Source organism: Canis lupus, chromosome 27, assembly GCF_003254725.2.
Source record: "Canis lupus dingo isolate Sandy chromosome 27, ASM325472v2, whole genome shotgun sequence".
NCBI lineage: Eukaryota > Metazoa > Chordata > Mammalia > Carnivora > Canidae > Canis > Canis lupus.
Window position 1 is genome coordinate 40,713,262 of NC_064269.1, and position 60,948 is coordinate 40,774,209.

General features: G+C 43.0%; 2 protein-coding genes across 3 annotated transcripts; one reads left to right on the forward strand and one right to left on the reverse strand.

Annotated features, from left to right (window-relative positions):
* Window positions 1–12,445: 12,445 nt before the first annotated feature.
* Window positions 12,446–22,529, forward strand: FGF23 (fibroblast growth factor 23). The gene is made up of 3 exons (XM_025461875.3): window positions 12,446–12,925; window positions 18,757–18,860; window positions 20,109–22,529. Exons 1-3 carry the CDS (start codon window positions 12,529–12,531, stop codon window positions 20,544–20,546), a joined length of 939 nt encoding a protein of 312 aa, XP_025317660.1. The 5' UTR covers window positions 12,446–12,528; the 3' UTR covers window positions 20,547–22,529.
* A 10,011-nt stretch (window positions 22,530–32,540) lies between these two features.
* Window positions 32,541–60,601, reverse strand: TIGAR (TP53 induced glycolysis regulatory phosphatase). Of its 2 annotated transcripts, XM_025461873.3 has the most exons (6): window positions 60,417–60,601; window positions 49,954–49,991; window positions 44,857–44,978; window positions 39,134–39,211; window positions 35,452–35,562; window positions 32,541–34,575 (listed from the first exon to the last, which is right to left on the reverse strand). In XM_025461873.3, the coding sequence occupies exons 1-6, from the start codon at window positions 60,590–60,592 to the stop codon at window positions 34,144–34,146; spliced, it is 957 nt and encodes a 318-aa protein (XP_025317658.2). In that variant the 5' UTR covers window positions 60,593–60,601; the 3' UTR covers window positions 32,541–34,143. The 2 variants fall into 2 exon arrangements, with proteins under 2 accessions (XP_025317658.2, XP_048958320.1); XM_049102363.1 differs by lacking the exons at window positions 49,954–49,991; window positions 60,417–60,601 and adding an exon at window positions 45,335–45,413.
* Between the last annotated feature and the right edge of the window lie 347 nt (window positions 60,602–60,948).

Sequence of the window (60,948 nt, forward strand, 5' to 3'; positions counted from 1 at the left end):
TTGGTGATGCCCTCAGGACTCACATACTACCTGGCACAGCTCACCAGCATGGAAGCTCTGAATGGGAATGAAGACAGCGCATTTGCCTGTGGTATCTTCTGTACATCTTCTTTTGAGAATCAGTTGCAACCAAAGCTAGTTAAGCTGGGAATATGTACTCAGACTTCTCAACCAAAACTCTATGAATAACATTTCTTGTTCTCTTTTGTGGTCTCCTCTTCCTCCACTCTCCTCTTAGCTGTCAATATTCACCAGATACCCAAGGCCTTTCTTTGTTAGTCCATCTGGATGATCCATCACTAACATTGTTTCAACTATCACCTGCATGAAAACACCTCCAATTTCTCTACTACCAACCCTGATCCCTCTCCCAAGAGCCACATATTAAAAAAAAAAAAAAAGATTTTATTTATTTATTCATGAGAGACACAGAGGGAGGCAGAGACACAGGCAGAGGGAGAAGCAGGCTCCATGCAGGGAGCCTGATGTGGGACTCAATCCTGGGACTCCAGAATCACGCCCTGGGCCAAAGGCAGGCACTAAACCACTGAGCCATCCAGGGATCCTGAGCCACATATTTCTTGATGCATCCAAACCAAACAAGACCAAACTCATCTCTTCTACCAAACTTATTCCTTTGTGGTGTTCTCTAGCCTGATGATGGTGCCATCAGCCCCTGGAGGCACTCCACTCAGAAACCCATGGATGATCCTTGACTCCTCTCTCTCTCTCTCTCTCTGACCCCCAAGTAAGTTCTTTGAGTTATTCTTTCCAAAGATTTCTCATCACCTTATTTTTTCTAGCCCCAAGTGGCCCTTGCATTAGTCCAGCCTATTATCATCTCTCATCTAGAATATTTTGAAATTTTTCTAACCAGTCTCCCTACATATAGACTTGTTTCCTTCAAATTTACTCATCACACTTCTACCAGTGTTCATACTGAAACCCAGATTTGACCATAATGATTCCCTGCTCAGAATTGCCAGGGTGTCCCCGTAGGCTGAGGTTACACTCAAAATGCCATAATATATCACAAAATTCCACTTTCCATCCAACTGTGTCCATCTTCTCCCCCTTATTTCCCAATACTTCATACCTCCTTTTATGTTGTGGTCATATTGCAATTCTTGTAGCTCTCCAAAGATGTGTTCTTTCATGACTCTGCCCTTCCACATGTGATCTCCCCTTTTAAAATAATCTTCCTTCTATCACACCTTGCCCACAGGCTAATTCTTGCTCCTTCAAAACTCTGCTCAGCTGTCAACCCTTCTGTGAAGCCCAACTTGATTTTTCCTGGCCAGGTTTGAGGCTCTTCCTGCTAGCTCCCAGAGCCCTTTGTTTTTTTTTTGTTTTTTTGTTTTTGTTTTTGTTTTTTGTTTTTTTGTTTTTTTCCCAGAGCCCTTTGAACACACCTTCTTCATAGCACAAATCACACTCAGTAATTTTATCTTTAGCAGGTACCTTTCCTCACTAGACTGTGGGCTTCTTAAAAGCAAGAATAATGTCTTTTCACCCATTTATGTCTGAATCTAGCCCAATGTCTAGTATACATTAGCCACTTAGTATATATTCATTGAATAAGTAGATAAGTATTCAGTTCATCTCACCTTAAGATAACTTATGGGATAGGAAGAGAAATACAATGTGCATACACTTATTAGAGGCTGTTGGGTACTTTGAGGAAACACAAGGAATGAAAGGGAATGTTGAGTAGCTACAGTGGGTCAAGTACTTTATGCATATGAAGTAGATAGTATATCCCAATTTTACAGACATTAACTAAGCTCAGAGAGTCCAAGTAACTTGTCCAAGATGACAACCAGTAATAGGGCAGACAAAGATTGGAAACCCTATATCTATAAGACATAAAGTTGGAGTTTCCATGCCATACAGTCCATCAAAAGAATCCTGGTAATAACAGCTTGCCTTTGGGATTCCCCAGCTATAATGCAAAAAAAACTAAAGAACTGGGTATGACTCATTAGCTGGTTATGAGACCTTGAGTTGGTCAATACCTTTTTTAGCTTTCAATGTTCTCATCTATATAATGATGGTAATAATCTATGTCTCCTCCTCACAGAGATGAGAGCTGAAAGCTGAGATGAAGTCCAAGTGAGGCCATGTGGCCTTGTTTGAATGGCACCAAGGGAGTGAGAGGTATCTAGATAGTTGCCATAAAATCATAATGAATGAATGATTTCACCACTTTATGTGGTGAGTGGCCCTAATTCTGAATGAAGGGAGCCCCATGTTTTGAGGGAGGGAAGGGAAAAGGAAGGAAGAGACTATGACACAGCCAAGACAAACCTCAGCTCTGGGAACATAGTACTGTAAAAGGGGGCCAAATAGAACACATGTGTCTCCCTGAAGTGGGAAACCTGAACCAACTGAAGATAAAAAATAATCTACCTAGAACCACACAGCTTCTCACTGCTACTGAGGCAGTAGCTCATCTGTCCCCACAGCTGTGGGGAGATTGGGCAGGAGCCATTATCCCTACCTGACAGGGGACTGAAAGATGTTGAGAATGAGTGCCCCAGCTTACCTGCTTAGGTTACAACATTAGCTAGGAGGTGCAGCTGGGATTTGAACCCGCATTTTTTGTCTCATTCCTGTTTTAGTTCCAAGTTCAGTGTTCTTCCATCCTATCACCCTAAGGAGGAATTCATTCCTTCATTCAGTAAAAACTTACTAAGTACCTAAAACATGCCAGGCATTAGAAAGAACTCTGAAATAATGGTAACACCCAAAGTCCCCTCTGAGGAATTCTGACAGCAAGCGAGAGCCACGTGGGAAGCACCCAAAGCTGTGGCAGGAGGTTGAGGTTTGGAAGAGACGTGTACCATATACAAGCAAGAGCTACGTGACCCCTTTATGTGAGATTATTGTATGTGCCCTATCATTAAATCCTGTCAACAATCTGATGAGGTAGGTGCAATTATCATCTCCTCTTTCCATATGAGGAAAGGGAGGCCCCAGGAGGTGCAGTAACTGAACAAAAATGGCAGGCCTGGTATGGGCATAGCTGGGTCTGACCCCACTGTTTAAGTACGTTGATTGCATTAACTCTGAGTGAGGCTGAAGACAGTGATCCGTGCCAGAGGAAGGGCTGTGGCAGGTCAGAGTCCAGACAAGGACTGGAGGTATGAGGCTGAGCTCCTGCTCACTCTCCCATATACATCCAGTTCCTCCCCATCAGGCGGCAGGAGCATCCTGTCAGCCCCACCCCCACCCCCACGTCTCAGCAACCATGACCTCCAGCAGGCTGAGGCGATGCCTGCCTCCGGAAGCCCCAACATCCTGCATTCTGCTGAACCCACAACGTGTCGGGCCGCTCGTCCCAGCTGCAGCACACAGACGGCCTGACCTGACAGGCTGGGGCTGAATTACAGCCCCTCAGCTAGAAATAGCCCTCTGAGAAGTGTGTGGTGGCTACGTGTCCACAGGGAGGGGAGGAGGCAGGGCAGGGGAGCCAAGGAGTCCCAGGATCCTGAGATAACATGGGTCCGGATGTGCAGAGTCCCAAACATGGTGGGCTGGCCTAGGTCATAGGCTTGAAAGAGGTGAGTGGGAACCAGGATGTCTGCTCCCCGACGTGGGCTGCGTGACAAGCCCCAGGCATCCTGAGAGGGTGGGCTGGGTTCCTTTGGGCAGCCTTTGAGCACCAGTCAGAGCGGGCAGACTGTGTGTGTGTGCACACAAACATGCTCACAGGCACGTGCATACTCACTCACACACACACACACACACACACACACACACAAACACACAAACACACAGCTCCTCCGCAGTCTAAAGTTTCTATTGCCCCTTCCTTGGGCAGAAGCTCCATTTTAGAAGCATCACTGTCGTCCCTCTGGTTTTGATCAAAGGTCCGGAGTGGGATAACAGAAAATAGCTACCTGGCAAAAAGCCCTGTAGACAGAGTAACCAAGGGCTCTAGACATTGCTCCTTTTTCCTTCACCTAGAAAAAAACAAACAAATATTTTCTACTTGAATCCCCTTATTCATTTGGAAGATGAGCTTGCCAAAGGCAGCTTCCCCAAATCCTGCCTCCAAGGTCCACTCTTCCCACCACATGACATGAGTCAGTAAGGATAAAACCAGGTCTGGAAACAAAATAATTGTGCTATGGATGATTACAAAACCTTCACTGTTACTACTAAAGGGAACTAATGTCCATCAAGTGGGGGAAAATGAAACTACGGGAAACCAAACTTTCCCATCCCTGAACCAGGGCCAGCACTATGGAAGGAAGGATGAATCTGTTTGCAAAGGGCTCATCCAATGCCCAAGTGCATTTCCTCTCTTTCCATAGCACCCTCTTTCCGAGGACACACACAGCCACCACACCCTTCTCCACAGCACCCTATATGGCAAGTGGCATGAATGAAGCATGAGATACCTGTACAAAGGAGATGCAAAGAACCATCTAGCTACTCCTAAGGCAGGCAACCTGAGAACCCTGATCCCCTTCCAATGGGTTTAATCCAATGAATAAATGTAAGTGTGCTGTGGTGGAAGGGAGTCTTGCTGAGGCTCAGAAACCTGATCCAATACTGAGCTCTACCACTAACACGGCTATGTGACCTTGGACAAGTCACCTCTAGGTCTCAGTTTTCCTCATTGTAGAAAGAGGCTATGGTGAGAATCTTTGAGGCTCTCAACACCCATTATGAGGTTCTATGTTTCTGTGACTCACATAAAGAAGAAAGTGGGGGGAAGTGGTAGGGGAGGAAGGGAAATAAAATGATGTGGAACAAGAATGGGTTCAGAATTCACAAAACTCTCAGGCTTAGGAAACTCCAGGGGGGCTTCTGACTGAGAGTGGCACAAAAAGGAATGCTGTGGGGGTGTGCTGGGAGGAGAAAGCTGGGGAACTCAGTCACTTGGGCAAGAACTTCACTCTATGACAGCTGGCCAGCTGCAGGGAAACTTGGTCTCCTATTCAAAGTGGGCCATTTCTGTGGGGGACAAGTGAGAGATCCATTATGAAAGTATTTTTGAAAAGTTTTAAAGTTCTATTTAAACATGAAGTTAAAAAAAATGATTTTTCTTGGAGGTTAAGGAATGATGAAGAGAAAGAGTCAAGGAGCCCCCTGGAAGTGTGGATATGTGAAGGATTTGGGGAGAGGGCTACAAATTGACAGACTTTTTGCTGATTATCCTCCATTCAAAAGTTGTGTCTCTCACACTCCCCAGCTACCCCTGCTACCCCATCTGACCTAAGTCTTTGGCTTTGCTCTCAGTGGAACAAACATAACCCTGTTCTTATCACCCAAAGTGAACCTTTTTTGAAATCATTCACACAGGCTGGGCCTCTCCCCGCCCAGGACACATGTTGTCTTATCTCCCACAGTAGAGGTGGAGGCCAGGAGAGGGTTTCCAGTAAGAAGAAGGGTGGTAGCGGAAGGGAGGAGGGGTGAGCAGTAGGGAGGGAAGGAAAAGGGGCTGGAAGCTGCAACTGTTGGACGTGTCCTCTGTCCTCAGGTCTCAAGCTGTTCTCCGACCTCCAGGGCACTGGGGTTCCCCAGCAAAGGCACTTTCACCCCTTCTGTCCTGCCACATAAGCTTCTTGTTATGGCACCAAGGGCAAGGTAGTATGGCACGGATTCAGTAATCTTACAGAGGCAACTGTATTTCATTTTAATGAATGTATAATGAGGATTCTGTTTATATATTTAGATTTACATTTGAATACATCTCTCAGGCTGAGACTGCTGTTATAGTGACCTATTATCAAATTATATTATCATCTATTTGATATTAAATATTAGATTAAAGACACTTTCCTCCCTTGAGTTTATCCTTAATCCAGTGTGGACATGATAAGCAAGACAGAGGGAGAGAAACGAGTCCACCAGTAGAGAATTTAAGCCCTTCCCATCCCAATCCACAGGTAGATGATCCAGTTTAGAAGGTGACAAAGCAAATAGATTGGAAAGGGGTAGGAGCTGAAAGGGAAGACAATGTTCTTCCCTGGAGAAAGTCTCAGACATCCCACATCCCACATCCCACCTCCCCAGTTTGCAACTGGAGAAATAGGTGCAGAGAGAGGAAGTGATGTCCATAAAGTTGCATGTACAGATTTAAAAAGAAATGAGTTCCAGTTCTGATAGAGAAGCTGCTACATGGGACAGTGGGGGTCGAGAGATTTGCTTGTGTCTTATTTAAAGAAATGGAAGGTAACAAAAAAAAAGAAGAAAGAAAGAAAGAAAGAAAGAAAGAAAGAAAGAAAGAAAGAAAGAAAGAAAGAAAGAAATGGAAGGTAACTAACTAGCCATATACAATGGAATACTTGCTGTTCTAGTGCATTTCATTGATTTGATCCTGAAATTTTAACACCTGTTGAGGCAAACAGCATTGTTGGTCATTTGTTAAAATATACTTTACTTTTGGGGCTGCATGGTTGGCTTAGTTAGTTGAGCGACTGACTCTTGATTTTGGCTCAGGTCATGATTTCAGGGTTGTGGGATCCAGCCCTCACATGGGCTGCTTGCTCAGCAGGGAGTCTGCTTCAGACTTTTCCTTCTCCCTATGCCCCTCTCCATCGCCTCTCTCAAATAGATAAACCTTAAGAAAAATAAAATAAAATATACTTTATTTTTTAGAGCAGTTATAAGTTAACAAAAAATATGAAGCATAAAGTACAGAGGGTTCCCATATACTGTCCTCTCCTCTCCCTCTTCCTGCACACAATTTCTCCTATCATCAGCATCTGGCAGTAGGGTGGTACGTTTGTTATGATTATTGAACCAATATTGGCACGTGATTATAAACCAAAGTCCATAGTTTACATTAGGGTTCGCACTCTTTGTGTTGTGCATTTTGTGGATTTTGATGAATGCATCATGTCATATACCCACCATTACAGTATCATACAGAGTAGTTTCACTGCCCTAAAGATGCCCTGAGCTCCAGTTCTTTTCTTTGTGTGCCCTCCTGGTGCACAGCTCCCCTCACTGTGCAATGGCTCATGCAGAGTTCACGTGACTCCCACCCACAATGACAGCACGGAGGGCCCCAGTTGCAGGGAGTCAGCTCTGGGCTCTTCCAGCACATAGAGCCCCATTCACCATGGGAAGCCTTTGCTCTTGAGGGATGCTACTGGTGGTAATAATCTTCAGGTTTTCTTGCTTCTTCTCATCCCCAGTGTACCTTCTGTCACTGTCTATGAGATCTTTCTTCCAATTTGGGAAAGGCTACCATGATTTTTTTTTAAAAGCTGGAAAGTTTGTTTTGGGGGTGCTGAAACAACTCATTTGGAGGAGAGGAGGGAAGCGGGGGAAGATTGATCCCATGGGACATACCAGTTTTAGACTAAGAGGTGGTGAAGTTCCTGCAGTGACCTGCTGGCCTACCTCACTGAACTGTTTTGAGCATCAAATGAGATACAAGATATGAATGTGCAGGTTACAGGTTGTGAAGTGCTGGACAAATGCAAACTATATTCTGTGATCCTACCATCTGTAGATGGAGCTTTTAGAGCGTTAAGAAGAAAGGAGTACAGTGAGCCACCCTGGGACCCAGCCTCTGTTTTTCCTTCACCTCGATCCCTCCAACATGTTTTCATCATTGCCTAATAACAGTCAAGATAATGTTATTTTCTGAAAATTTTTTGCCAAGTCTACCAATTGAGAGGGATATGACCTGGGGGAGACATTCCTCTTTAGTGCCTCATCAGAAGGTTGTGAGAAAAAGAATTTAGGAGATGAGAGATTAGACTGAACTTGGAGTATAGTCCCCAATCCATATTTAGAGCCTTGATCCTCTGGTTATAAATGTAAGGACTGGACCAGAAGGCCTGCACACAGTCCCTGGGGCAAGTCCTACTGGAACATGGGCTTCCAGAACAGGCTGGAGAAGAGTAGGTGTGCCCCCCACCTGCTTCTTCCCAGGCAGCTACCTGGGAACCAAGGACAGTGATACTCAAAATCACAAAGCACTGGCCTCCCCCCTGAGCCTCCTGCTCCCATCCATTATGAGTGTTTCACATTTGGCTCCTAAGGTCATAGTAGCTCCCAGATTCTCTGCTCAGAATTGTGCCAGCTGAGTCTCCTCTAGGTGCAAAGAGCATGAATCAACTTATCCTGGACTCTCCTTTCACCCTCTGTAGGTTCTAAGGAGATGCCACAGACACCAGGCTCTAGGAAAAGCCTACTCAGGGGCACAGTGTACCCATTTAGAGTTCGTTACTAAAATTCCCTAGGGACGTACACCTGGGTGGGTCAGCGGTTGAGTGTCTGCTTTCGGCTCAGGTCATGATCCCAGGATCCAAGATTAAGTCCTACATCAGGCTCCCTGTGAGAAGCCTGCTTCTCCCTCTGCCTGTGTCTCCGTCTTCTCTCTGTGTCTCTCAGAATAAATAAAATCTTTTTTAAAAAATAAAATAAAATAAAATTCCCTAGAGAGATCCATTTACATCTTACACTGTACAGTTAGGCTGGAAATCCTGAAAGGAAATGGAAAATTGAGCAGGCCACTGAAGGGGGCTTGGTCTCTGTGTACTAATTCCAGGATTAAAATCGGATTCAAAGAAATGCTTTGGATGCATCAAATGTATCCAGATTTAGTTCAGATTTGTGTCATTGTCTTTGGATTGCAATTTGGTTTCCAAAATCTTGACTCCTGAATCCTACTCTATCTATCCCCTTGAGTTCTGGAAACTGAATGGTATTTGCAGAGAACTTTGGTCCCTCCTCTCATCTCCTCTCACCATCCACTGAGCACTGGAAGAGATATGCATAGCTGGCTCTGCATGTGCATGTGTATCTTGCAACAGCTTTAAGGACCTTTGATACCCACACAGCAAAGCCACCAAAATTATCAATTAAGTCTGTACAACAATAAGGGCAAAGCATTATTCCCATAAGGAGTTTCCTTTAATTAAACAGAGACTGTGGTTACTCTTTCATTCCTTCCGTTTGATTGAGATTGAATCAGCTGGCATTCTTCTGTATCCTCAGTGTAATTTTGACACATTCTTCTAAAATAGGAGGCCTTGTCTCTTTCACTACTCATCCCCGTCTCTCTCCAGAACCCCCTATGCACGTGCAAGTGAAGGGGCCCTCATTTGAATCATAGCTAATTGATCAACTGTGGATTGTGGTCTAGCTTGTCACAAACCTAATCTTTAAAATCACTCCAGTAGCTTCATGTTGCCAAGGAGTTCCCAACTAGCTCAATCTGCTACTGAGCAGACCTTTAAGCTCCACAGAAAATTAAAATAAAATAAATAAAATAAAATAAAATAAAAAGCTCCACAGAGAGGAATCACCAACTGATACCAAGCTGGGTACCTCTTAAAGTCCCCAGCAAACATGTTGGGTGGATGGATGCATGGGTGCATGGATGCATGGATGTCCATGCACTTGGTCAGACCCATCAAGACAGTATAGCTGGACAGCCTGTCTTTCATACATTTTTCCTGAGAAGTTTTAAAAGACCAGAATACTAGAATTTGGAAAGAGCCCCTGAGTTCATCTATTCCAATCCTTGGTCTGATACAGGAATCTTCTTTTCAACCTCTTATTTCTTGAAAAGTTCTTGAGGGTCATTAACATCATCATGGGTGTTAGGATCTCCCGGGTAGCTTTGGGGCACAGTACAAATAGTTGGGCTGCACATTCAGTAAGTCTAAGGTTAGTGCTAGGGTAGTTATGGTGATTCTAATGGGCAGCCAGGTTTGGAATCCAGTGGTAGGGTCATCAGCCGGGAGCCGGAAGTTCTGCCATCTGTGCATACTAATGAGAAAATCCCCTCCTCTACTCAAATTTTTCAATATCTCAGTAGAAAGAATTATTCTGAGATTCTTGTACTCTCCTTTGCTTTCACCAAGTGGAGAATGCTTCTCCTCCCTGCACTGCCTCCATTCCCCTCAGAAGTAAGCCTACTGTCCCAGGCTGTCCTCTGCCTTCAGATACAGTTGCTAGGTGTTCAGGGCTTCTTCTTGGAGGGAAGTCTGGAAATGGATTAAGTTGGCCCATCAAGTCTCATAACTAATAAGCTGAAGCAGCTAGGGAAGCCCCTTTGTAATCACCACAAGGACAAATGAATAACCATGTACTCTTCCTGAGATACCTGCACTGCCTTCCCACCATGCTCTGGCAGGTGCTAGGAAATGCCTTTCCCTGTCCCTCTTATAAGGCCCCTTCAAATCTCGCTTCCCTCAAAGCCCTCTTTGACCACAGCATCTGCCCACTGTGCTCTCATCCTCTTCTGAATTCCATTAGCATTTCTTATTTTAAAATATTTTATTTATATATCTGAGAGAGGACATGAGCAGAGGGATGAGCAGAGGGAGAGAGAGAGAAACAGATTCCCCACTGAGCAGGGAGCCTGAAGTGGGGCTCAATCTCAGAACCCAGAGATCATGACCTGAGTCAAAGGCAGAAGCTTAGCCAACTGAGCCACTCAGGCCCCCTGCTGTTAGCATTACTTGCATATTCTAGGAATTTAGCTCTTCTCACACAATGCTTTGTATTTAACAAGGTTTTCCTCTGCTCAATTATAGTATAAGCCCTTCAAGGATGTTTGTTTTGCTTTTTATTCCTGGAACTCCCCCTCCCTTCTCTCTTGCGCAGAGAAGTTTCTTGATACCTGCTGGTTGTTTCACAGGTACTTCCCACTTGTACCTTTTGCAACCAGAAAAGGAAACGTGGTTAACAACTGGCAAATCTTCCTGAATGATGTGTATTTCAACTCTGAATGCTCAGATATGGTAATGTGTTTATGAATCATTCTGTGATCATTATTAAAGAAGACTGTCTTGTATGTCCTTGATCATCTACTACCTAAACTGGGGAGACAGCACCTCATATTTTAGAGACACATCCTGGGTATAGGACTGTGTTTGCTAGAGAAACACCGGAGACTACTATGCCTCATTGCTACTTGCACTCTCTTACCAAGTTCCCGGCTCCCATCTCTTTTGCCCTAACATGTGGTGTGAGTTCTTAGGAGGTCTGGGGGTCAGATTGCCCAGATTTAAATCCAACATCAATCCACATATTGGCTGTACATCTTGGGACACTGTGCACATCAGTTTCCTCATCTGTGTAAAGGAGGTTGCAGCATCTCCTCAAAGGGTTATTATAACGATGAAGTGAGTTACTACAAGTAAAGCACTTAGGAAGCTCTCAGTAAGTGTCAGTTGTCACTGTGATTATGTGATTAGGAGAAACATCCTAGGGAACCAGAAGACCTTGTCCTAGCTCTCTCATTTAACTGCTTTGTGACTTTGGACATATGAACCCATGATTGCCATTTCTTCATATATAAAATAAAAATATTGATAATGCAATCTCACAGGGTTGCAGTGAGATTCAAAGGAGCTAATATATGTAAAAATTAGCATTATGAAATGCTTTATAAATTATAAAAACTTGCACAAATATAGAATCACTAACGGCATCTTTTGTCTGCATCTGTATGATTGTACATTCCATTACGTTTTTTGCAATGGTTACTTCTTGTTTCTCCTTTCTCCATTAGCTTGTGACGTCCTTGAAGCAGAGGTCACACCTCACTCTCTCTTCTATCAACCATGACGTCTAGCCTGATGCCTGCATGCACTCAGTAAATGGAAGATTGGAGGAGGAGCAGTCTCTTTGTGTGTATTTTTCTGGTATGCATTCCAGTTGTTTGCTTCCCCATTAGACTGCAGGTGCTGGCACTATCACCCCACATCAAATGTACTTTCCCAGAGGGCATACCTATGAGCAGGGTCTACAAGGAAGTGTCTAGTCCCAGGAGCCAGACACCCAGGAGACATGAGCTGTGGGGACACCCTGGCCTGCCACTCTGCCCCTGGGACCTTCCCAGGATCTGCTCCCCTGTGCTCAGCCACCAGCTTTCCCATCTTCACGAGGTCTCTGAATTAGTCTCCATACTGTTGGAGAGACCATAATACCAGTTATTTTGCCCTTAGGTAGTCCAAACTAGGAAAAATGAGAAATCAAACCTCAGAATTTCATAAAGCAGCAGGGACTTCAAGGCCTGGTTTTCTTTCTTCCTATTTTGAAATCTTCCCAGGGTAGCAACTCTGGCTTCTGTACCTCTGTTTCCAGCTCCCATATCTTCATGAGGAGGGATTTCCGAGGGTGCCCTCTGCCTGATGGTGTCCTGTACTTTTTCTGTACCTTCAAAACACCCACCTGGTACTGTGCACAGAGAAAGAACTGGATACACAGTTGCTGATTGGAATTAAAAGGACGGAGAAAACCAAAATGAGTAGACTCAAAGGGAGATTAATTGCACAGGAGTCTGTTGACTGCATGACTGAAGCTGGATTTTTTTTTTTTTTTTTTTTGTCAAAACTGCTGGCTGCCTTCACATTTCCTGGTGGAAGTGGGACAGGTCAACAGACAACCCAGAGTTGTAGATAACTTTTGCCCACACATTATTCACTTTTTGGAGCGCTGGCCTGAAATTGAGGGGTGTGTGTGTGTGTGTCTGGAACGACGTGCCTTCCGTGAGCCTAAGAGGGCTCTGCATTCTCTTCCAATGGGCTGGTTACAACACAGAGGATGTGGACAGTGGAGTTTTTCCTGTTTGATGTCACAGGGCCACCCTTTAAAAGTCTGAGGGAAAAAAGGAGGGAATCTAGCCTGGGACTTTCACGCAAGATACCCACAAAGAAGAGGAGAAAAAGGCCTGTGAGGCACAGCCGGGGAATCAAGGAGGCAGTGTCAGGTTTCAAACTCCAGCCAGCCATTCAGAGAGCTGTGATGTCTGGCACCCGCCTTGGATTCCTGGTCTCTGTCCTGTGCTGGGTAGTCAGAGCCTATTCCAACACCTCCCCGCTGCTCGGCTCCAGCTGGGGTAGCCTAACCCACCTGTATACGGCCACAGCCAGGAACAGCTACCACCTGCAGATCCACAAGGACGGCCATGTGGATGGCACACCTCATCAGACCATCTACAGTGAGTAGGGGCTTCATTCAGGCTGGGAAGGATGGAGACCTCCTCTGTCTACCCACCTCCAAGGGACCTGGGGAGGCTTTGGGCGAGACCAGAGGACTAATCTAGCCTCCTAGCTTCTTGTCCAGAAGCCATTATTTGTGTGTGTGTGTGTGTGTGTGTGCGTGTGTGCATGTGTGTTTAACCCAGGGAGAAGATTCTGCTACTTCCCTAATTAGCATTTACCTGTTTCTCCCAACAAAAATAATTTGTCTTAACTATAATCCCTCTTCCTACAATAGCAGCCCCTCTGACTTGTCCTATCCAGAGTCCAATAATGTGCAGAAACAAAGGCAAAAAAGTTGAGAGGGGGAAAAGCTAGATAGGTCATTGACACTGAGTTTGGCTCATAAACTTTGGAGACGGCTAACAGAGGAGGTTATAAAAAAGATTCCCATATCAGACCAAGGATTGGAATAGATGAACTCAGGGGCTCTTTCCAAATTCTAGTATTCTGGTCTTTAAAAACTTCTCAGGAAAAATGTATGAAAGACAGGCTGTCCAGCTATACTGTCTTGATGGGTCTGACCAAGTGCATGGACATCCATGCATCCATGCACCCATGCATCCATCCACCCAACATGTTTGCTGGGGACTTTAAGAGGTACCCAGCTTGGTATCAGTTGGTGATTCCTCTCTGTGGAGCTTTTTATTTTATTTTATTTTATTTTATTTTATTTATTTTATTTTAATTTTCTGTGGAGCTTAAAGGTCTGCTCAGTAGCAGATTGAGCTAGTTGGGAACTCCTTGGCAACATGAAGCTACTGGAGTGATTTTAAAGATTAGGTTTGTGACAAGCTAGACCACAATCCACAGTTGATCAATTAGCTATGATTCAAATGAGGGCCCCTTCACTTGCACGTGCATAGGGGGTTCTGGAGAGAGACGGGGATGAGTAGTGAAAGAGACAAGGCCTCCTATTTTAGAAGAATGTGTCAAAATTACACTGAGGATACAGAAGAATGCCAGCTGATTCAATCTCAATCAAACGAAAGGAATGAAAGAGTAACCACAGTCTCTGTTTAATTAAAGGAAACTCCTTATGGGAATAATGCTTTGCCCTTATTGTTGTACAGACTTAATTGATAATTTTGGTGGCTTTGCTGTGTGGGTATCAAAGGTCCTTAAAGCTGTTGCAAGATACACATGCACATGCAGAGCCAGCTATGCATATCTCTTCCAGTGCTCAGTGGATGGTGAGAGGAGATGAGAGGAGGGACCAAAGTTCTCTGCAAATACCATTCAGTTTCCAGAACTCAAGGGGATAGACAGAGTAGGATTCAGGAGTCAAGATTTTGGAAACCAAATTGCAGTCCAATGACAATGACACAAATCTGAACTAAATCTGGATACGTTTGATGCATCCAAAGTGTTGCTCATTTTATTCAATGGATATTTAACAGTACCTTCCACCGAAAGGAACCCTCAAAGACATGTCCTCTGGAGCATGACATAAACAGTGTGAGCCAGCTGTGGTGAGTTGTGGGTGGTACAGCGTGTGGTGCTCTGCCTATGAAGCAGGCAGCCTGACTTGTAAAACTTTTCCCTCAAATATCTACTGGCATAAGGCTCAGAGAATACACTGATACAGTGATTAAAATGACTGAGAAGATGAAAAATGAGTTGAACTGATTTCAGATGTTTTTTGGTAGAAATGATTTTGTTTTGTTAGATGTAGACAGTAGCTAAGTATTGTGTCTTTAGAAATTAACACAAACCTGCGGAGGGGAGTTGGTCACAGTGGGGAGAGGGAGACTTACCTGTCCTTTTTTTTTTTTTTTTTTTTTTAGATTTTATTTATTTGAGAGAGACAGAGAAAGAGAACACAAGCAGGGGAGGGGAGCAGCAGAGGAACAGAGGGAGAGGAAGAAGCAGACTCCCCGCTGAGCAGGGAGCCCCTTGTGGGGCTCAATCTCAAGACCCTGAGATCATGACCTGAGCTAAAGGCAGATGCTTAACTGACTTCGCCACCCAGCTGCCTCTTATTTGACCTATTTTATATAACCCTTTATTCAATCAGTCATTTTGTGTATTGCTAATATAAAAGTATACACGAAGGTCAAAAGTCACTAAAAAAGGAAAGAGGAAACACTGAGGCATACAGATAAGCAGCACAAGGAATTCACAGACTGGTGAAAGATTTGCTTTTACACTAATGGAAGGTGTGTGCTTTTCCCCCTCCTAATTAATTAGACATTTCCGATACAATCTGGTTCATCTGATCACTGCGCTTTAGTAAATTCTTGATTAATAATTGAATGCCCAAACCATCTATGGGTTGTCGGTTGTTGTGAAATTACTTGGTTATAAGATCCTATGACCTCCCTTGGGACTCACAGCACCGATGTCAGGGAGTCTCTCCGACATCTGTGTCTCCTGTCCTACTACGAAGAAGGCCACCCTCTCACCATCCCTGCTTCATAGAAACAGCAGGAGAGATGCTTATTACCTGTGGTTAATACCACTTCCAAGATCCTGATATTTTTCCTTCTTCCATTTTCCCCACTGGTGCTTTCTTTACTTGAAGCGGAATTATTCTCAGGCTCTTTAATCTGGCAAAATATTCTCTTTCTTTTGGGGAGCTCAAAGCACTTTACATGTATCATCTCATTTATCATTTACTGTCATGAGAACAGAATGGAGGCAATAATTTTCTACTTTTTAAAAAGATTTATTTATTTGAGAGAGAGCGCGAGAGCATGGCGGGGGGAGGGGTAGAGGAAGAAGGAAAGGGAGAGAATCCTCAAGCAGCCTTCCCACTGAGGAGGAATCCCAGGACCCTGAGATCATGACCTGAGCCAAAATCAAGAGTTGGATGTTCAATGAACTGAGTCACCCAGATGCCCTGATAATTTTAATTGCTTATAAAATAAGTTTTATAGCAGAGTGGAGGCAGGTGGCAATAGTCAAATTGCTAGCATTTAGTGTTTTTATTGTGGATAAAAATATTAACTCATTGCACCCTTAAGATGACCAAATGTGATAAATGATTCCATTACATATGAAAAACAAAGGTTAAAGAACTACACTGGCTCAAGGTCACTGAGAGGACACCTTGACCCCAACCCCATGCTCCCTCCAGGATCACATGCCAGTCCATTGAAGCCACCTGCTGCAACAGATTGTAGCCCAGCAGCCAGTGTGTGCCTTCCTTCTGCCAGATTCCGCCCTAGAATCTATGCTACCTGTGAAAATATGCCTTCTGAACAAGCCAAGGGAAGGCGATCTGTCTCTGACATTTCCTGCACTTACTCTTGGCTCCTGTTGGTTGGATTCCAGTCTTTGTCCTTTGTAGCAGCTGTTCACTGTTCCCCTCCAGGCTGTTTTCTACTGGGCCCAGCCCAGGAGCCCAGGAGCACATGTAGCATGCACTCTGCCCATATGACCCCAAGCATGAGGCCCGCATGGCTCACAAAGTCTGGGCCTGTCATAAATGGCAGGCCAGCACACGCTACATAATGCCTTCCATTTGCTCAAAACATTTGAAGAAAGTCACTTTTCCAACCAAGATTGCATTTGAGTCTGACTGGAACCCTATAAAGTTGGCAGCCCAGCTTCTATCATTCTCTTTACACAGCTGAGCAACCCGAGGCGAGAGCAATGACTTGCCCAAGGCTACAGAGTTAGTAATTGCGTTAGTAATCAGAACGCAGGTCCCCTGGTTCCTGGGTCAGGGTCCCTTCTCTGACCTGCTCAGGGGCAGAGTGATTTGGAGTTCTCATGGGTTGCAACGCGTATCTTGGCATTTGAATTTGTCTCCTCAGGCTGGTGATGATTTTTTTTGGAGGCGAACTGCTGGATCATAGGAAGAGGATGTTAGAGTCACTGCCCCGAGTTTGAATCCTGCCTTAGTTCCCTTTGCACATAAATTGGGATGCTAATAATATTAACAAGATCACAGTTGTTTTGAAAATTTAAGATATGTAAAATACCTAAAGCACAACCACTCAAAAACAATGACTAAGTGTAATTTTATCCACAGTTAGACTGAAAATTCATCAGGACAAAACTTTTTTTTTGTACACATTCCTTTGTTTGTCTAAGGGCTTGTGATAGAATTAGCCATATATGTGAGACCCATAGGTAGACCTCATTACAGGGTAATTTAAATATCCCCTGTGCCTCCTATACCCCACCCCACTTCCAGAAGCTTTCCTTAAGGCTAGCTCTTAGTCAAACTTGGAACAAATGAATGTTTCTCCTTGGCCTTCTTGCTTTCTCTTCTTTCTGGCTTGCTCCCACCCTCATTCCCTCTGTCTCACATCATTCCAATTTCAGTCCCTATGAAGCTAGTGTCTAAGTATTGTCTGGTACTCTCCTCAGAGCCTACACAGGGTAAAAGGGGGAGACAGGTATAAGTCATCCCATGAGGCTCCCCCACTTCCTGGACACGGTGCTGGGCATTTACAACCTCTCCACACTACATTGCTAGAATAGAAATTTGAACACCTGCCGGGGCTGTGAGGCCAAAGGAGATACACATGGAAATTCTGGGGTAAGTGAATACAAGTGATTCCAAAGACTTAAAGAAATGATTTTTAGGGCAGCCCCGGTGGCTCAGTGGCCCTACAGCCCGGGGCATGATCCTGGAGACCCGGGATCGAGTCCCACATCAGGCTCCCTGCATGGAGTCTGCTTCTCCCTCTGCCTGTGTCTCTGCCTCTCTCTCTCTCTCCTCTCTGTGTATTTAAATAAATAAATAAATATGAAATTATTTTTAGCAGAAAATGTCAGGTGATTAAACAACATTTGGGGTGGAACTCTTGCTGAATGATACTCTTGCCACAAAACAGAAAGCTTTAGACTTTAGTCCTTGGTACAATGCATTGCAATTGTTAAAAGTGCTAGGTCCCCATGAAGGCAGGCAGTTATTAATTATTTCAAGTGTAGGTAGTATGTGTGGATTTTAGGCCCTTGTTGGAGACTGGTTGTTGAATGGGGACACTGAAAGACCATGAGGGACCACACTGGAGGGGACACCATCGAACAAGGAAAGGACAAAGAGCAGCAATGGAAGATCCAAGAAGAAATTCTGTGCATCCATGGTATCTATTCTACACAGAAAAATAAACCCTCTGCTCCTAAGCAGCTCACTCTAGAAGAGGCGCTAGATAATGTAAACTTAGTTAAGGCAAGGTGAATGAAATGCATGCTGTAATAAAGGTGAGAGCATTAGTTCTGATTATGGAGATTAGGAAAGTCTTCAAAGAAAGTGAGCGTAGCCTTGAAGGATGAGAGACTTCAATAAACAGAGAAGGGAGGGGAAGATCAATTGTAACATGGTTCTTGATACAAAATGGGTGTTGGGTGATGGATAACTGACTATTATACAGATATCCGAGTGGAGCATTAGGTTCTATATATGCAAGCCGGACCCTCGAAAGACATCTCTTGGTGTAGATTTGAAAACTACAAAAGCCGAGGGGGCTTGGGAGAACGTGATGATCAACTGCAAACATTAGGAGGTATTAGCTAGGCAAGGGTGGAAGTAAAGACAGTGCAGGCTGAGAGAGGAACATGTGTCCAGCACAGGAGAAAGAATGCTGGGAGTTCAGAGTGCTTCATACAAACAAGAGGAGGAAGTAGGAGGCAAATGGAGGATGGAGGAGAGTGGGAGTGGGAGTTTAGAGGGCACAATCAGAAGAAAGGAAGCTGAACAAGTAAGTACAAGGGAGGGTGAAGCGAAATCATCACTGCCTTTAAAATCAATCAGGGGAGGTGAATTTTCAGGAAGTGCTCAAAGATAGGACTTGGATGTGCAACCAGTTTTTGACCTGGAAGATTTTCTCCATAGGTGCCTTGATGATCCGGTCAGAGGATGCCGGCTTTGTGGTGATAACAGGTGTGATGAGTAGGAGGTACCTCTGTATGGACTTCAGAGGCAACATCTTTGGATCAGTGAGTTTCTTTTTTGTGCTGGTCACCATTTAAAGATAATTCATTTCTTTGCCAGAACATGAAATTATACAAAGGTTCCATTGGCAGTGCTTGGTGATGCTTTCACTGAGTGATTTAGTTAATCTAAGTAATAGATGCTCAGGTTTATACAGCTGGGGTCTGAACCCAAGTAGTCTGGTTCTGGAGCCTGGGCTCTTCACCTCTAGTCTGACTGCCTATGGGAACCCATTTGTGTATCTACACAGCACCTTGTATGTAGGTCCCCTAGGGAGAAGCCATCGGTCGGTGTCTTCCTGATTCTTTTACTAGACCTTCTTGACCTTGTGCTGGTCCCCTCACTTCTCTCCACTTTGGTCTCCCCACCTGGAAAAAGTAACGTGGGATCTCCCTCCAGTTAAAGATCTCTCCTGAATGATCTCTGTCCCCAACTGTGGTCGCTGGTCATTCAGGCTGGTGAGCAAAGGATTTCCCAAACGACAGGTTGCAGGCATATTCTAAAGAATTTTGAGATCATGCAGTAGTGGGACTGCTCATCTCAGGAGCCTCTCACCACCAGACAGACCAAGAATACCATGACAGCAATGACTTCCTTTTTGGCTTGCTGTTGTGTCCCAGCACCTAGGACAGTATCTGGCCTCGAGTAGACAACCCTCTGTGGAACAAATATAGGCATTACACTAAAGTATCTGTGGACCACATTTAGGCAGATAGATAGTCCTCATCTGTAAAGCACTCCGGGAAGTTTGAGGTTTTGAAGGAAACAACACGTGAAGGTCCTAGCAGGTGTTCAATAAAACCCAGTACTAGTTAGTGGCAGGGTGAGGGCTCACACCGAGTTCCCCGCCCTAAATCCCAAAGGATATGGTCTCTGATCTGAGTACCCTCAAGCCCCATCCCTCCTCCTTTCTCCAGGTAAGGTCCACCCAAGCCAACCTTCAGCCAAGGGAGGGGGCAAAGGCAGTGAATGAAGTCATGAGCCCCCCCTCCAGAAGCTGGACCCAGAGGCAGCCTGGCGGGGCCGCCCAAGGGCAGGGCGGCGGGGTCTCGGGCCGGGCCGGGCCGGGGTCGGGGTGCGATGGGGGCAGGAGGGCGAGGGCGCGGGTCAGGTCACTGCCCCCAGGAGGGCGCGAGGGGCAGAGGCGGCCTCCCGTGGAGTCCGGGGGCGCAGCCGGGCCAGCCCCCCCCCCCCCGCCCCGCCCGGGGTTCGGGGCCCGGGGCCGCCGGCCCACGCTGCGCTCCCCCTTTCAGCACCTCTTCAGCCCGGAGAGCTGCCGGTTCCGACAGCGGACGCTGGAGAACGGCTACGACGTGTACCACTCCCCGCAGCACCGCTTCCTCGTCAGCCTGGGCCAGGCCAAGAGGGCCTTCCTGCCCGGCACCAACCCGCCGCCCTACTCGCAGTTCCTGTCCCGGAGGAACGAGATCCCCCTCGTGCACTTCCACACGCCCAGGCCGCGGCGGCACACGCGCAGCGCCGAGGCCCCGGAGCGCGACCCGCTGAACGTGCTGAAGCCCAGGCCGCGCTTGGCCCCCGCCCCGGCCTCCTGCTCGCAGGAGCTCCCGAGCGCCGAGGACCCCGGCGCGCCGGCCAGCGACCCGCTCGGGGTGCTCAGGGGCCACAGGGCCAACGCGCGCGCCGGCGGGGTGGGCGTGGACAGGTGCCGCGCCTTCCCCACGCCCATCTAGGGAAAGCCCAAGGGGATCCTGTCTGAGCACCTCTCGGAAAGGGGCCTGCCTTCCCGGGCCCTGCGCCCTCTGCAGTCCCGGGAAGGGAAGGCGGGCGCTTGGGCAAGGGGCGGCTTCCCTCCCCATCGCCCGCCAGGAGGTCCCCTGAGAATGTACCTTCGAGGCTCCAGCAGTGGCCATTTCGGAGCTTTCCCCACCCCACCTGTGCCACTCTTCCGAATCGCGAGGCCCAGAACGACACACTAGCAGTTTCGCCCTCGTTGGAGACGGGGACTCCCACTGCCACCGCCACCTTCCCCCTAACCCCGGGGAAGTGCCTCTTCCTTCCCTAGGCCTCTCCTCATCAGCCTAGTATTAAAAACCAAGCAACGGCTTAGCGAGTCCACCATTTCCAAGGTGAAAGGAAGAGCAAATACCAGTAGCTTCTCCACTGCCCCTCACATCTGTGTTACCTGCCTGGACCCTGTTGGCATTCGAGTTTGCAAACCTCGACTTAGGGCATTAATAGCTGAATTGGGCAAACTGATAAAAACCCCAATCTCAAGGCTTTGCTCTTCCCTGAGCATCTGGAGCAGAGCTGTCCAAAAGATTGGTAGTAAGCTGGTCAAAATGAACTAGAATGCTCCGACAAGGGAGGCAAGAAGTCAAGCTAGAAAATTCAACCTCCGGACAGGGTGGGCACTGCTTGCCATGCTCTCTCCTCTTCTATGCAGCCAGAGCAGCAGGAGGGCTGAGAATGACCCTGCCTGTTTCCAAGCAGTCCAGGATATAACCCTGTCTATGGGCCCCCGACTTTGGCTTTAGTGAATTTGGCCTGAGGAAGAGCTTTGGCAGAGGCTCATGAAACACCCCCCCCCCCACCAGGAAATGGAAATAAATATTTAAAATGGAAATAAATTCAAACTCCCCTTGGAGGCATTTGATGAAGCCTACTTCCAGCCTAAGTAGTACTGTATTTGGGATGAATTCCAAAATTGTTACAGGAAGGGAGTCTTGAACCAACCCGGCTGCTCTGGGTTCCGTTTTCCGTGGACTGGCAGATTGTGTCCTTCAATCTAAGTGAGGTGGCATCACGGACTCAGGGGGAAAGCAGCCCAATCCCCAGGGGGCCAAAGTGTAAGAGTTACACGAAGACAGCACTGCCAGCTGTTCACCATGTTCTCCTCACTGCTCTGCAGCACTGGCTACAGAGGTGGCTAAACACGCCTGGGCTGACATGTTTGGGTCTCTGTCCACTTGCAAATTCTGGGGGCCTTACACGAAGACAGCTTTCAGTCCCAGGAAAACCAAACCTCACTTACCAACATGACAGGTGGGCCTGATGCTCAGCCTCCCCCTCCCTAGCCTTCCCACCTGACTTGGAGTCTTTCTATAAGGGAGTCCCCGGTTCCTACCTCTATTGAGATGGCCACCTACAGAGCAAAATGCTAATGAGCAAAGTAGATTTAAATAACAGCTTCTTCAAAGTCCACTTGTTTTTTTCCCACTGCTGTCAGGCACCCAGCCTTAGAAACGGGTCCATGTTTACTTACGGAACATTGGACAGCTGTCTTCACCTGATGGTTTTAAGCTGAACTTGCAGGACTGGTTCCTATTTGGGAACACTAAAACTATGTATACTACTATATAGCAGTGCATGGCAAGTATTTTCTCGGTAGTTTTCACTTCCCGTTGAAGATATACTGTTTAAAAGCTACTGGAAGCTCCCCCATACTGATAACTAGATGTAACATCCCAAAAGGACTTTGGTAGAAAACTGGTTGTAATCTTACAAACCCAATGCCATTTGTTAGGGGTTCTTCCTTTGGCAGAGCCAAGGTAGTTCCCACAATTTCCTACGGTCCTTAGCATGTGGCAATATTTATTTATTTATTTGGAAAATCTGCCTATCGCTCAATATTTATAGATATTTATAAAAGTGTAACCCCATGTGTTTTCTTTCTTCTGTTTAAAAGAAAAATAAAGTTATCTCAGCTTCTCTTAGCTGTTCCTTTCTGTATTACTACATGAAAACATGTCAGAATGTGATCATGAAAGGGGTTATGGGAGGGCAGCATTGTGAAAATCCAGACAGCAATATTGCTCTGAAAAAGAGTATCAGAATTTTAAATTATTCTTTCTTTGCCATTCATAAATGGACTCAGCAATTTTTTTTTAAAGATTTTATTTTTTCATAGAGACAGAGAGAGAGAGAGAGAGACACGATAAGCAGGCATCATACAGAGAGCCTGACGTGGGACTCGATCCAGGGTCTCCAGGATCACGCCCTGCAGGCGGCACTAAACCACTAAATCACTGAGCCACCAGGGCTGCCCATGGACTCAGCAATTTTGGTTAATTCAGACAAAATTACTGAAAACAAGGAGAATTTTTTTTTAAATCAATGTTGAATTTCTGATCATTCCAGCTCAAAAGTGTTTTAAGGAGAGAATTTCATATTTAGAAAATATCCACAGATGTAACCACATTGGTATCCCAGTGAACCAGATACTATGTACTTGCCCTAAACACAGTGTTACTGCCCTGTGAGCCTTTATAAAAGCAGGACACCAATATAATGGACCTCTGTCTTCTCTTTGAGGCTGATGCCCCCAGAATTCCTCCTTTAATCTCTACCTGACCAACTACCAAAACACAGGAAGCAAAGATGTCCATGACACATTTACATCACCATTACACCCAAATACACAAATATTCAAATTTACATCAGCTCAAGACTACAGTTAGTTTTCCACAGCCTGACTTTAGCCTCTTTATGTAACAAATGTTAAAGAACTTAGTGCAGCGTTCACTGCACTAAGTGAACTGGTGTTCAGTGCACTATTTTGACTGGTGTTCCAATGACCTCCTGACAAGCCAGACTGTCTTGATTACGTCCAAGTCTGAGTACCAAAGTTTCCTGTAGGACAGAGAAGAGTGAGGGACAGGAATCTGGATAGATACAGGACTAGAGGTCAATTTTTTTTTTCTTAATCACATAAAACAGACTTATCAAAGGCAGATTACTGTTTTAAAAGTTCTCTTTTTGTTTTATAACATTGCCTCTGCTTATAAAGTTCATTCTTCCACAGTATTTCTGAAATAAAAAACAAGGGTAAGTGATTCTGTTTTATTTCTGGCCCAAAGGACTTTAAAATCTGATAATCCACAGGAATGGAACAGTACCAAAATAACCATCTTGGAATAAATAGGCCTTCATTCCATTATAGAAGGAAAATTAAACACTGCAGAGAAAAGATGTCCTATAGACATTGCCCCTCCACAGGCTTGGAAGAGTTCTCTGTCTGTGAAAGTTCTCCCTAAGGGAAGGAAAAGTTAAAGCCTTTAACACAACACAGTTAGTGGGGTGGGGATGGGAGAAGGTAAGTGAAGAAAAGTATGTACATACCACTTTTATGACAAATTATGTAATCTGGCTGCTAGAAGCTTCAGAGATCTAATCATAGGCAGGATGCCTGGTATTTAAAGCCCAATCTTTATCTTGTCCGTAGAATTATAAATCCTTGCAGGATGGAAATAGCATCACACCCCTTGCACATATTTGTATAGATACTTGCTGTTTATATAGAACATGTATACATCTTAACTAACTTAATGCCTAACATAGCTTCTACTTCTAGCCGTGACAGAGGAACTGGTACCTCAGGTGGGCTGTCCTGCCCAAACAACTAGATAAAATAAAATAGGAGGCAATTATTTTCAGACATGGAGTAGTCCAAGACCACGATCTTTGGGAGAAAGGAAACAAGTCCCCATGATCATCTCTCCTTTCTATCCTCAGAACACGTGACAGGGAGATGGAACTCAGGTAGGTATGGCACCTGCACTGATCTGGGAAAGCAGCTGGACTCTTGGGGGTGGGGGTGTAGCTGAAAGGAGAGCTAGGCAAAGGGGAGGTATGCCAAGTCCGCATGAACATTCACTACAGGTCTTTGGCCAAGGGCTGGGCTGCACACGCACAGGGAAAACTTCAGCAAGACCCTACAAAGACCATCTGCTACGGAAGTGGAAGACAAGCAGCCAGCAATACCAGAAGCCATAAAATGCTGAGAAATATCAGAGGTCCAACGGGGCAAGCATAAAGGGGCTCACTGAACACATCAGTTCTGAGACATACAGAGGCCCCATCTTAGGAGTGGGCCCCAGAGAAAAAGATATACCCGAAAACTAAATTTAAGACTGAATTAGACCTGCTGTAACAGAGAATCACACACCATGCCTGACAAGGCGACAATGCTCTGCCACTAACTTAACTGGCTTTCAGAACAAACTAGATTCCATTTAAAGGAAGAGGACTTAAACCAGATTCCATACATGGTATCATCCATACTCTGTGAGAAATGAGGGAAAACAGACCAGAGTCGAGAGAAAATGCAATCCCTAGAAATCACTCCAGATGTTGGAATTAGCAGGGAGGAACTTTACAGCAGCTATTATAAATATGTGTAAAGGTTTTAAAGGAAAGTACGACAACAAAGAATAAATCAGAAATCTCAGGAGATTTTTTTTAAAATCTAGACTTGAAAAAGAATAACTGAAAAGAAAAATTTATTAAATGGGCTTAATAGTAGATTGGAGGTGAAAGAATAAATACCCATTTAACATAAAAAATTAATATAAATGATCTAATCTGAACAACAGGGAAAAACATGTTTTAAAAAATGACCAGTCTCTCTTAATCATAGGAAACAAGGGTTCTATGTTTCCTTACAGGGTTGCTGGAGGGGAGGTGGGTGGCGGAAGGGGTAACTGGGTGATGGGCATTAAGGAGGGCATTGGTGTGATGAGCACTGGGTGTTATGTAAGACTGATGAATCACAGACCTCTACCTCTGAAACTAATAATACACTATATGTTAATTAATTGAACTTAATTTTTAAAAATAGGGAAGGGAGAAAAAAATTAAAAATTTAAAATGACCAGAGTCTCAGTGATCTATGGGATAGTATCAAACTGCCCCAGATATGTATAAATGGAATTCTAGAATAGTAGCAGAAAAAGCTGAAGAATAAGAAATATTTGAAGATGCAATGGTTGAGATTTTCTCCAGACTCATGAAAAACTAATGTACTGATACAAGAAGCTTAGCAAAACTCAAGCAAGATAAACACAAAGAAAATCACACTTAGGTATATCACAGCCAAACTGCTGAAAAACAAAACGAAAATCTTGAAAGCTGGGGTAGAAATATGACCTTATATATAGGTAGACAGCTAGAAGTATTTATGTACAGGAATATATACACGTATATATGGTATACTTCTTTTCCTTAGTTTATGACTTAAAGCAAAAATTACAATGTACTGTGGGGTTTATAATATAGTAAGGTGAAATATATAGGCAAAATTATCACACTGAATGGGAAGGGTAAATAAAATGGTTGCAAGACGATAACACTATATGTAAAAATCATACAATATGACCTCTGAGTGGTAAATTGAGAATATTGCACACTGGGCAGCCCTGGTGGCACAGCGGTTTAGTGCCGCCTGCAGCCCAGGGAGTGATCCTGGAGACCCTGGATCAAGTCCCACGTCAGGCTCTCTGCATGGTGCCTGTTTCTCCCTCTGCCTGTGTCTCTGCCTCCCTCTCTCTCTGTGTCTCTATGAATAAATAAAGTCTTAAAAAAAATGCACATCGTAATTCCTAGAGTAACCACAATAATAACAGCAGCAGCAGCAGCAATAATAATGCAAATACTGGCAAAAAGCCAACAGAAATATTAAAAGTGATTACTTAAAAAGAATACTCAAGACAGAAAAGGAAAAACAAAAAAATCAGATGGGACCAATAGAAAAATGACAGACTAAATCCAATTATATTAATAATTATATCATATATAAATGAAACACTACAACCAAAGGCAGGTGTGGTTAGACAGGATTAAACAAAAATATCCAACCATATGTTGTCTATAAAAGATGCACTTGTAAGAAATGGATGGAAAGGTACTGTATGAGTTTGCTAGGGCTGACATAACAAAATACCACAGATTAGGGTGGTTTAAACAAAAGAAATTTATTTTCTCAGAGTTCTGGAGACCAGAAGTCCAAAACCCAGATGCCAGCAGAGAGCCTCTCACTTTGGCTTACAGATGGCTGACTTCTTGCCTGCACATGCTCTTATCTCTATGCACGGGCATCTCTAGGTGTTTCAGTGTGTTCACATGTCCTCTTCATTTAAGGACTCCAGTCTGACTGAATTAGGGCCCATATTACTGGCCTCATTTTACTTGACTGCCTCATTTAAAGGCCCCATCTCCAAGTACACTCACATTTGGAGTTACTTGGGACTAGGGCTTCAATGCATGAATTTGGGGAGGAGGAAAGAGAGCACAATTCATGGCATAACAGGTCTGGTAAAAAGCACCAAGCATAAGAAATACGTGCTCACTACATTAATAACATATAAAATAGACTTCAAGTTAAGGAATATTGCCATAGGTAAAAGAGGACCATTTTACAATGACAAAAGGGCCAGTTCTTAAGGAAAATATAAAAATCAAATGGTTAGGTCTCTAAAACCCTTTCCAGGCACATATGAAATGTCCATCAAGACAGATCACATACTGAGCCAATAAACAGTCTCAACTCAAAAATTCAAAACCTTACAGAAAAAAAAAAAATCAATGATTGAATAAATAAATGAGGGAGAAGAGCCCAAGCTCTCAAGCAGAATTCCAAAAAATGTATATGGATACTGTCCTCAAGGAGGGGAACACAAATCTCCACTGTGCATACTGACTTTCTCTGGAAGGGTACAGTACAGCAAAGGGAAAAAATCAGTAATTGACCATGGAGAAACCTCACAAACACTATCTCAGCCAGGTGATCAAGGTCAACCTCAAAACCAACATCAATAATCAAATGAAATAAGTCATGTTCATGGTATGGACTCTTGATATGTGATTTAAAAAAAAAATTACCTTGCCTCTGTGTTCTTCTCTCAAAAAATTATGACCCAACTCTTAATCAGGAGAAAAACATCAAATTCCCACCGAGAGGGATCCAACAAAACATCCAACCAGTGCTCCTCAAAACTACCAAGGTGATCAAAAACCAGTCTGATTAACTGTCACAGTGAAGAGGGGCCTGAGGAGACAGACAACTAAATGTAATGTGGTAAAAATGGGATGGGAAATTTTGGAACATAAAATGATATTAGAGAAGAACTAAGAAATCTGAATAAATGATGTGCTTTATTGAATAATGATGCACCAGGATGCCTAGGTGGCTCAGTGGTGAGTGTGTGCCTTCGGCTCAGGGCATGATCCCAGGGTTCCAAGATCAAGTCCTGCTTCAGGCTCCCCATAGGGAGCCTGCTTTTCCCTCTGCCTAGGTCTCTGCCTCTATCTCTCATGAATAAATAAGTAAAATTTTTAAATAATGACGAGGATGATGATGAATGGATGGTGATTCATTAATTGTAACAAATGCACTAAAATAATGAATGATATTAATAACAGAAGAAACTGAGCACAGGGTATCTGGAAACTCTTAGTACTGCGTTCTCAACTTTTCTGTAAATCTAAAAGCTATTCTAAAAAGTCTATCAAAAATGTATATGGAAATACAAAGAACCTGCAATAGCCAAAAAAAAAAAAAAAAGAAAATAAGAAAAAAAAAAGAAAATGAAAATAAGGAATCCAAAAACAGACCCACATTTACACGGTCAATTGATTTTTGACAAAGGAACCAAAGCGATTCAGGGAGAAAAGAAAGTCGTCTCCATTGCTCGTGGAATAACTGGATATTCATGTGAAAAACCATGAATCAAGATAGATCAAAGACTTAAGTGTCAAAGGTAAAATTATAAAGCTTCTTAAACAAAAGATCTCCATAACCCAGGGTTATGCAGACATTTCTCAGAATACAGGAAGCAATAACCATAAAACAAACACAATGGTAAATCAGTCTTAGGAAAATCAACTACTCCTTAAAAACACCATTTAGAAAAGTTATATATCTGACAAATATGAAAACTGGAATATTATGAATACATAAGAGTGTATATGTGCTTAGACATGCACACATATAGCTGACAAAGAACTTCTATCTCCCTAATATATGAAGAGTTCAAATTCAAAAATAAGACAAACAATTCTTTAAGATTTTACTTATTTATTCATGAGAGACACAGACAGAGGGAGAAGCAGACTCCTTGCAGGGAGCCTGATGTGGGACTCGATCCCAGAACCTGGGATCATGACCTGAGCCAAAGGCAGACGCTCAACTACGGAGCCATCCAGGTGTCCCAAACACAATTTTTAAAAAGACATTTTGCAAAGGAAGCTACACAAATAGGCAATATATATGTGATAAAGTGCTCCATATCATTAGTGAACAAGAATGCAAAAAATTACGACCTCTGCAAGATACTACTACATATCCACCATCATGGTCAAAATTAAAGACTTGAGGGGTGCTGAGTATTTGTTTTGTGGCTTTATAGGAGAATATCCTTGATCTTAGGAAACACACAAAAAGCATGATGTCTCTACCTTTCTCTCAGATTTCAGGGGGAAAACACACACACACACACACACACACACAGATACACAGAGTGAATGACAAAGCCAATGAAGCAAAAGGTAAGCAAGTGAGGAATCTTGATGAAGGGTACACAGGAATTCTTTGTATTATTCTGGCCACTTTTTGTAGGTTTGCCATACCGAAACCAAAAGGTTAGCAAAACACACAAATACATTACTATAGTCATTCTCCATTTAGTGTGAGGAAAGAGCAGCTCAGGGGTATTAAAGACCCGCTCAGCCACAAAAGCACCACGAGCCAGGCCTAGAACTTGGCACACAGGTCTTCTGACCACAAACCTTTTTTGGATCATCGCTGACTGTTCCAATCACACAAGAGTCAATCAACAAATGTTCCCCATAATCCTTAGCACAAGCCACAGGGCCACACCACCTCCTCTCCCCTTAGTCCTCCTCTGCTACCACTCTTCCAACTCCTGTTGCAGGTCAAATATGCAAAGCAAGATCCCTCCCTAGGGTCTCTGCATTCTCTCTACTCCCTACTCGAGCTGCTCTTCTCCCAGAGATCAGCAGAACTCACTCACATTCTTCAGAACTCTAGGAACACCTTAGAAAGCCCTCTTGTACTTAACCTAGATAAGCGGCATCCTCTCTCCCTTCTCAATTCCCCTTACCTTGCTCCATTTCTCTCTCCCACTGACCACACTCTGACATATTACATATTTATCTGTCTTCCTTGACAGACTACAGGTTTCACAAGGATGGAGACTGGTCTATTTTTTAATCCACTGCTATTATATTTGCAGCTTTTATAATAGTTCTAATAGTTCTTATAATAGCCTGCTATGTATGTGCCATGCTTGAAAAGTATGTATTGAGTGACCAGATAAATTAACAAATGCACATGGGATTCCAAATCAATTTGCAACTGAATTTTTCTGGAAATGGATTCTAAACTGTATATGGAAGAATAAAGTACACAAAAATAGCCAGGACAACTATAAAAATGAAATGAGAAAAATGCACAAAAGTAGCCACATGGGTCAATACAACAGAATAGAATCCAGAAATGAATGCACCATATATGATTAAGTAATCTAGGACAAAGGAGGCAAGAACAAGCCACAGGAAAAAAATCTCTTCAATAAATGGTGCTGAGAAAACTGCATAGCTACATGCAAAGGAATGAAACTGGACTCCCACCACACACAAAATAAATTGAAGTCCTCAAAGTGAGACCTGAAACCATAAAACTCCTAGAAGAAAATACAGGCAGTAATTTCTTTGACATCAGCCATAGAAACATCTTTCTAGATATATCTTCTCAGGCAAGAGAAACAAAAGCAAATTAAACTACTGGACAGCAAAGAAACCATCAACTGAATGAACAACAAGGCAACCTACTGAGTGGGAGAAGATATCTGCAGATGATATTATCTGAGAGAGGTTAATATCCAAGATACATAAAGAAATAAATTCTTTATTTATATAACCCAGCACCCCCACCAAAAAAAAATCCAATTAAAAATTGGGCAGAAGGGCAGCCCCAGTGGCTTAGCGGTTTAGTGCTGCCTTCAGCCCAGGGTATGATCTTGGGGACCCGGGATCGAGTCCCACATCGGGCTCCCTGCATGAAGCCTGCTTCTCCCTCTGCCTATGTCTCTGCCTCTCTCTCTCTCTCTCTCTCTGTGTGTGACTATCATAATTAAAAAAAAAAAAAAAAGATTTAAAAATAAATAAATAAATAAAATCTTAAAAAAAAAATTGGGCAGAAATCCTGAATGGACTTTTTTCCAAAGACGACTTACAAATAGTCAACAGACACACAAAAAGATGCTCAGCATTACTAATGATCAGGAAAATTCAATTCAAAAATCACAATGAGATGTCACTGAACACTTGTCAGAATGGCTAAAATCAAAAAGAAAATGACAAACGTTGGCAAGAATATATAGAGAAAAAGGAAACTTTCTGCACTGCTGGTGGGAATGCAAACTGATGCAGTCTGTGGAAAACAGTATGGAGGTTCCTTAAAAAATGAAAAATAGAATTACCATCTGATTCAGTAATTCCAGTACTGGGTATTTACTCAAAGAATATGAGAACACTACTTCAAAAAGATAGATGCACTCCTATGTTTACTGCATTTTTTTTACAATAGCCAAGACATGGTAAGCAGCCTAAGTGTCCATTGACAGATGAATGGGAAAAAAAAAAAAAAGAGAGAGACCTTGCCATTGGCGACAACATGGGTATAATGCTAAGTGAACTAAGAGAAAGACAAATACCATGTGATTTTACTCATATGTGAAACTTAAGAAACAAATGAATAAAGAAAAAAAACAAGACAAACACAAAAACAGACTCTTAAGTATAGAAAACAAACAGATGGTTGCCAGAGGAGAGGTGGGTGGGAGGATGGGTGAAATAGGTGAAGGGGGTTAAGAGTACATTTATCATGATAAGCACGGAGTAATGTACAGAATTATTGAATCATTATATTGTACACCTGGAACTAATAGAACACTGTATTATACTCCAATAAAAAAAAAAAAAGAAAGAAAAAAGAAAATGAAACAAGAGAAGTTATATACCCTACAAGATATCCAGTTGCAAAGCTATAGTAACTAAGTATGATACTGTTATGGGAATACATAGCTCACTAAAACAGAACCAAGCCCACAGACATATTCCAGCAAATATGGGCCATGGAGGTTTTAGTACAGTAGAACCACAAATCATTTAGAAAGAAGACTCCTAAAAATGACATTAGGGTAACTTTTTTACCATATGGGAAAAAAATACAAAATTGAATTCTTACCATATAATGTACAAAAGTTAACTCCAAATAATCTACAATACAGCATTCAAAAAAAAAAAAAAAAAAAAAAAAAAAAAACAAAAAAACCTTTAAAGATATAAGTAGGAAGCCACTACATGACCTCCTAGGAAAAGCTTCTGAAAGACACCAAAACAAACCCCACAAACCATAATAGCCATGATAAAATGATCTGACTTAATAACAAAAAAGACTTCTATGAAAAAAAAATGCTTAACAAACATTATATAAAAGGCAAGTAAACTGGAAGATATTTGCAGTTACCTCTGCAGCTAAGAAAAATCCAGAGCCCAACAGAAAACCAGACAAAGAGCATATACCAGTGATTCACCAGTGAGGGGATCCTGTCAATACATATGAGAAAAATGCCCAGACACGTTAGCAGTCACATACAAGCTCATTAAAACAATGACATCATGTTTTTCACTCATCAGATTCACAGATTTTCATCAGATAGTATCAAGTGCTAACAGAAATGTGGAAAACAGGAACTTTTGAATATTGCCAGAGAGATGAAGAACCAGGCCAGGCATTTTGAAAATCTATTTGACTCTTGTCAAACAGGATGCACATTTTTTACACCACAGTACCAAGAAAGAAGCAAAAGGCCGTTGCCTGAAAGAAAATACTAAGTGTACTCAAATGTCCTCTACAGGAGACCAAATGAACAAAACGTGCCACGTTTATTTAACAGAACACAGTGATAATAAGTACATCCATACATACCAACATAGATAGAACTGCATGATATAATAAGTGAAAATAAAGAGTACAGATTGATGATATTTAGGTACATTTTAAAAAACACTGAAGCAATACCATGGTCTTATGATCCTAGGTAAATCATCAAGAACAGATGAAAATACATATAGACGCACCATGGTAGTGGCCTCTGCAGAGTACAAGAGGGGCATAGCACTGTGGGAACTAGTTAAAGGAACTTCACTTACATCTCAACATGTTACTTCTTTTAAGTAAAAAAATTTTTTTAAAAGGAAGAAGGGGAAGTAATTATTTCTGGATGGTGAGAATTCTTCAAGTTCTCACTTGTGGAGTCCTCGCTCTAGTGCTCAACCACGTGCTCTCTTCCAGCACTGGCAGGCAAAGAGCAGGGATGGACACACAGGTTAACTTTACACATGACTGACAAGCTGTCCAAAATAATTTTGACTATATGTGATTTTGGCCTTAACTGACATGCTTTAGTATTAATACTCTTGTAAGGTGAGACTCACAGCATTCATCAGCATGATAACTTAAAAGCCAACTACATGGAAAACACTCCTTTAGATGAGGATTTTTGAGGGGCCAACCTTGTGTACGAAATTCAGTTAACCAAAATCCCTTTTCTCCAGTGCCACCTGGTGGAAAAAAGAGGCAACTGTACCTACCACACAAACCCACAGTTGAGGAGTGAGGTTATCAGAACAAGGTTCTTTCCAAGGAAGCATCCCCCCCTTCCTTCTGAGGTTACCATGTAGTACATCAGTAACCACCTACTGACTTTAGAACCTTCCCCAAACTAAACTCTTCAGCCTATAAATCAGATGAGAAAGACCTGCTCTTTTATCTTCTTTTGATCAGAGATTCCTTCTTTAATGTTTCTTAGTTATGCTTTCCATTCTTCCTCACCAGACCAACCTGCAACCATAATATCCATTCATCCACATTTCAAACCCTCTACAGTAAAAAATTTCAACAGTTGATTTCTATATTAAAAATTTTAGTGTCATTTTGCTTTATATAAAACTGAGGATGGTTAAGAATTTTTAATTTAAAGGACTTCTAAAATACAATATGTTCTCACTATAAATATTCAATGAGAATTATAAATAGTACCTTCTTTTCCTTCTTTTAAAGCACTGGGTGATATAGTAAAAAACATACAGCATCTTACCAAGAGCCAATAGAATAGATTTTTCAGATATTAAAGTATCAACATAAAGAAAACGAAAAAACATAGTTATGAGGTCGTGAATCCCTCAATTTGCAATACTGATTTCCTCAATTCATTTACAATCCAGAGACATAACTGAACAGGGCAGTAAAATTACTTTGGAAAATGCCAACTGTACTCAAGACAAAATAAGTCAATCCTAAGTGGTTTCCCATTAGTGTTCTCTGTGGCCATGATTCCATTCAACCTTTATAACTGCTGTAATTGCTTTTTAACTGTTTCCAAGTCAGCACTAGCAGAGGATGGAAATAAAGCCAAAGGCACTCCCTCAAAAGTTCAAAATTGCTAGATTTGGATGTCAATTTACATTTTAGTGAGTGTCGGTCACTCCGTTCAGATGATCCTGTAGGTACATACAAACACACTGAACTGTTGGCTTCACTTCTCTTCCTTCCTCAAAGTTTATGATAAAGAGACTAATCCCTGTATTGGGACTAACCAACATAAATTCGGATTTGTTCAGAGTTGTGGGTAAGGAACACTTAAGGTCAGTTAGAAAATAATTAAACAGGCTTTTCATGTAAGCGCCGTGACTAACAACTAAGACACTGGCGACTAATCCTGGTGCAGCACTGTCTGAATTAGATTCAGGGGCACACGTTTTTCCTAAAGGAAATATCTCTGCTAGAGAAGTTTCTAGAGAGTTGCTTGGAGCTCCTTGGGAACACTGTTCATTTTGACCCGCTTCTCGCAGGATCAGTTGACAGAGAATATCGAAAAAGTCTTTTCCACGCATTTTCACCTACAAGAGAAGAAATTAAAATAAAGTGACATTAACGATTGCCTTAAAACATAAACATAAAACACAAGTGATTGGATTTTTCGAATATGTCAATGTAGGGATGACATAAGCAGATAGAATTCTGTTTCTGTTAATTGATCAGCAGTAAAAGCCTCTACCGTATTTCTGGAGTGATGGAAGCACATTGGGGAACAAAGAAGAGTAAGACAAAATTTCTAATTCTTTCCTTCAAAGCACTTACAATCTAGTTAGGGCAATTTACAAGTAAAAAAGAAGCCCATAAGAGCGTTAACTATGAAACTACATCTAGAGCAATCAGTTTGGTTAGAGCAACCACCAACAAGGATAAAAAATCTTGCCTTTACTGAGCTAATAGCCTTTACAAGAAAATTATGAAAATAAAAAATAGGGGGGAAAATCCCCAATAATGCAATCCAAAAGCAGAACACTCCAACGAAATGCAAGTGTGGTGATGAGGTCACTTACAGAGTGAAAGATGAGAGAGGAGAGGCCTGAAGATTTCGAGTTTTGAACCGTTTTGCCTCCCACTCTCCTTGAGCAGCACCGCACTTGCTCTCCTGCCTACCACTACCACTGCTAAAGTTACTGCTTCAGATTCAAAGGCTTTTCTTCAAGAATCACCTAATAACACACGTACTTTAAATCCAGTATTGGCAATGACTGCCAACTTAAGAGTAAACAAGACAGCTTAAAAAGGAAAAATGAACACACTGTGCAGAGTTGTTTTATGAACCAGACAACTTTCAAACTGCTTAGCTAAGATTTAGAGACATCCCATTTACAAAAGAAACCCAATTTTACCTACTCTGATGTTGGCAAGTTCATCCACGGAGCAACTCACCCCGGGCTACGCACCTGGTCTAAGGTCTCTCCTCCAGGTGGTGTGAATACAGGGCATTCTTCCCCAGCTGCTTTGGCCATTGCCCTTAGCTCACTTAGGGCCTTGCCTTCCGCAACCCCATATTTCTGGAAGGGTCAAATAGACAAAAGTGCCTCAAATGAATTTGTAATAAGACAACTGAGTACATGCTTGTGGCAAAACTGGAGCACTCTGGCAAGACGCTTGGTTTCCTTCCACTCACTTTATTTTTAAACTGATAATGAGAACATACTCCGTAGAGGCTGCAAACCCTAGAAAATTCAGTTAACATCTTACATTGTACACTGTGTCCAGACAGGTTCTATGGAACATACTCAAGTAGATGGTGGGTAGAGCTTTACTGGACAAATACAGAGATTTGCACAGACTGCAGGGCCACAGACTAATATGTGAAGCACACCAAGTCAGCCACCTCACATTCATACATACTGTCTCATTGATCCTAATAACAGCACTGTGAGATGGGTATTTTCATCTCTATATCTATAAATGGGAAAGCAGAGTTTCAGAGAGGTTAAGCAACTAGCCTGTATTCCCAAAATCAGCAAAGTTGAAATTCAAACCCATATATGTGTGTTTTCAAAGCTCATTAGCTCTTTAGATTCATAAAGACTGAGCCATAGCAAAGGACACAGAAGTCACAAAAGAAATACAAATGACCAAAAAAAACACAAGATATCTACCTCACCAAGAATCCATAAAAGTGAAAATTAAGATGGCACCTTGCAGGTGCTATTAAACTAGAGGACCAAGAAGACTACCAACAGCTAGAGTTTACATGAGAAAAACTTTCTCCTATCTTATTCGTGGAAGTATAAACTGGCACAACTTTTCTGAAAGGAAATTTAGCAATATACAAGGCTTTAAAAAAAGTATATATTCACCAATTCCACTTCTAGGAAACGTATTAGGTGTGTGTATAAAGAATTGATTACAAAGAGGTTTATTTTAACATTATTTACATTAGTAGAAAATCTAGTCACAACCTAGGTATCCACCAGTAGTAGCTATGTAATATCCATGTATTGGAATAATACAGTCACTAAGTGATCATATCCATGTACATTTATTAGCACTGAAAAACAGAGGAAAAAGCTAGTTAAAAAACAACACATATAGAGGTGCCTGGGTGGCTTAGTCAGTTGAGTGTCTGACTCTTGGTTTCACTCAAATCATGATCTTGGGGTCATGAGATTAAGCTCTGTGTTGGGCTCCACACTCAGTGGGAGGGAGGGGGTCTATTTGAGATTCTTTTTCCCTCTGCCACTCCCCCCACTTGTGCTTGCTCCCTCTCACTCTTTCTAAAACACATAAGTAAACCTTAAAAAAAAAAAAAAAAAACACACATAGAGGTACATTTAGAAAAATGTGAACACAATCAGATAGACTGATAGACTAACAGATGAACATGAGAAGAAGTCAAGAGAACACATACCAAAATGTTCACAGTATTTGTGCATGGTAGACATTTTAACTGTATTTTTCCCCAAACTGTTCTTACTTTTAATTCCTTACAATGATAACAGATTACTTGCATAATAAAATATTTAGAGATGTATCATTGCTTATGGCTTACACTGATGATGCCCCAAAATTCTACCACCACCAGACAGAAGTCCAACAACTAAATGTTATTTTTTTCTAAGACCATATGCACATTTGTCAGATGCTCTTCCAATTCTCAAGTTCAAAGTCTTTCATCCTCATAACTGAAACAACCTCTATCATAAAGGAGAATGTTAAAAATAACTTGGTTTGTTTTCTCAGGAATGGAGACATCCATTCATTAAATATTCCAAATGCTATGCTGAAACACATCCGGCAATGAGGCCAGTGCAGAGAAGAGACCAGGAGTCTGCAGCTCTCCATCCTTACTGAGACTGCAGTGTGGTGGGGTACTACCCTAGAACAGTAGGGGAAGAATGTCGTAATGGAAAGAACTACTGGACACAGACACACACAGCAGAGATGGCTAATCTGCATTTGCGGGGCTGCAGAAGCCAAAGCCCTGGGGTTGGAATGGAAGCCAGCCAGGTTTGGAGAGTATGTATTCCAGGTAGAGTGGAGCATGGATTCAGAAGTTCAGTGAGGCAAGAGCACAAGGTGTTTGGGCAACACTGAGAAGATCCATGAGAGGCCTATCACCAGTGGTCCAATCTGAGCTGTGCCATGTACTGGCCTTAGGACTCTGGGCATGGACTTGACCTCGGTGTGCCTTGCTTTCTACAACTGTAAAAACAGAGGTTTCTAAATCTTCACAACATCAGCATGCTGTGAAGATTAACAAACCCGCAGGGTTTGGAGCAGGGCCAGAGGGTGGGGAGCACTTGTGCAAATGCTGGCTAATATTATTAAGGCTGGGCATCAAGCACAGGAGAGAGGAAGGAGGCAGAAGGCAGATGGAGGCAACAGATCATATCCTACAGCTGATAAACCAAGCTGGAGCTTGGACGGGCTCCTGAAGGTAGAACAGAAACAGTGAACTGTTTTACATAGGTACGTAGCAACCACGTTTTCCAAAGAGTACTCTGGCAGCAGCATGAAGATGAGATTAGAAAAGCAAGTACCAGTCCAAAGACAGGAGAATCACTGTTCCCGGTGATCTAGGTGACAGAGAACACCAGATGCAGTTTAGGATGGCAGCAGTGGGTTGGCAGAGGGACAAGGGTTCAGGAACTACTACACAACAGCAAAAGTGACAAGATGGTAGGAGGCAAGGAAGTCAAGAATGTGTGGTTTGAGGAATTGGGTAAAGCAGGAGCCAGTTCCAGGAAAGGGGGGTGTTCCACTGAGCTGGAAGTAGCTGTGGGGCACACATGCAGAAATAAAAAGTAGGTAGTTTGATATCTGAGCAAGAGATCCAAGCTAAAATATATATAAATATATGGAAATCAATTGAAATCACAGGAGAGGATGCTACTGAGGGAGAGAGAGCAGAGTGAGAACAGCCAGCCCATCCAATGACAATGCTCTCTCCCTACTTTGTGAGGACAGGCCTCATTCAGCGCCCCACCACTGAACTCACAATGCTTGTTTGGTTCAGAGGCACAGAGTGAGTCTTTCCAAGCAGGATCTCTGAGGAACTCTAGCATATATTTTGGACAAGAATAGAGAACACATGCAAATCCTGAAAAGCAATTCTTTAAAGATGCCCTAGCCATTCGATACTTCCATTCAGGTACAGAAGAAATCATAGGGCTGCCAGGGACATTAGCCCGCTTACAGGCCTGCATTGCAGAGCAAAACTACTGCTCTAGGAGGAGGTCTGGGATCAAATCTCAGATCTGAAATTGAGGTATGGCTTTAGCTAAATCACTATTTCAGCAAGATTCATTTCTGGTACATAAGAGAGTCTACTAAAGCTTGAAATCAGGAAGTAGGAAATGGAGGCTGAGAAGAGAACTTTGTACTTTTACCTCAAACTCTTCTCTACTAGTTCTTAATGAACAGATCTTGCTTTTATAATTTAGGATGCCTACCTCACACACATTTAATAATTAAATAAGATACTATCTATGAGCATATGTAACAGCCAATCTCACATAGCAGGTTCTTAACATGTTAGCTGATTCCACATCCCTATCAAGAATGCATCAGATAAACTGAGGTGGTTTACTCATAATTTTTGGTGAAGAATATTTGTAAGTTATTACTTACTCTTTCTCGAAGTCTTGGATCATACTTTACTGTCAAATCTTTGCAAACTTTGCTTTTCTCCAAAATCCCACGCACAGTCTGAAAAATGGAAAGACAAGTTTCTTTTCACAAAACAATAGTCATTCTGGCCAAAATGTCAAAATACATCATAGTAAAATTTAAAAGAACTAGGAATAATTTTCCTTTGTGAAAGTTGCCTCTCTTCTGTGCTTTTCACCCTTTGTCTCTTCACACGGATTTGAGTATTTCCTTCTAAGGAAATACTGTCTTCTAGTTCAGATGTCAGCAAACTGCAGCCCATATTCAGACCATGGCTTGTTGTAAATGAAGATCTATTAGAACACAGCCACTTATGTATTGTTTGTGGCTGCTTTCATGGTACAACAGCAGAGTTGAACAATTGTGATGGAGACCATGTAACCCATAAAACTTAAAATATGTACTATCTGGTCCTTTACAGAAAAGGTTCCAATTCATTAATTCTCCATTCAGGTGCAGCAATTTAAATTGCTGTTAAACCCATCTACTGAGTCTTAATTTCAGTTATGTTTTCATCAGTTCTAGAATCCGAGTTTGGTTCTTGTACGTCACTTCCAGTTCTCTACTGAAATTTTCAATGTCATTTTTTAATCTATGCACTCAATAGTTATTTTATTTTATTTTTTAAAGATTTCATTAATTTACTCATGAGAGACACAGGCAGAGAGAGAAGCAGGCTCCCTGTGGAGCCGAATGCAGGACTGATTCCTAGGACCCCGGGATCACGACCTGAGCTGAAGGCAGATGCTCAATCATTGAACCACCCAGGTGCCCTTCAATGGTTATTTTAAAGTCCATGTCTGGTGACCAGTTATCAAAGAACTCCTACAGCTGTTCTGTTGTCTTTTATTTAGGCTCATTTTTGTTCATGTTCCCTTCTCTCCTGGTGTGACTGACAACAGACACTGTATTTGCAAAAACATAGAGATAATTTAAGTCCACAATTTGCCTTGTTTTTTAATCCCTTCCAAACAAATTAATTATCATCATCATTATGGCTGTCTGCTGTCAATGTTTGTTCACATTGATCTTTACTTTCACCACTGTGTGTGCTCACCAATCTTTTCTGAAACCAGAGCTCCCTTCTAGTTATTATTCTCCCTCTTCAATTACCCTTTCAAAGTTTCTTTATAACCTGTTCATCCGAAATAGGTCTTCATCTACACTCTAGAAAATGTTTTGCTGGGTATAAAATTCTAGGTTAGTCTCTATTATCGCTCGGTACATTAAAAATCTATATATATTACTGATACTGAAAAGTTTGTTGATAGTCCATTAGTGGATGATGTTTGTCCTTATTCTTTGAAGTTTTGCAATTTTGTTATTTTAAGTGTAGATATGGGTTTCTTTTTATTTATTCTGACTGGGATTTATCACCCATTCCAGATCTGATAATATGATCTTCCAACAGTTCTGTAAAATCAACTATGACTTCTTTGATCCCTTTCTCATTCTGAGGACAATAGACCTTATCATGTTCTTCATTTCTTTTAAACTCTCATATTTTTAATCTGTTTATTACATTGTGCTATATGAGGTAAAGGCCAAAATTCCATATTTTTCCATATGGGTAGTCCATTATTTCAGCACCTTTCATTGAAAAGAGTACCTTTCAAGTACTGGATTACTTCATACCTTTGTCAAAACCCAATCGATAAAAAAAGATTTGGACTCTCAGGGAAGATGGCAAAGTAGGAGGAACCTAAGTTTACCCCCTCCCAGGGATATATTAGGCAACATTCACATCAGTGTAAGTAACCCTGAAAATGACCCAAAGACTGACAGAACAAATTCCACAACTAAAGGTAGAGGAAGTGGCCACACTGAAGACAGTAGGAGAGGCAGAGACGTGATGGGGACCTAAATAGACCTACAGGCTATGTGCAGAAGGGAAGGAACCAAAGGCCTGGAGAAGGAAGAGAAACAGACCCTCACATAGGGAAGCCTGCGTGGGGAAGACAAATCCCCCCGTAACATTTGGCTTTGAAAACCAGAGAGTCCAAATTTTTTGAGTTCTTACTATCAGCGGGACTTAAAACCTGGAATTTAAAAAAACAATAGGCTTGGCTCTGGGAGAGCCTGGAGGGCAAGAGAAAGCTGAGTCCAAGTCCTCTAAGAAACAGCACAACAACTGCTCAACAAGATACGGCACAGAAGCAGCAGTTTGAAAAATGCCTGGGGGGACTCTTGCGTGGCTCAGTGGTTGAGCGTCTGCCTTTGTCTGGGGATCCCGGATCCAGGATCTAGTCCTGCGTCCGGTTCCCCACGGGAAGCCTGCTTCTCCCTCTGCCTCTGTGTTTCTCATGAATAAATTAATAAAACCTTTTTTTAAAAATTCCTGGGGCATACAGGAGGGAGAGTTATTCACTCATCTCAGAGCAAGTCCAGAGGGGCAGCAGTCACAGGAGACTCCTCTAGGAACAAGGGAGCTGACACGTATCATTTCCCTCCCCTGCCCCACAGCATAAACACATGGCTGCCTATAGGAACCAGTGAGGCAGACATTCACTACCTAACTTGTTAATAATGCCACCCTGCCCTCCAGCACCTCGTGGACCATCCCCTCCACTACACTAGCCTTAGCCCATACACGGTGGTGTCACAGGCCTGGCCATGTGCAAGTAGCCCCTACAGTGGCCGGTACCACTCCAAAGTGACTCTTGCCCTAGGAGAGGAAAAAATAACCCCACACAGGAGTCAGATTGCGGTCCCAGCAGTGGGCTGAAGAGAGACAACTGGTCTGACTGCAGGCCCTGCCCATCAGTGAAAACTTCTTGGAGGACAACACAGGGCAACTGCCCTGCAGTTTAGTGCTGTCTCAGCAAATGCCAGTTCAGACTCACCTCTAGCCCATGGTAGCCCCAGAAGGGCCCCCTAACATCACAGGGACCAAACCCCGCCCACGACAAAGAGAACCTCTGTACACAATTAGACCGAAAGCAAAGTGGCTCAGCCACAACAGCACACAGGAGACACCCCTGAAGCACCAGGTTCCAATGAACAGGGCACACTGCACCGCAGGGCACTATAGGACTTCTTCATAAGGCCACTACTTTCAAGCGTAGGAGACATCACTGACTTTCCTAACACACAGAAACAGACACAGCGAGTTACAAAAATGAGGAGACAGGAATATGCCCCAAAATCACAGCAAGAAACCTAAGTGAAATGGAGAGAAGTAATATGTCTGATAGAGAATTTAGAGTAATGCTCAAATAGATACTCCCTGGAGTTGAGAAAAGAGTGGAGGACATCAGTGAGATCCTTAAACACCAAGATAAAAAAAGAATCAATCAGAAATGAAGAACCCACAAAATGAACTACTGGGACTCATCAAGATAAAAAGCTTCTGCACAGCAAAGGAAACAATCAACAAAACTAAAAGGGAGCTTATGGAATGAGAGTAGATACTTGCAAGCGGCATATCTGATAAAGGATTAATGTCCAAAATCTACAAAAGAACTTTCATCAAACTCAACACCCAAAACACCACCCAGTTAAGACATGGGCAGAAGACATGAACACTTTTCCAAAAAAGACATCCAGATGGCAGACACATGAAAAGATACTCAACATCACTCATCATCAGGGAACTACAAATCAAAACCACATGGAAATAAATTAAAATGAAAACACAAGGGTCCAAGATTTTTCTTTGGAACACAGCAAAAGCTATTCTAAGAGGGAAGTTTATAGCAATACAGGCCTACCTCAAGAAGCAAAAAAATCTCAGATAAACACTCTAACTTACACCTAAAGGAACTTGAACAAAACCTAAAACCAGCAGAAGGAAGAAAATTATAATAAAGAGCAGAAATAAATGAAGTAGAAACTAAAAAAGAATAGAACAGATCAATGAAACCAAGAGCTGATTCTTTGAAAAGATCAATAAAACCTTTAGTCAGACTCCTTTAAAAATAATAAATAAAAAGAGGACTCAAAAAGACCAATGACAAAAACAACAAACCAATGGAAAAAATAATCTACAACAACAACAACCTGACCATATTAGTATGGGTCTATTTCAGGTCCCTCAATTGAAACTCTTCATTTTCCTTTAAAGATCATTTTATTTATTTGAGGGAGAGTGAGAAAGAGAGAACACATGCACGTGAGCATGAGTATACATGAGTGGGAGAAGTGACAGAGGGAGAGAATCTCAAACAGATTTCCCTCAGTGTAGAGCCTGACAAGGGGCTCAATCCCATGACCCATAAGATTATGACCTGAGCCAAAATCAGATACTTAACCAATTGTACCACTCAGGTGCCCCCATTTTTCCACTGTTAGTCTTCTTTCTTCCTTAATTTTGTAATTTGTTTCTATGACTTCATGTTCATTGAACTCTTCTTTATCAGTGTCTAATCTGCTGGTAATCCCCTCCTGTGAAATTTTCACTTCAGAATACTATATATATTTTTGATCTCAAGAAGATGAATTTGGTTCTTTTTATATCTTCTATTTCTTTCCTCATTTTGTTCCTTTGAGCACAGACCAGCCTCACTATTCAGGTGTGATCTAACAAAATCTCTCCAACTTGCATGGTAGGAACTCAAATCAGTCCCAACCTGTGTGAGCTCTTGAAACTGACTGGCTTCTGGCTCCTCTAGGGAGAGCAATTGTTCTTTCCCTAGCAGTTATGTTTTATATCTGGCTTCATGAATTTTCACCTACACTCTAGTCCACCAAAGATTTCAGGGGATCCCTATAGGTATTTCTAGAGTTCTTTCCCTGTGCAGCTCCCTCTTCCAGCACTCTGTCCCACAATCCTAACTTAATCTCCCCCAAATTCCAAGCATATCTCTTCAACTCACTGAGATGACTGGCTCTATTTGCCTTCTCCAAGCAGCACTGGGAAATTGCTTCAGGTGGAACACCAGGGCAATCCAAGGGTTCACCTCATTTGGGGATCACAGGCCCACACTGTCTAAAGTCCAATGTCTGCAAACAGCTGTTTCACAAATTTTGCCCTGTTTCTCTAGTTGCTTATGCAGGGTGACTATATTCCAACCCTGTTATTCCCTCATGGGGAATTATTCCCTCCACTGAGTCTTTAGACATTTATTTGGTTCCTTTTTAATTCACTGGGGTCACTTTTATAGTAATCTGTTCCTTAAAGATATTCTAAACATGTCTTTTATTTCTTTACAGTTACATAGTTGTTTGCTTTTTTAACGGTGTCTGGATGCCAACATTTGATTTTTTTTTTAATTTATTTATTTTTATTTATTTATGATAGTCACAGAGAGAGAGAGGCAGAGACATAGGCAGAGGGAGAAGCAGGCTCCATGCACCAGAAGCCCGATGTGGGATTCGATCCCGGGTCTCCAGGATTGCGCCCTGGGCCAAAGGCAGGCACCAAACTGCTGCGCCACCCAAGGATCCCTCGATGTTTTTTTGTAATGGGTTAAATTCCCCCATCTGGTGTTTCTGCTGACTCTTCCTCATTAACCTTATCTTTTTAAAGATATTTTGTTAGACATTTTCCCCAATCTACTTTAATTTAAAAATTACCAAAATAAAAGTACAAAGTAAGATGAAAAGAAAGTTCTGTTGGTGGAGGAAGAAGAGGATTGGGGATGGTACCTGCATGTGACTGAATTTCCTACAGACTCTGGAAGCAGTTTTCAAGGTAATAGCCATGGAGACTTTAACTCTAAAGGAAACCTTGACTTCAAACATACCTGCTTTGTCCTCATGAGGTCACTGGAGAAAACATGAGTAAACTTCACATTATTAAGAAATATGCCAGCAGCAGCAGCTTGTTTAAATCCAGTTTCTGAAAGGGGCTCATCTACTCCTTGTCCTATGGTAGTAAGAGAAGGAACAGTAACATTCAAATATAAATACAACACATGCAAATAAATCACATGTAAAAAAATATAAACAGAATTTATCTACATTTTATTAAAAGATTTCCTTGGGTACTTTTCTATATAACTTTTCAAGCAAGTAAGATTAAGCTATAATCCCATAAAGGCTCAGGTATTCAAATGTTTCCCAAAAGAATGTCTAATGGGAATTTGATGATGAGAATTCAGTTGTCTCCAGCTCTCCCCTCTCTCATGTCTGCTCACCATTTCATTAGCTGTATTTTATTAATGCTGGCTCTGATCTTAAGTTCTCAAACCAGGTGCTGCATTTCAAAGGTAGGATCCTCACCTAAAAAGTTTCCCTTCTTTATCTCCACTGCCCAAATGTGCAATATTGTATTATTTCCCCTCATCCTTGGTTCCTTTCATCCTTCCTTCCTTCTCTTTAAAAAAAAAACAAACAAACAAACTTTGGAACCTTCATTTCAAGGTTAACATTTCTTAATGTTAAATAAACATTAAATAAACATTTAATGTCTGATTAAACATTCCAAAGGGTCCTCTTATTACAAAAGAACTAAATGCATGTGTGTGTGTGTGTGTGTTGCTCACAAGGTCTAAGGAAAATCTCTAAGAGGAAAAGCAAAGCCACCAAAATACCCGGAGCTGAAACCTGAATATTAACACTAAAAAAATGGAGTTGCCAGGGTATCAGCACAAACGCGGGGTTGGGGGGGTGGGGGTGGGGGGGAGTCTAGCTGCATGGCACAGCAAGGTAGGTGGACTGAACTCACCACTCCCAGAAGCAAAAGATCCTCTAAGAAAGCTAGCGTAGTCTAAGGTCAGTAGTAAAATCAAATGCAAATTCACTTCAGAGCAAATCTGACTAAATACATGCTAACAAGTTTCCATTCCAACGGGAATTTTTATTTTTATTTTTTATTTTTTTTTAGGATTTACAAATTTATATAGTCTTTCCTATGAAAGAACAAAAACAAAAAACCAAGGGGTAAGAGAAAACTTCTCCACAAAGGCCTAACGAGTCTTGGGAGATCTGAGAAAACATATGTTCTGCCTATAAGCTAACAAAGCAAAATAATGATCAGCGCTTTTCGTAGGTTTGAGTAGGAGGCCTCAGTTCAACAATATCCCCTCCTAACCGAGCACTCCACGGGGGTGCGATCCTTCAGGAGCCAAACAGCAGGAGCGCCTCGGGGCCGGGGCCGACCTTGCCTTCAGAGCGCACTGCGCCGCACTGCCAAAGAGACAGTGCCATTCAGTGCTCGGTTTCCAGCACTTAAAAGGGCCATGTTTCCCTTTAAAAAAGATGCCGAGTCAGAAAGAAAAGAGAAAAGAAGAAAAGAAAGAAAAGAAATGAAAAGAAAAGAAAAGAAAAGAAAAGAGAAGAGAAGAGAAGAGAAGAAAGAGAAAGAAGAAAGAGAAGAGAAGAGAAGAGAAGAGAAGAGAAGAGAAGAGAGAAGAGAAGAGAAGAGAAGAGAAGAGAAGAGAAAAAGAAAAGAGGAAGGAAGGAAGGAAGGAAGGAAGGAAGGAAGGAAGGAAGGAAGGAAGGAAGGAAGGAAGAAAAAGAAAGAAGAAGGAAAGGAAAGGAGAGGAGAGGAGAGGGAGGGGAGGGGAAGGGGAAGGGGAAGGGAAGGGAAGGGGAAGGGGAAGGGGAAGGGGAAGGGGAAGGGGAAGGGGAAGGGAAGGAAAGGAAAGGAGAAAGAAAAGGGGGAAAAAAGAGTTCTCTACTGCAGTAAAAATCTCTGAGTCACAGACAGCTGCTCCGAGGAGTCTGTGCCGGGGAAGTGCCGGCCCCCCAGCACAGACTCTACTTGGGCTCCTCGATCACACCTTTGCTGAGGTCTGTCATTTTGGGATATTTTACTTTTTTCTGGTCCAGCTCATTCTGAGCCCAAAGGAGTAGTTTCAGTAATTTTGCCAGCTTGGGTGTTGACTCACAATTTTCATAATCTAGGACAGCTTGGTTAACTTCACTCCATTTACACTCCATTAACAAGCACAAATAAGAGTTCAGTCAAAAACTTGACATACAAGAAAATAATCCACTGTGAATGAAAGGAGAAACAACAAATAACAGACTCAGAATCATTTATTTATTTATACTTCAGACACTGAAATCAGCAGATAGACTATAAACTGAATAAAACATAAAAACAGAATCACAAACGTAAGTAACAAGAAGCTATCAAGAACAACCAAAGAGCTTTCTAAAAGAACCAGACAGATCTTTTAATATTGAAAAATAGATTTGCTGAAGAGGGAAACAATCCTTCAGTGGATAAAGGGAGATCTAGTAACAGAAAGGCTTAATGAACTCAAAGACAGGGCTGAGGTATCATCCCACATGCAGCACAAAGGAGATGAAACACATCTCACATCTCTTAGAGACATGAAGGAGAGATTGGTATTCCTAACATACATCTGACTGGAACTCCAGAAAAAAGAAAATGGAAGAGAGAAAATATGAAGAGAAAATGGCTGAGAATTTTCCAGAAATGACAGAAGACATAAATCTACAGATAAAACACAAAGCAGAATAAATTAAAAGAAAAAAAATCCCTCCTAGATCTATTAAGGGAAACTACAGAATACCAAAATCAAACAAAAGATTTTTAAAAGCAGTTGCAGAGAGAGACAGATTGCTAAGCATGGAACATGATTTGGCTGACAGAAGACTTCTTAACAGGAGCAATGGCAGCCAAAAAAACAGCACAATAATATCTTCCAAGTGCTAAGAGAACTGTCAGTCTAAATTGTCTAGGCTAAAAATGGTTGAATAGAATAAAAATAGAATTGTCTGGAATAGAAACAATTAAAACTATCTTTACCACCAACCAATCTGCCCTAGGGGCCCTTTCAAAGAAAATATTTCAGGAATGAAGTTCTGAGATGCAAAAGAAATGAGGAAAGAAACTGGTAAATATAAATATAAATATATATACATGTATACCTAAACAATCCAAACAATCTAATAATCTAAATAATAAATCAAATAATAATGCCTATGTCATGTGGTTAAAAAAGGATAGGGCTAAGCTACTAAGCAATAGTCATGTAAGTTCTTTGTATTTTGGGGGGAACAGAGATATATATTGGTATTACACTTCATTAGACATGAATGGTAAAAATATAAAAGTAACCATTGAAAGAACAGAAAGAGTTTATCATTCCAAAGCCAGTAGGGAGGGGAAGGGAAGAAAGGAGGAGGAGGAGGAAAAAGGAGAAGGAAGAGGAGGGAAAGGAAGGTGGGGGGAGGATGGAGAAGAACCAAAATCAGCCTCAAGCATTAACAAGGTAACTCTTAAGACATCAGCACACAAAAAGGCTGAAAGGAATGCAAGAGAAAAACATACACCAGGCAAATTCCAAACCCAAAACAGCTGGAGAAGCTATATTACACTCAAAAATGCAAGACTTTATGACAAAAGTCTTAGGATTGTGAGGATTACTATAATCAATGATCCAATTCACTAGGAAGACAGAACAATTTTTAAATTTGTATGTATGCCTAATAAAACAGTCTCTAACTATAATAAGAGCAGACATAAAGTACAAATTGATAGGATGTCAGGCACTAAACGATAAATTGCCCATCACAGTGGGCAATTCCACTCTCACCCATTAACTGATATTTCAGTCATGCACACAAATTAGTAAATTTATAAAATTAACAAAACAGATTTGAACAGCAAAACAGAGGTCGATTATTTGACATATAACTCCAAACCCAACAATCATAAAACAGATTTTTCTTGAGCATACAATAGATTTATAAACACTGACCATATTTACAGATTTCAAAAAGGCATCATCAAATAAATCAGCTTGTTGGAATATAAAATATAAGTGGCAGTCAATCATAAATGATGAAGAACAAAAATGAAAAGCTCAGTCATTTGGAAATGTAAAAAACAGTTCTCAGTATTTCATGGATCACTGAAGAAATCATTAAGGGAAATGTAATAAGACACCTGGTGCTGAATACTTAACAAAATTACTGCCTATCAAAACTGTAGGTGCGCAACAAAAATGGTCCTTGGAAATATATAAGCCTTGAATGCTGTAACTTAAAGAACTAAGCATCTAACTGACAAAATCAGGAAAAAAAAAAAAATGAAAAGGAGACAGGTATAAAAAAAGAAAAAAGAAAAAAAGAAAAGGAGACAGGTGAGCAGTACTCAAGGACAGGACGGTAAGGGACAGAAGTCCATAGGCTAATTTGGGTGGGGCGCATGTCACTGGAACACAAAGGTTCATTTACTCATCAGACTAGTTTTCAGAGGAGGGAATGGGTCATGCTGGGTCTGAAAATCACTTGCTGCGAACTCCAGATGTCCCTAACCAAAAGAAATAAAACTACGTTTTTATAATCACAGTGCAGAAATAGTGTGTCTGGCTGAGAGTTTACCCAAGATAGTCTTTAAAAGCTAGACTTACTGGATCAGAGGGAGATTAAAAGATCTGAATCCAAATTAGCAGAACAAGAGAGGAAGAATCTGTCCAGAATAAAATAACAATTCTGTGTGAGAAGAGGGATTCTTTTTAAACCTCTTTGTTACTACTAAAAATAACTATCTTAGCAGAAAAATTCCATTAACACCAGCCAGCAAACTCCATGTTTCCAAATATGAAATCATTTTAAATCACAGCAGTTATATTTTAAGACCACTAGACCCAATATAACTGCTGAATCAGCTGACTGGGCCACTTTGAAGCTACCTATAAACATCTTGGAATCCTATTCTTTACATTCAGTTCACTAAGAAACTTATTCCCTCTTGGTTACCATCTGTTCTGATCATATTTCTAGGGGCTATGACACTTTAATTCTCTAACGCTATTCACAATACAGAGCTGCCCCCAGTCCACTCCTCTACCCCACCAAATCTGATTAACTCACATATCACATTAACACTGAAAGAGACAGCTAAAATAAAATATACTAACCTTGAATTATTTTCTCCTTGTTGAATCTTGTTTCTCCACTAAAAAAGTGGGGGGGGGGGGGGGAGAAAAACCTTTATTACCAAATTACGTCATTTTTGAAATGAGAAAAAAAAAATCAATGAAAGGCAATGATACTCACAAAAATAGCATATAATCTTGTAGTGTACTTTATAATCTAACCCGCAAACATAAAACTTGTTCTGAAGTGATATTTGCAATCATCTACGCTAAGAATTCCATACTGCCCCAAATTAAAATGTACAAATCATGGATCAATCATAAATAAATTGTAAGTAAAAAATTCTATTAAAAATATAGAAAGACAATTTTTATTAAGTAATCTTGTTTAAGTGTGTTGACTAAAACTCTTTACAAGCAGCAGGAGCAAACCATGAGTCTGTCTGTTGCTGGATTGGAACAAGCAAGCCCAAGGGAACTTGAACACAGTGGGAAAGAAGTACAGGAACCTTCAGATGCCCTGGCTTCTCTTAGTTCCTAGATCTCAAGCTGTTCCTCTTCGTAATGCTGACAACTATCTTGCAGACCACGCTGAAAAACTGAGATTTGAGTACTGGGTTTTTATGAATTAAAAAACCAAACCAAACCAAACCAATTTTGAAGCAACCACAAGAGGGAACGGACTGGACATTTTATCACAAAATAACCATCAATTGAGGCTGGAGGGGAAAAACGTGGAGGGGGGATTGCTACCCAGACAAGAGCAGACAACAGGGTTTACCTGCAACAAAAACAACTGAATATATGAAAAGCTATCAAGAACTGAGTTGAAAATTCTTTGAGGCCTTTTATGCACTAAGTACAGTGCTAGGTACTGGAAACAGAGACACAAAGGACTGGTGGCAGCCCGGGAGAAAGGAGGTTGGCCTGTTCTGTGTGGACACTAGATACAGAATTGGAAATGGTAGGTAAAAATAGTAAATGGGTTTCTTCAGATCAGGTTGTTTCCTCATTTGGTATCAAATGTCCGCAGCTGATGTAGTTCTATGTCAATGAGAGGTGAAAATCCTTTCAAGTAAACTTCACTGCCATACAGAGGGCTGAGAACAAAACTGCTCTGGCTGTATACTTAGGAGCTCGGTTAAGCTTGGGTGCCTCTGTTCTTTGTCGGTAAAATGGAAACAATGATAGCCCTATTTAAACATGACTCTTGGGGTACCTGGGTGGCTCTATCAGGTAACCATCTGACTCGATTTCAGCTCAGGTCATGATCTCAGGGGCTCACTCAGGGGGTAGTCTGAGATTCTCTCTCCTTCAGTCCCTCCCCACCTGAGCCTGCACTCTAGATCTCTCTCTAAAAATAAATAAATCTTCAAACAGGACTTTTGGGGTAACTGAATAAATACAGGTAAGTAAAGTGTTCATCACAGGTAAAGTGTTCAAACACTGCTCAGCTTTTAGTAAGCACTCAATAGTTCTGTTTATAGGTCATTTTTGGACAGAGCTACACAATCAGATTCAACTTAATGCATTTTAAATCTTGTAAACATTGTGAAATAAACAACATAAACAAATAATATACCATAAAACCAATATTCAGGTAGCCACATCCAAGTTAACGGACCACCTCCAGCCTCCTAGACCTGGTCTCTTTCTGAACACAATGTCCTCCCACTCCTAATGGATCCACTACTTGGGTGTTTATTTTTTAAAAGATTTTATTTATTTATTCATGAGACACACACACACACACACACACACACACACACAGGCAGAGGGAGAAGCAGACTCCATGCAGGGAGCCCGATGTGGGACTCGATCCCCTTTCCCAGGATCACACCCTGGGCTGAAGGCGGCGCTACACTGCTGAGCCACCCAGGCTGCTCTACTTGGGTGTTTAGATGCCCATTTGCTTTGCCTTTTTTCATAGCTTTCCCACCCATGTATAGCATAGATTAGTTCCTCTGTTGAACTTTATAATGAATTGCTTCTTACCGTATGTAGTCATCTGTGTTCCTTCTGGTCTTTGCGAGATACATCAGTGTTGTTGAGGGTGGCATACTACTTACATTCTCATTATTGTGTAATATGCTTAACAGTTTACTACAATGTATTTATATGTTCTATTGTCGATATTTACATTGTTTCAAATTTAGAGCTAAGCTGCTGTGAAGATGTTTGTACAGAGTGCATCAGGTTCTCTAGGGCAGTGGTTCTCAAAGTGGCCTTTGAATCAGCATCACTGATTGATTTTGCCTGAGGACTTTTGGAAATGCAAATTCTCAGGCCTCACCTGAGATCCCTGAATCAGAAATTCAGAGGTTGGGGCTCAGTTAATCTGTGTCTTAATAAACCTACCAGGTGATTCTGATGCACATTCATGTGTGAGAACCCCTCGAGGGCTGGCAAAAGACTCTTTTTGTAAATAGTCACACCTTCATAGTTCATATGTTGTTTATGGCTACTTTCACACTATAATAGTGGAATTCAGTGGTTCAGACAGAGTACATGGCTTGTAAACCCTAAACTGCTTTCTTTACTGAGCCACAGAGTATACAAACATCCAGCTTTATTAGATATTACCAAAGTGGTCATAGCAATTTACATTCCCCAGCAGCACCCCACATTCTCTCCCAACATTTAGTAACGTCAGAGCTTCCCATCTGTGCCAATTTGGCACTAGAACAGTTTGTCTCAATTTGATCCAAATTTGTATTTCTTTGATTACTGTGAAGGCTCATCACCCATACTCTGTTTGTTTTAAATAAAGAACTAGTTAAAAAACAACACAAAAGTCCTCACATGGAGTTGATTTACATAGATACAGAAAGAACTCCATCAGACCTTAGAGGAAATCACAAACCCAGGCCTCTGCCTGGGACCTTATCCCTTGTTTACAAAAATAGTTGTTTGCCAACCTCTGCCTGGAGCAGTGGTTCTCACACTTGAATTTGTGTCAGAATCCCCTGGAGGGCTTATTAAAACATAGACTGCTGGACTTGACCAATATGTTCTCATTCTTCAAGACCTAACACAGAGAACCACCTCCGGTGGGAGCTTTCCCTCCCCAGCACCATTCCCCACCTAACTATCCTATTTACACATCCTAATGCTATACTCCCATTTTACCCAGCACCACTATTATAAGTTACCACCTGTATGCTAAGTAACTTTTTTTTAGTTGTGTGTCTACCCTGGCTACAGCTCCTTAAAGGCACAGCCAGAGGTTGCCTCGCCCTAACATGCTTGTTACCTGGAGAAAATCCCAGGAAATAAGAGAACATCAGTGTACATACTCTGCCGATGGAAGGCCATGGGGAAATACCTATCAAAATAACAAATCTATTTGCCCTTTGACCCAGCAATCCTATCACTGGAAATACTTGCATTCAGCCATATTTAAAACAATATCTGCTACAGTATCATTTCTAATAGCAAAAGATGGTAAATAACCTGTGTCCATTAATAGGGAACTAGTTACACTAACAAATAAATGGTGGTGTATCTACATAATGGAATACTATGTAACTGTGTCCCCCCAAAAGAGAGTGATTTGTGTAAAGATACAGAAAAATCTCCAAAATAAATTAAGGAGAAAAAGCAAGGTGCCGGATAATAATTTAAAACACCACCTTTTTAGAAAGGTGGGAAATAAAAAAAATAAAATAAAAAATAAAAATTAAAAAAAAAAGAAGGTGGGAAATAAGAATAAACATTTGGACTTGCACAAAACAGAAAAAAACAAAAAACAAAAAAACAAAAACAAAACAAAACAAAAAAACATAGGATACATACATGACAAATGAAATTTCTCAGACCTATTTACCACTGATTTGCCAGTATTATCACTGTTGTTAATATTTTTAAAAATGTCTTATACTCCAAGATTTATTCAGAAGCATAGAAAACAGATGTGAAAGAGGATGTTAATCTCTACCAGTCAGACCGATAAAGCATCCAGGGCGACGATGAAGAAATTGTTCATTTCTAATACAGGAAATGGTTCCCAAACATTGGATTCATTTCCTGCCTCAGCCTCATATTCTTGCTGAGATCAAGAATAAAAGGACTGCTGTTAAACATAAGTAACGTCCTCTTTAGATAGCAGCTTTGTAGCCAATTCAATTTCCAGCAAAATTCAAAGAACCCTCCCTATGCCAAGTTTACTTTTATACAGGAACCTCAAAAGCGTTTTGCCTATTTTATGACAATCACAGCTCTCTTGCTCATTTTATAAATTTAAAATCACGGATGAGGAGAAATTTAATAATTTTGCCAGTCCAGGTTTTTACAAATCAGATAAATTCAGCAAAGATAACTTTTGGTATGCTTGCTAAAAAGATAGCTTACGATTTTAATTCAATCTCAATAGCTGATGTGATAAGATACAGAATAAAAGATTTTATCATCAAAATGTCATACTGTAAAAAAATGGAATCCCAGTAGTGGGATGGTTTTATAGCGGCACTGCCACACTATCCAACTATTTTTGGCAAAGGGAGAAAAAAAAATAGCTATGATATAATGAAGGATTTTATCAGCTATAAGTCAAGAGGGACTGCTGTTGGACATTAATTATTGTATTATTAAAAATCACTGGCATTCTACATTTTTTTTTGCCTTTAAATCCCTTTATAAATAATACAGAGCAGGAAACCTCAAAATAGAATTTTTTCGCCAAAATTTTCATAAATATTTAGTTTTACAGCTTTTATCAGCTTTATCCAGAGGTTTGTATAAATCCTTCAGGCAACTGTTTATAGTTTGTTTTGGGAGTGGGAAAGGAAAGTAGGTGGCTCAAATAGTTTTACTATTAATCTACTTCCCCTAACCAAAGTTTGACTTGTGATAGCGGCAGAGAAGGTGGAGAGAACTGAAAGGTCAGAGGAATATATTTTGAAGGAGTCAGGAATAACACTACTCATTTTCAAAATCTGTGGTGTGATCCACTTCCAAAACAGAACGCCCGACTCTGCAAGAATCCAAATGCTTATGCCAAGAAGTGAAGTCTTATGACCAGCCATTTATAGACCCTACAAATATCCATCTTTCATTCTGCAGGTTATTACACTATTTCTCACTTCTAAAGAGATTTTATCTTGTTAGCTCTAATTTATATTCTTGTCTTTAGAAGTCACTTATAAAGCTTAATTTCCCAATCATATCCTTTTAAAGAATTCAAATATAATTGAAGAGTACTATTTGCCACAAGACAGAGACAAATCATAGGAAATTAGTACAGTTTGGGGCATGTTTTCAAAATAAGTATGCTTTAGTATACATGGAATTGCAAAGCCCCACCTGATATTTAATCATGGATACAGCTTTATCCTAATTCCTCTCTACCAATTAATTCATTCAAAAATATGGAAGATTTTAAGGGCTTGTAACACAGAGACTTTAACTAGATATTGAGGGGGGGAAATGTAACACACCCAACTCATGATATGTTTTCATTTACATAGGACGTCTGTCCTAGGTGTAAACGTTCGTTCTTCCAATTCATCAACGGTAGTCTCAGAAAACAAATACCACAGCAGCATACCAATCCCCTATATTTTTATGAAAGTTTACAGGTGCCCTATTATTTATTGTGCTTGCTAAATGATCAGAACAATTACTGGCATTCAACAAAAAGTAACTGCCAACAGAGGTAGCGTAAGAAAAACAAATCAGTTTTGCTATCAATAACTTTACTAATTCATCATCTAAGTCATTAAAAGTAAATTTAATTTAGTTAGTAAATTTCTTTCTAAGTTTTAAAAGCTAGCTAAAAATGGAAGTGAAATGAGATGGTTTTGCAGGCAACGAATTGCAACACACACAAATAATATTTCAAGGGAACTGCGGCCTTTCGATGGGTTGTGTAGGTGATGGAAATGCTAATCTATATTGGGGTTTTCAACAATGCCGTGCTAGAAGTTCATAAGCAGTTACAGTTTAACAATATTAAAAGACTTGAAGTTTGAAATCTTCATATTCTATTTCAAAAATGATACATACCCACAAGCATGATGAAGGCAAACACACGTAGTAACAGCACAAGATTCATAAAGGATTTGGTCAAACCTAAATTGCATTTTACAAGCTTTCTTGCATTGTCTGAAGAGACACTTTTCGATAAAACTATGCATCTCTTTAAAAATACTGATCATGACATCAGTTTCAAAGCATTTGACTATCTTAGCTATACAGAATCAAGTAACAGAAAAGGCCAGTGCTATTCCCAATATTATGCTAAATGACTGAATCTTGTGGATTTCATTGAAGTACATTTAACTATAGTGATTATTATTAATCAAGTTTGCAATCATTTCTTTTCCTGAAAGAATATTCTTAGCTTAGAGAACTCGGAAGGGGAAAGAGGGAGGACCCAGACAAAGCTAACCATAACCCAACCAATTATTTCAACACTTAAACTCCACTTTCCCACAAATAAAACAGAACAAAGCAAACTATTCTTATCACTCTTCCAATAATTATATTAGAAATAAAAAATAGCCACTAAAATGGCTAGTGATATTCAAGCAATCTACAAACACTAGGTTTTAACTCAATAAATAGGAAGCATAAGAGTACAGTGGTTGAGAGGATGGGCTACAGAGTCATGCTTCTTTGGTTGAAATCCCAGTACCCCCACCTAGCCATGTGACTTCAAGCAAGTTATATGCCCTCTGCATCTGTTTCCTCACCTGCTAATTGAGGAGCAGTCCTCACCTCACTGGATTGTTCTCAGAACCCAATAACAATAGTGCCTGGTACACGATAATTTACAGTGACTGATTTCTAAATTGATTCCCCATAGGATTTCTGTAAGGAATCAATTTTTTAAATTGAGCCCTTTTTAAGAAGGAGGGGATAAAATCCAAATTCATATTAAATACTGTCCATTAAGAATCTAAATAGGTCTCTCTCTGTGACTATCATAAATAAATAAAAATTAAAAAAAAAAAAAAAGAATCTAAATAGGGGCAGCCCGGATGGTTCAGGAGTTTAGCACCACCTTCAGCCCAGGGCGTGATCCTGGAGACCCGGGATAGAGTCCCAAGACTACCTTCCTGCATGGGGCCTGCTTCTCCCTCTGCCTGTGTCTCTGCGCACCGCCCCCCCCCTTGAATAAATAAATAAAATCCTAAAAAAAAAAAAAAAGAATCTAAATAGACATCACCTTAAGTTTCAAAGGATGGTTTACCAGATTTCCTACAATTTCTCAGCTTCAATTACATGCCAAATACCGAGCTGCCTGAATCACGGCATCCAGAAAGTGTTCTAACACTGGAAAAATGAGAGCTCTTGTTCTTGCTCTACCAGTGAGCTACATGACCTTAAATTAAATACATCACAAAATGGTCATTAAAGTATCCTATAAAATGGAGGGGTGAGGAGAGAAGAGAGAGAGAAACCTGATTTCTGCTTTAGTCCTCAAAATCCTGTGGGTCCTAAACGGTTAATTCTGATGCTTCCCAAGATTATCCTCCTATAAAGTAAGAACTGGACAAAGAAAGATAGTTAAAGCCAGCTTGACCAGGTTAAGTCCTATTAGTATTCCCTGCGAGCTGCAGAAGTCAAAAATGGTATCTTATTTATCTGTTTAACCCAGTGCACTGGCAGGCAGTACCCATTCAAAATGCTGGCCTGAGGGGATCCCTGGGTGGCTCAGCGGTTTGGCACCTGCCTTCGGCACAGGGCGCGATCCTGGAGACCCTGGATCAAGTCCCACGTCAGCTCTCTGCATGGAGCCTGCTTCTCCCTCTGCCTGTGTCTCTGCCCCCCTCCCCTTCCTATGTCTATCATGAATAAATAAATAAATCTTTTTAAAAAGTGCTGGCCTGATAACACTATACACACAAATTGCGGACCAGCTACATTTTTATTAGAGATGTCCTTAGAGAATTAGAAGTTATCCAACTCTTGGGATCTGTTTCTCCGCCTCCATTGCGCTATACACTCTGCCTTTGCCGCCTTTAATTCTCACAGCAGTCCAGTGAGGTAGGCACTACCGCCACCCCATTTTATAGATGGGGTAACTGAGGTCGTAAAGCTTGCGTCGGTTATGGGAAGCCCCGGTTTCGAGGCTCCTCCCAGCCAGAGCCGAACCCGGAGCGGGAGCCGGAGCCCGGATTCTAACCCAGGTCTATCTTGCTTGAAAAATCTGTGCTCTTAACCACCCTCAACTGCACTTTCCATTAACACTCGGCCAATAAGCGTAAAGAAGGAAAACGATAAGAGACATGCAGACATATCAGCCTTTAGTTCCACCGTGTAAAGTCATGATAAAAATGTGTTGGGGGTGATACAGTCACCAGGGCGGAGGCCCTCTTCCTCCGCCAGCAATGTAATCTCTGGAGGGAAGAAATAAATCTCAGACCTGTGCCTGCGGCTGGCTGCCTGGTAAACCGGGGAAGACAGCAGGAGCGGACAGCGGAAGGCGGCCGGCTCGGCTCGGCTCGGCTCGGCTCCGCACGCAAATATCGGCCTGGGACCAGCTACCCAGCAAGTTGTTTAGGATCCACGGGGGAGCACAGGGCGGCGCCCAGATTAGTCCAAAGAGGCCGCCTGTGGTCTTCAGCTTTAAGTCGCCCGCCCAGCGGCTGCGCACCTTGGCCATCTAGTCCTGCAGACCTCAGTGTGCCCATCTGTACTTAGGACCGGCCAGCCTCGCTCAGCGGTGCGGGGCGTGGGGGCAAGAGGGGTCCAACCTGGTCTTCCCGGGGGGACAGCACGCGGGGGGGGTCCTAGCCGGCCCTCCCGAGAACAGCATGCGGGGGGGGGGGGTCCTAGCCGGCCCTCCCGGGAACAGCACGCGCGGGGGGGGGGTCCTAGCCGGCTCTCCCGGGAACAGCCTGAAGGGGGGGTCCTAGCCGGCCCTCCCGGGAACAGCACGCGCGGGGGGGGGGGTCCTAGCCGGCCCTCCCGGGAACAGCACGCGCGGGGGGGGGGGGGTCCTAGCCGGCCCTCCCAGGAACAGCACGCGCGGGGGGGGGGGTCCTAGCCGGCCCTCCCAGGAACAGCACGCGCGGGGGGGGGGGGTCCTAGCCGGCCCTCCCGGGAACAGCATGCGGGGGGGGGGGGGGTGTCCTAGCCGGCTCTCCCGGGAACAGCCTGAAGGGGGGGTCCTAGCCGGCTCTCCCGAGAACAGCACGCGCGGGGTGGGGGTCCTAGCCGGCCCTCCCGAGAACAGCATGCGGGGGGGGGGGGGGGTCCTAGCCGGCCCTCCCGAGAACAGCACGCGCGAGGTGGGGGTCCTAGCCGGCCCTCCCGTGAACAGCATGCGGGGGGGGGGGTCCTAGCCGGCCCTCCCGGGAACAGCATGCGGGGGGGGGGGGTCCTAGCCGGCCCTCCCGAGAACAGCATGCGGGGGGGGGGGTCCTAGCCGGCCCTCCCGTGAACAGCATGCGGGGGGGGGGGGTCCTAGCCGGCCCTCCCGGGAACAGCATGCGGGGGGGGGGGTCCTAGCCGGCCCTCCCGGGAACAGCACGCGCGGGGTGGGGGGGTCCTAGCCGGCCCTCCCGTGAACAGCCTGAAGGGGGGGTCCTAGCCGGCCCTCCCGGGAACAGCACGCGCGGGGTGGGGGGGTCCTAGCCGGCCCTCCCGAGAACAGCATGCGGGGGGGGGGGTCCTAGCCGGCCCTCCCGTGAACAGCATGCGGGGGGGGGGGTCCTAGCCGGCCCTCCCAGGAACAGCACGCGCGGGGGGGGGGGGTCCTAGCCGGCCCTCCCAGGAACAGCACGCGCGGGGGGGGGGGGTCCTAGCCGGCCCTCCCGGGAACAGCATGCGGGGGGGGGGGGGTGTCCTAGCCGGCTCTCCCGGGAACAGCCTGAAGGGGGGGTCCTAGCCGGCTCTCCCGAGAACAGCACGCGCGGGGTGGGGGTCCTAGCCGGCCCTCCCGAGAACAGCATGCGGGGGGGGGGGGGGTCCTAGCCGGCCCTCCCGAGAACAGCACGCGCGAGGTGGGGGTCCTAGCCGGCCCTCCCGTGAACAGCATGCGGGGGGGGGGGTCCTAGCCGGCCCTCCCGGGAACAGCATGCGGGGGGGGGGGGTCCTAGCCGGCCCTCCCGAGAACAGCATGCGGGGGGGGGGGTCCTAGCCGGCCCTCCCGTGAACAGCATGCGGGGGGGGGGGTCCTAGCCGGCCCTCCCGGGAACAGCATGCGGGGGGGGGGGGTCCTAGCCGGCCCTCCCGGGAACAGCACGCGCGGGGTGGGGGGGTCCTAGCCGGCCCTCCCGTGAACAGCCTGAAGGGGGGGTCCTAGCCGGCCCTCCCGAGAACAGCACGCGCGGGGTGGGGGGGTCCTAGCCGGCCCTCCCGAGAACAGCATGCGGGGGGGGGGGTCCTAGCCGGCCCTCCCGTGAACAGCATGCGGGGGGGGGGGTCCTAGCCGGCCCTCCCGGGAACAGCATGCGGGGGGGCGGGTCCTAGCCGGCTCTCCCGGGAACAGCACGCGCGGGGGGGGTGCAGGGGAGCGGGGTCAACGGCCTCTTCCCCCACTCTGCGGCAATACTCACTGCCGGACGACGGTCAGCGCGAAGCGCGTCATCCTCCTGGCGCCCAGACGGGGAAGCGAGGCCCCAGACCCGCTCGCGTGCTCCGCACTCGCCCGCTGGCCGCTCCGCCGCACTGCGGGGCACCTCGCCCACACCACTTCCGCCAAGCCCCGCCGGCCGGCCGGCTCCATTGCCATAGGCCGAGGCGGCCGCCTACGTCATCGCCGGGAGGCCAATCAGAGCGGCGGGGGGCCGGCAGCTCGGCGGAGACTGGCGGGCGATGAGGCTCCGCCCAGCCGCGGCGCTTGCGCCCCTGAGCGCAGGCCCGTGATTGGCGCGCGGCAGGTGCGTGCGGGGCCCGCCCCGGAGGCCTCCCGGGAGGTGATTCCTGCCCGGGCAAGTTTGGATTTGGGAGATTCGGGGTGGAGCGGGTGAGCGGCGCGTGGGTTTGGGGTCGATTGCAGGTGAAGCTGTAACGCAGCTGGTAATCTTACCTCCAGGGTGTACGTGTTAGACACATGGGGTCCTGTGAGGTCTTACCGTGCACCCCTGA

What these genes read in the sequence shown, in the direction of transcription:
- FGF23 (XM_025461875.3), top strand. Translation starts at nt 12,529, where the DNA reads ATGTGGACAGTGGAGTTTTTCCTGTTTGATGTCACAGGGCCACCCTTT. An exon ending in ACCTCATCAGACCATCTACA is followed by an intron (nt 12,926 to 18,756) that starts GTGAGTAGGGGC and finishes TTTTCTCCATAG; the next exon opens with GTGCCTTGATGATCCGGTCA. An exon ending in GAGGCAACATCTTTGGATCA is followed by an intron (nt 18,861 to 20,108) that starts GTGAGTTTCTTT and finishes TCCCCCTTTCAG; the next exon opens with CACCTCTTCAGCCCGGAGAG.
- TIGAR (XM_025461873.3), bottom strand. Translation starts at nt 60,592, where the DNA reads ATGGCAATGGAGCCGGCCGGCCGGCGGGGCTTGGCGGAAGTGGTGTGG. An exon ending in CAAGGAGAAAATAATTCAAG is followed by an intron (nt 44,979 to 49,953) that starts GTTAGTATATTT and finishes TTACTACCATAG; the next exon opens with GACAAGGAGTAGATGAGCCC. An exon ending in GAGGAGAGACCTTAGACCAG is followed by an intron (nt 34,576 to 35,451) that starts GTGCGTAGCCCG and finishes CTTCTCTTGTAG; the next exon opens with GTGAAAATGCGTGGAAAAGA.